This window comes from Leuciscus leuciscus, assembly GCF_965113295.1.
Source record: "Leuciscus leuciscus genome assembly, chromosome: 13".
Lineage (NCBI taxonomy): Eukaryota > Metazoa > Chordata > Actinopteri > Cypriniformes > Leuciscidae > Leuciscus > Leuciscus leuciscus.
Genome location: NC_138737.1, coordinates 31,293,936 through 31,366,024, shown reverse-complemented (window position 1 = coordinate 31,366,024; position 72,089 = coordinate 31,293,936). Strand labels below are relative to the sequence as shown.

At 37.7% G+C, this 72,089-nt stretch overlaps 1 protein-coding gene and 1 long non-coding RNA gene across 2 annotated transcripts; both read right to left on the bottom strand.

Annotated features, from left to right (window-relative positions):
• Window positions 1–35,136: 35,136 nt before the first annotated feature.
• On the bottom strand, window positions 35,137–41,761 carry LOC309512598 (uncharacterized protein KIAA2013 homolog). The gene is made up of 2 exons (XM_082188262.1): window positions 40,976–41,761; window positions 35,137–37,215 (listed from the first exon to the last, which is right to left on the bottom strand). Exons 1-2 carry the CDS (start codon window positions 41,756–41,758, stop codon window positions 37,198–37,200), a joined length of 801 nt encoding a protein of 266 aa, XP_082044388.1. The 5' UTR covers window positions 41,759–41,761; the 3' UTR covers window positions 35,137–37,197.
• Window positions 41,762–47,839: 6,078 nt separating this feature from the next.
• LOC309513275 lies at window positions 47,840–52,474 on the bottom strand. Its single transcript, XR_014211395.1, has 3 exons — window positions 52,403–52,474; window positions 48,008–48,069; window positions 47,840–47,926 (listed from the first exon to the last, which is right to left on the bottom strand). It is a non-coding gene; the product is annotated as an uncharacterized lncRNA (long non-coding RNA).
• Between the last annotated feature and the right edge of the window lie 19,615 nt (window positions 52,475–72,089).

Here is a 72,089-nt window from a genome sequence, read left to right as displayed (position 1 = left end):
CAGTTCGCTCTAGGGTGCCACCTTGGGATTTGTCCTTTGTGCTACAAGGCTTATCCCAGGCCCCCTTTGAGCCCATTGAGGAGGTTCCTGAGAAGTTTCTTACTCTGAAAGCTCTTTTCCTTCTGGCTATTTCTTCTCTCAAGAGAATAGGGGATCTTCAAGCATTGTCGGTGGCTCCGTCATGCTTAGAGTTTGCTCCGGGTATGGTTAAAGCGTTCCTTCATCCGAGACCGGGTTATATCCCCAAGGTCCCCACTAATGTGGTCAGACCTGTTGTTCTGCAGGCCTTCTGTCCTCCTCCCTTTCAAAATGCTGACCAGGAGGCTAATAATTTGCTGTGCCCTGTGCGGGCGTTAGACGCTTACGTCCACAGAGCTGCCCTGTGGCGTAAAAGTGCTCAATTATTTGTGTGCTTTGGGTCCCCTAACAAAGGGGGCCCGGTGTCTAAGCAAAGGATGAGCAAGTGGGTGGTCGAGGCTATCTCACTTGCTTATGAGGCGGCTGGGCAGCCTTCTCCTTTGGCTGTCCGGTCGCACTCGACGAGGAGTATGGCGGCCTCTAAGGCCCTTATTTCAGGAGTTTCATTACAGGACGTCTGTGATGCGGCAGGCTGGTCCTCACCGCACACTTTCGTCAGGTTTTACTCTCTGGATCTAGACTCTGCTCCAGGGTCTCATGTTTTGTCTTCCTAGTGCTGCTCTACGGATTTCACACAGGACAGACATTTGTAGCTATGGAGGCGTTGGTATAGATGTTCCCACAGCGTCATTTCTCGACGCAACGGGAGTTCCCTTGAAAGGGAACGCCTCGGTTACGACTGTAACCTCGGTTCCCTGAAGAGGGAACGAGCGTTGCGTCGCCCTGCCATATCTCCTTCATGCCTGTCAGCTCGACTTCAGACTTTTACGAAGCTTTCGTTTTCTGTTTTGGGCCGGCTTTTATAGTTTCCTGGTACGTGACGTCACCCGCCTCTGACGTTCCGCCACACCATTGGACTGATTTTACATGTGCTTCAAGACGTCATCACGCAAAGCGTTCCCACAGCGTCATTTCTCGACGCAACGCTCGTTCCCTCTTCAGGGAACCGAGGTTACAGTCGTAACCGAGGCGTTTTCACTTAACCTCCTTTCTGAAACAGGCGCCCCTGGTCTTTTCACGATCGGATAGCTATCCGATCTGAGAAAACGCATGAAGTGGCCAGGTGTAAACAGCCCCAGAAATCATTCTAATATTCTGATTTATTATGAGTGTTGGAAACAGTTCTGCTGCCTAATATATTTGATGAATAAAAGGTTAAAAAGAACTGCATTTATTAAAAAAAATATATAATTTCTAATAATATAAATCTTCTTTTACGACTTTTATTTATCAATTTAACACATCCTTGCTGAATAAAAGTATTGATTTATTTAAAAATAAATAAAAAATAAATACTGACCTCAAATTACTGACCAGTAGTGTATATTGTTGTTACAAAAGATTTCTATTTTTTTAAAAATTGCTTTTTTTTTTTTTTTTTTTACTTTTTATTCATCAAAGTAGGCTATCCTAAAAAAAGTATCACAGGTTATGAAAAAATATTAAGCAGCAGAACTGTTTCCAACTTTGATAATGAATCATCATATTAGAATTATTTCTAAAGGATCATGTGATAGACTGGAGTAATAGCCGCGTTTCCACTGTCGGGCCAGGGCCGGGCCAGGGCTTTAAACGGGCCGTGCCGGGCTGATAGCCTCGGGCTAATAGCACCGGGCCTGCGTTTCCACTGTCGGGCCAGAAGCTCCACAGCGCTTCACTAAAACACGCCCGTAACACGCCTCTCTGGAACAACGTCACACTAACCCATTCACCAACAAATGGAAGTTTTATCAGAAAACTAATCAGAAATCACTGGAAACAGCGTTGAAAACAAACATGATAAAAGCGGCCGTTTGCTGGCATTTTTGTTGTTTACTTGAATATTTAAAACCCAAGCATCGATGTTTTACCACAGGTTTACAAATAAAAAGTGATACATTGATCATAATGAATTAATTTATGTCAAAATTGCACATTAGTCACTCAGAAATAAATTACCGTTAGGTCTATTTCACAAAAGAAAGAGGACACACTTACTTCTTCAGTCGCGTCTGTTACTGTTTATCTGGTAGTTAAAGGACATATTTACATCACATTTAGAAAGAATGATAATTTCTACAAATATATGCCACCAAAAATACGACCTGAGGAGCTGTAGCAGCACTCTCTCGACTCCCATACAGATATTTTCCGTCAGAGAAACTGAGGAAGCTCCCGAAAAAAAAGTTGCTTTATTTTATGATAGTCCGGTATAAAGAGACGAGACGTAGGCTACTGACAGATAAAATAAAAACATGACTGTGATAGCCTTAATTATTGGTCTGATTTCTTCAAGCGTTCACTATGTTTTTTTACTATGCGTATCTTCAAGCATTTACCATGTTTACTATGGTAATGGTTAGCACGCATAGTCTTTTGCATCACAAACACAAGGCATTCAAACATGAACGCGAGTTAAATTATTTTAAAAGTCTTTAATGCTGACAGAATCATCCGGCGCTGCCGTCTCCCGACTCAGGTAAACTCCGCCTCTGTTCGTAACCACTCCTCTAGCCCGAGCTGGCCCGCTCTGGCCCAAGGTATTCGACGGGCCAGAAATCCTGGCCGTTGGCCCCGAGTAAGCCCCGATCAAGCCCCGGAAGTGACAGTGGAAACGCGACTGGCCCTGGCACGCACTAGCACGGCCCGGCCCGGCCCGACAGTGGAAACGCGGCTAATGATCCTGAAAATTCAGCTTTGCATCACAGAAATAAATGATCATTTAAACCAATTATTTTAAATTGTAAAAATATATCACAATATTACTTTTTTTTCTGTATTTTTGATCAAATAAATGCAGGCTTGATGAGCAGAGGAAACTTCTTTCAAAAACATTAAAAATACTAATACACTTGCCCTGTAATACATGTATTCTTTGTTTTAGATGTTATTAACTTAAATTCTTATGAATAATAAAAATGTTGTAATGTCTATTTGTTATTTATGGCCTGTACGCCTCATTATTGATCTGAGCTTCTACATCTTGAATTCGAATAACATTCGATAAAACATAATTGCTGGATTATTTTGACTATAATAAATAAGCAGATGAAACATAGTAGGCCTATACACTGTTTATCACTTTGGACCAAAGTTACCATATTATAATTAATTATTATATAGTTATATTCATTCATTTTATTTAAATGAGCACTGGTTAAAAATGTATAAAGCATGAACAAGATATGAAACAATATTTATTAATAATACACAGTTTAAATATCACAAATATCAAATTGTATTTTCATTTGCGTCCTATGCTGGCTAATTACGACGTTTAACCTCATAACACTGAACAACTAAACTGTATGACCTAATAGAATTCTATCGGGGGTACAGTTGATGATACACCTGTGTCTCCCCCGCTGGCCACCTCGCACATTTCTCTAGATTTTGCAATTACCTTGCATGACACAATACCATGAAATATACCAGTTTTTAGGGCACAGAATAACGTTTCTGGTGATACCAGTTACGTTTAACAGTCACATAAGGATAATAAGCTATTCGTTGTGCATGATGAAGTGAACGTCATCTACCTTAAAAAAAACAAAAAAAACAAACAACGTTTCCGATATCTTCGGATCGGAGATGCGTCCGTTGTTCAAATTTCCCACGATCAAAGAGGATACTAATACGCATGTGCACAGCAAAAATCACAACTTGTGCTTGCTGCGAACGCAAGTTATTTAAGGTGTCGAAACTGTACACAGTCTACCCTATTCATTTTATTTTATTTTTCGTGTTGGCATTTATGAAGAAACAGTGTACGAACGAGACCGCTCTGAAAGCAGCACTAAACGACTGCTTTAAAACTTTCACAGAGACCTCAAATAATATTCGATGATTGATCGAAAATCGTATCTCTCCCCCTACATGCTCACCGGCAAGCAGGGATGGGCAGTATGATACATGTATTTAAAATACGTATTTGAAATAAAAAATACTATTTTCTATTTTACCAACATCTGGCACACGTGAACTGATGCCAAATATCGCGATGTGTTCGGAATGAGACATTTCTTCAGCGCGATTTCACAATATTACTACTACTACTACTACTACTAATAATATATCACAATACTGTTGTTGGTTGTTTGTACTGTTGATCAAATAAATGCAGGCTGGGTGAGCATAAGAGACTTAATTCAAAAAAACATTTAAAAATCCAACTGACCCCAAACTTTTGAACGTATAAGTGTACAGCAGGGGTCTCCAACCTTTTGTGAGTGAGGGCTCCCTGAAGGGATAAAATAGTCTAGAGGGCTACTTGTTTGATATAGGCTACTCATACTCACTTGCTGCGTTCGAAACCGCATACTCAATGAGTAGGTACTTCATTTCAATAAGTACTTACTTAACGAGCGCTAAAAGAGTAGGTAGGCTACTTTATTGCCAGATCTCGTTGAGTATGAATGCGAACCGGACATCTGCTATGTTGACGTTGTCATGTGACCAACGACGCGTTATCACACGCGCAACAACTTAAAAGATTTGAACGACACGTTTAATTCATCTATCTGTAAATATCTTGATATTGATTAAACTTGCTCATTTTGTGGTCTTTTTGAAGAAACTACTGCCCATTTATTTTGTGAACACATTTATGGTTGATTTAAGTTCTTATATTTAACCCTACTAATGTGACCCACCGTTATATCCTTAACGATATTATTTATTTTTATTACGAAATCCTAAAATTGTCATCTCTTGAATATGTTGTTAATTTCTTTATTTTATATCCAAACATTTTCATCCACAAGCAAAAGTGGCTTATTGCTTTGTTTTCCTCTTTTTCTTGTTGAATTTAACTCTCGTTTCATCCCTCAGGCCTGGGCCTATAACTAACAAAAAAATGAATTTTTTAAATGTATTATAATGAATTATTTAAGAAAATATATATTAAGATATTCAATCCTGTAGATTCTTTTTTCTTGTGTAAAAAATCTCATATTATGTATGCAAACCCATGATTGATATATATATATATATACCTCATAACATCAGTAACTCAACAGCCCTACCTAGAACGGTTTTCCTCACTGTAAACCCGGATAAGTAGAATCTACTTAAAAAAACCAAGGTAACTCGTTGCCTTAAATTTTTTAAGTAATGAAGCATTAGTTGAATAAGACAAGTGGACTACGTTCAATGTACTTAAGCCCATAATGGAATGGAATAGAACATTTAAGTTGAATGTACTTATAACCGAGTTACAGTAACTGAAGATACTTAGTTTAAACAATCATTTTAACTCAGCTTGTTAAGTAAGCATTACTCCATACCAATTCAACTAAATTATATATTCTAACGGGCCCAACTTAACTTTTAGTTCCTGAAACTCAAAATATCTTTCAATCAATAGAGCCATGTAAAATACACACATACAACTGCAACATTACACTGATCCAATTATATTTTTATTGAACATGTCTTTTTTTTAGCAACAAAAGAAATAATGCCATGGCCTAATAGGCTTCTAGTGTGTAGTTTCCTCACATACTGTATTTTTACAGCACTAGTACAGTAAAAAGCATTTACAGTACTCCACTGTAATTACCAAATACAGTATAACCCACATACTTTTACAATATTAAACTTGTCTACAGCAATAAATTGTATTTTACAGGGAATGCTGCTTTTATAATTACATAATTAAAATATTATACGTTAAGGTTTCATAAGAGTAGCCACACTAGGAAAAAGAAAACAACATTTGGTTAAAAGCAAAGATCAGAAAATTGCCTTCTGTGAACATGTTGGCTGAATTTTTTTAAACATAAAATGCAATTTTAACACTTTAACAACAAACAGGTAACACTAAGCGCTTAATTAAAGGGATAGTTCACCCAAAATTTTTAAATTAGCACATGATTTACTCACCCTCAAGTCATCCTAGGTCTATATGACATTCTTCTTTCAGACGAATACAATCGGAGTTATTTAAAAAAATGTCCTGGCTCTTCCAAGCTTTATAATGGCAGTGAAGTGCTGTTTCTGTTTTGAAGTCCATAAAAGTGCAAACGAAATCCCATTCAAAGTCTGCAAGTTTTCGCAGAAGTGAGGAAACCTGTAGGCTTACAGTGGTGTTCTTTTTTTTGCATAACTTGGCCAGTTTTCTTTGAAGTTACTTGTCCTTTCTTTGTTTTTGATCCACGTTCAGGATTGATGTCAAGAAAGCGTCTAAAAGGCAGAAAAGAAAGAGAAAAAAAACAATGAAATATTATGGACTGAGTTTATATATTTTGACAGAGAGAGACAGCACAAAAGATGTGTAAATAAAAACCGGATATCGGTTTTAACGACTAATTTGTTTGGATAAAACTAAACAACATGAAAAAAAAATGCAATGTTGGATGTTGTGATCAATAACTGATATTTCTTCTGCCCTGGTTAAAATACATCAACTCAATGTGTCTGTTGACAAGCGCACTGTCAACTAACTAAACTTTTGGAAGTGGGGTTGCCAGATTTAAAGTTTTATTCTACAACTTTTGTCTACTCATCACCCAGCTCATTAACAATATCATCCCCTCATCAGGTCCATCAGAGTATCAGTGGAAAGGCAGTCATAGACTCTCAGTTTATGTAGAGCACACATTGCCAGAATCCAGCCCAAACCTTTGTGACAGAAATAATTTAACTTAATTGCAAGCCTTGCAATGTGAATTGCATACATGACTACATGATAATGTTAAACATGACATTTACCAGACTAAAATGCATGTTTGCACCCAAAAATGAAAATTCTGTCATTAATACTCACCCTCAAGACTTTCGTTCATCTTCGGGACACAAATTAAGATATTTTTAATGAAATCTGAGAGGTTTCTGTCCCTCCATTGACATCAATGTCATTGCAACTGTCAAAGCCCAGAAAGGTAGTAAACACATCAGTAAATAGTACATATAACTACGTTGGTTCAACCTTAATATTATGAAGTGAAGAGATTACTTTTTGTGCGCAAAATAACCCCAAAATAACAACATTGCTGAATAATCTCTTCTTTTCCATGTCATTCTCCTACACTGTTGACGTAGTGTAAACAGTGCAGCGCTTATGGATTCTACATCAGAGCGTAGGCTCACTATTGGCTAGCTCCTGGGTCATCACACACGACCAGAGTCGGCCAATAATAAGCCTACGTTCTGACGTAGAACCCAGAAGCACTGCACTGGCTTTTTTTCAAGGCTTGCACCTTGAAATCTATAACAGGGTTTGCGTTCTCGAGCCACCAGGCACTGTTTTGTGCAGATGAGTGGGCCGGAGAGCGTTAAAGGATAACTCTTGCCAAAATGCAACCTCTTTTTGTTAATCTACCCGAGGCAAACTTTCGTTTAAAAGCATAATTAGGATGGAAACGTCACTTTTAAGTTTGACCGTATTTTCGTTTTCGGTCAAATTGCCTTTTGAATGGGAGTGCTTGGGGCACGACTATGATAGCATCAAAAATCGCTATTTTTAAAACACTAAGAAGGCTCGACACAACATGAAACTTTGCTCTCAGTATCACCAGGGGCTCTACACATGAACTCCAGCATTGAGAACATTGTTTGTGTACACAGAGTTTACTAAAAAGAAAGATTTTGAACAACTCAATGAAGCTGTGTCCGCCGGCATTTTGACGGTCAAAAATAGTCGATCTAATAAATTTATTCTAGAGCTGCTGTAAAGCCTAAACAATCTATGTTACTGTACTTTCCTATTATCACTGTAAAGCTGCTTTGAAACAATCTATATTGTTAAAAGCGCTATATAAATGAAGGTGACTTGACACTGTTTACACTACGTCAACAGCGTAGGAGAATGACATGAAAGAGTAGAGATTGTTGAATAATGTCGTTATTTTGTTTTTGTGCACAAAAGGAATTCTCATCGCTTCATAATATTAAGATTGCACCACTGTAGTTACATGGATTATATAAACGATGTTTTGACTACCTTGAAAGTTGCAAAGACGTTGCTGTCTATGGGTGGTTCAGAAACCTCTCAGATTTCATCAAAAATATCTTATCTTTGTGTTCTGAAGATTAACAAAGGTCTTACAGGTTTGGAACGACATGAGGTTGAGTAATTAATGACAGAATTTTCACTAATCATTTAACTGAAAACAACTTGCACTGACATATCTTAAAATATGTGACTGCCACTGTTTTGTCTCGAGATGTACACCAGTAATGTTTTTTTTTTTTTATTAGACATTTTTATAAAAGCTGCTTAAATACCCTAATTTTATTAAGGCCTAGACCCGGCTTAAGCTAAGCCCAGTATGGAAACCATGGCCATATTGTTTATACCAGTAGTCAGCTATTTATATATTATTATATTTATTATATTTATATGAATGGCAAATATGCTAATGACTAACCTCTGAACAAACTCAAGGTGCTGCCTCTTCCTGGTACTGCAAGCTGAACTCATAGGAGGAGGCAAACAGCGCTGCCAGGCCAGTGATGAAGATGCTGTGATCCTTTCACACACACCTTGACCTTCCAAACGTAATGTCCACTACTGGTCGCTTAGAGATTGACCTGTAATTAAAAAATGTTTTAACAAAATTAATGAATAAATAAATAATATTAATAATTAAAATAACTATTGTGGGTTTCACTGTGGTTCGATGTAGTTGCCTATTCATAGTTCTATGAATAAAATTTTTCACCTAAACATTAAAATTGATTAGGGTTAGAACGTTAAAACGCACTGGCATATTATTTTGCTTGTTTTAAGCATAAACTCACTTAATTTTGACTTATTCTTTCAGAAAACAATCCAATTTTTACTTGTCTATTAAATGCTTCTTCATGTAAGAATTTTAGATATCTGGACTGGAAACAAGAAAAAAACACTAATTAAGAAAAACATATTTTGCAGTGGGGTGAGTAAATGATGGCTTTTCATTTTAGGTTAAAACTACCCAATGTTTACATACCAAGCAATATAAAGTGTGGACTCCACTGGCAAATGTAGATTGCAGGACATCAGCGTTGCAAATTCCTGAAACAATTTTTAAAAGGACAGCACGATCAACAGAACCAAAACATAAAACATTACAGATTAATGAGATTTGTTGAATAATCTCTACTTATCTGCTTTAAGGATAACACCGTCTAACTTCTCTTTGAATGGTGGGAGTAGTTGTAGGACCATGGCATGGCAATCAGGAATACTAGCCTACATTTAAAAACAACATTAGGAACATGGATTTTCTTGTGCTAGCAAAATTCTGACAACGATTCAAAAGCACGATCACAGAACTGACAAATTTTTATTTTTTTTTACCACACAGACTAACGTTATAACTGTGTAACACCACTTAAAAGCACTTACATTAGCACTGGACCGTCATCAGCTTCAAGGTGCTGGATACTGAAGGAGAGGTTTGATCAGGTTGGTCTGAAAACACTGCTGTGGTGGACCAGTATCCTGAATTTAAACCAAAGGTCACTGAAGGTGCAGCTGAACATGTTTAAGCTCCAAAACACATACCCAACCAGTTCAGAGGCCGCAACTATTCTGAGGAATCAGTTGCCTGAACTTCGTGGCCTTTTCAACCAAGTAGAAGCACTTGTACGACTTCTTGTAGTTGTTCCCGCCTCTGCTGAAGAGGAGAGGAGCTTCGGTGCTCCGAGGAGGTTGAAGACCTGGCTGAGAAGCACAATGTTGCAGATTCACATTGTATCAGTCTATCACATTCACAAAGAAATACTGGATAAAGTCAGAAAGGAAAACATTTGCCAGGAGTTTATCCTGGTGAATAAGTACAGGAAGCATGTGTTTTGTTCTTTCGTGTGAGAAGACGAGACAGGACAGTATAGAAGGGTGGATAGTTAGGATACATGGAGAGATGGGATTGAAAGGATAGATGGAGGGCAAGGAAAAATGTTCTTTATATTAAAGTTAAATGTTTGTTTTTATGTTTGTGAGATAGTGTGACAATCTTGCAGCTTGTGTCCCAAATAAGTAGTGCATCTATTGTGTTATCAATTTTCCCATCCTTTTGGATTACAGAAGTAATGATTACAGATCGTTTTATATTTTCAGGTACAGCGGTTAGTTTGAAATAAGTTTATTTAACAGATTTTATTCACACACAAATTGGATTCAAATAAAACATTTGGAGTTGGCTAAATTAGTCATGTAAACAGAGCACAAACAATTAGCCTAAGTAGGCCTATATGAACTTATTTTAACTAAGTTAACAGTGCATAATTTACAGTGACAGGAAGAAGCAGCATGAAAGTTCTTTGATTCTTTATTTTCTCCTCATTAATTCCACACAGCTTCAATAAAGGTTCAGCACATAAGCACAAATGAGTACACTGGTGTTTTCATGGGTGTGTGGTCTAAAGCAAAGCATATAATAATATAAATCAATATATAACATAACAGAAACACAATTCAATAGGCTAACTAAACAGATGCATACAATGAGATGTAGCAGAAACACTTTCATGAACAATAAGCAACATCATTTGAATACATGAACACAAATCAATCACTACTTCTATGTAAAGCTTCCTTAAACAAGGAATATCAACCAATATAATAAATTGACTTCATCAAACAGTTAACATGAGCTGAAGTACATAAATCAAGTTGGTACTATACGCACACATCAAACGTGAGGAAAGCATGCATGAGTCCGTTTGCTACACTCACTCACTCCATGCGGACTGGTGTTATCTATCGACGCTAATACTGAACGCCCCCTGCTGGAGATTGGCGGAGCAGCGTCTTAACGTGCTTTGACAGCGCGCTCTGTTTTTAGCTCAGTTTTTAGTCTTTATGTGTTCCTGGACTCAAAAAACTGTAGCATATAAATTGCAATTAATTAATTAATTAACCTTTATGTATCCAGGCAAGTCACTTAAGAACAATATCTTATTTTCGACAACAGCCTGGCAGGAGAGATCTCCTGAAAGTCGAACAAACATGATGAACAGGCATCAATGAATTATGATATATTTTAAAATATGTGATATGTGTATTTTTAATTGAATCGACACACTACATTTGATCGTGGAACATCTACGTTTACAATAGTAGTGCATTTTCGTTTTAAAACGCATACATTTAGCTACGGTTAAGCCTGCCGTTAGACTATTTAGACCCGTCAGTCAAGTCCGAAGCAAGACACACGCAAGTGACATATTGCGTTATGGCAACGAAGTCTCAGACTGACAGATACATAAAAATAAAGGTGAATTTAGGCTACTTTAGTTTTGAACGTACGTTATCATGTTAATTATAATCAAATTGATTTTGTTTTATTGACCACAATATTATCATTGATATTTGTTTGAGATGGGCACATTTGATTTTTTTTTTTGGGAAAATGAATGCACAGCAAGCCGTGGATTATTCCTTACATATAAGTTTATAAAGATATACATTTTCTGTCAAAACAATAGCAGTTATCTTTGCAAGTTTCATTCGAAAAAAAACATTCAAAAAAATCCCTTGGCAACCGGCCGACGCGCGTCACTACTCGTGACGTCACAGGCAGAGTCGCCCATAGAACTCTTCTCTGGTTTTCGAGCAGTTCAGTTGATTTCTGGTCTGGTAGTACAAGCGATCTCTGACTAGTATTTCTGTTACATCTGTGGTGAAAAATTGCTCTAATTGTTTTATATCTCTCGATCTGTGTTATATCTCATGATTTTTAGTATTTCATTTCGATCTGTGCTATTTACGTTCAGTGAACTTGTGATAAGTTAGTGACAGAACATCAGAGAGACATCTGGAGCAATGGGTCAGTGCAAATCTCACAGTTACATTCTAAAGGAAGATGCTGCTGCATCTGTGTCGCCAAGGCCTGTCCCAGAGAAAGTAGAGAAGAAGAAGAAAGGGAAGTTCCTTAGATGGGTTTTGTCTTGGAAATCCAAGAAAACTTCCACCGAAGCCCAACAGAGTCAGTGCAGAAATGACAGCAGCCAACAGCCTGAGAGATGCTCTGATGGGGAAGCTGAACACAACAGCGACACTGAACACAATTCAGTGTACAGCTGGCACAGCTGTGTGTCTTCTCCCGCCAGTGTGCCGGATGGTGATAAAGACATTACCAGGCATGAGCAAAGTGGCATCAGCACACACAACAGCAATCCTTCTCTGACTGTGCCATCTATGACTGAGGAGAACATCAACTCAGCTTCGACATCGGATGACATTTCTTGGAAGAATGAGGATGAAATTATCCATATAAGTTCAAAGGGAAGGACAGGTCAGTTTATATAACAAGCCCCAAGATGACTCATAAAATGTGCAAAAAGTACCTCAGTTTTAACATCTTTTTCTGGACATTGTCTTTATTATCCAAATGAAAATGTGAACTGAGGATGGATTTTGGTTGTGTGAGGCACCACAATAATGTGTCCATTCTACAGCTATTTTTAATCTGCATTTTTTATGTTTTTTTGTGGTTTATACTGTAAATTTTGTATGTCCCTCTTTTTTTTAACAGGGGACGTCTTCCAGCACTATGAAACTATGAAAATGCTGGGTAGAGGATCATATGGATGCGTCTACGACGGGATCCGTTTGTCTGATTCACGAAAGGTAGTTTTTTTTGCACTCTTGGAAGTTGGAATTTAAATTCATTAAAAGTTACATCAAGGTTAATTACTGGAATCATGTGACCTCTGCACATATAGTTAATTAATTGTAAAACATTCTTACAAAAAAAATCTTATTTTTTCTTTTCCTTGGAGAACAGGTGGCACTCAAATATGCGCTGAAGACAGAAGCCATTGAAAATGTCCGTATTGTAAGTAGGCAATTCCTCTCTTCGTTTTATTACTCTCAGAGTACACAGTCACATTAATAATAAAACAAAATTTTGCAGTCACAAAAGGACCATTGTCAATAGCGTATGAACTTCCGAACCAAGCAGCTTTCTGTTAGTCAGAACAATTAATTCGCGTGACTTTACCCTCACGCAAAAATTCCCATTAAAATGACCAAATTTTGCCCTGAAAATTTTTGCCGGTCGACAGTAAAAGTGACCGAAACTTTAGTAACTATTTCCAGTATTTCAATTACTTAACTATTCAAACCTACACTTACCCAAATGCAGGACATAATTCTGTAGTAATTCATTTAAATTAAACCATGTCCCCTAATTATCTCACTTTTGTATAACTATTATCTCTCCTGTAGGGTCTATTCGGCAAATCCCCTCCAAATGAGGTCGCTATGATGGCTCTTATGAACAAAAATCCCAGTGTTCCTCAAATAATAAAGCTGCTGGACTGGTACGAGACACCAGAGGAATATGTACTGGTCTTAGAGCGGCCCACGCCATGTGTAGATATGAGGATATTTTTATGGCAAAATGGTGGCATACTCAAGGAATCGACGGCACGAGCTGTGATGCGTCAGGTTGTCACTGCTGCAAGAATATGCAGTGAGAGGGGCGTCCACCACAGCGACATCAAGCTGGAAAACCTGCTCATCAACCCAAACACCTTGCAGGTCAAATTAATAGACTTCGGTTGTAGCAAACGCTTGAAGAAGTCTTCTTATTCGAAATTCTGTGGTACGTATTATTCCACAAATCTATGGTGAATAAATCGACAAAAAGCTATGGAAATACAAATTCATTGCAATGGACGAAATCTTGTTCTTTCTTCCAGGCACAAGAGTTTATGCTCCCCCTGAGTGGGTCAGGCATGGAAAGTATCATGGCAAGCCTGCAACAGTGTATTCTTTAGGCGTACTGATGTTCAAGATGCTGTCTGGGAAGTATCCTAGCGAGAACCATCCTAGCGAGAACCTCCCTCAGATGTTTGGTGAGCCCTGGTACACAGAAGACATTTCCAAAGGTGAGAGGATGTGGACGGGTCATACAGGAACTTTTATTACTGCTTAAAATAATATGATCAGTTACACAAAGTATAACACTTACAATAATAACCGGACATCACTCCCCTCTTCACAGAATCCAGAGATCTGATCTCTTCATGCATGGAAAGGGATCCAGCCAAGCGGATTAATATGGAAAAGATCCTCCTCCACGACTGGTTCCAGGTATCGATCCTCACCTAAAAATGTTTGGAAATAGGATACCGTCATGAGAGGAAGAACGAGAAACAAAAGAAACCCAGAGAGTAGGTAAAGAAAAAACCTATATAAATGTAACGAATTATTATATATATATATATGTGTATATATCCATATATGCAATCACAGGTCAAAGCACAGCTTACATGCACTATTGGTTGACGTTGAGACGCTATAGTCGCGGGACAAAACACCGCTCTTCCGTTCCGATAACAACATTAAACAGGTTCTCCCCACTCAGTGAATCACCCACTGAGAATCCTGTTGATTGTGCCCTAGTTATTGGTGATTCTATTACACGGAACGTGAAAATAGAGACACCAGCCACCATAGTCACATGTTTGCCGGGAGCCAGAGCGCCTGACATCAAAGCAAATTTAAAAGTGCTGCTGGCTAATGCTAATCGTAAATTCTCTAAGATTATTATTCACGTCGGCACAAATTATGTTTGACTCCGCCAGTCGGAGATCACCAAAATTAATATTAAAGAGGTGTGTGAACTTGCAAGTACGATGTCAGGCACTGTAATTTGCTCTGGCCCCCTTCCTGTTCGCAGGAGTGATGAGATAGTTAGTAGATTGTGTTCACTCAATGGCAAAATAATATAGAATTCATAGACAATTGGAAAAGTTTTTGGGGCAGACCTGACCTGTTGAAAAGAGATGGTATTCATCCCTCCTGGGATGGTGCTGCTCTTCTCTCCAGTAATTTGGCTCATAGTCTTAGAGATAAAACATGACATTCTGGGGCTGGTTTCACAAAGATAGACTTTGACTATGGCTTAGATATAATAGATAGTCAGACTTCAGATAGACATCTAAATCAGACCGTTGCACAAAGCACTTAAGACTCTGACTATCTTAAGTAGGACTACACTGCAATGCATTCTGGGTAAAATAAGACATTTTCAAAACAAAAATTATTTTTTACTCGATGGCGGATCGAGTAAGCGCATTCAACCGCTCAGGGGTGCGTTTCCCGTACAACTATATAGCTCGCTGCTTAACTACCATAGTACGATGCATCGTTGGAGAAATCAACTAGCTAGTCACGACTGTTTCCCGAAACCGTATGTCGCAAAGTATCGTTCAACCACGTTGGTTTATGACGTCTCGCACGTGGTGGACTAATAACTTATTTTAATTAATCTGTTTGAGATCGAATTAACGCTAGATTTTGTCATATAAGTTACAGACATGGCATCTGAAGACCATTTCAAATTTTTCTCAGTTATTTTGCTTTATTACCAGTTTCAATATTTGGCTCGTTCTTACATAGTAGAGCACGTTCGCACATGCGCAGTCTTCAAAAACGGTGCTTTAAATCTCTTGACAAACTAAAAGACGTAAATTACATTTGTATGTATTCTAAATAAATAACACAGGTTGTACTGAATGTCAGCTTGCTTATTTTGCTAAAGATAAGGATTTATTCTCGAACGGCTTGAGGGTGAGTAAATCATGGGTTTAATATCATTTTTAACAGGCGACGTCTTGCAGCACTATGAAACTATGAAAATGCTGGGTCAAGGATCATATGGATCTGTCTACGAAGAGATCCGTTTGTCTGATTCATGAAAGGTAGTTTTTTTGCACTCTTGGAAGTTGGAATTTAAATTCATTAAAAGTTACATCAAGGTTAATTACTGGAATCATGTGACAAAAAATGACAAAGTTTAAAATGACAAAGTTTTGCCCTGAAAAACTTTGCCGGTCGACAGTAAAAGTGTCAGTATAAAACTTTAGTAACTATTTCCAGGGTCAACCATTAAATGTATCATGGCAAGCATTCAACAGTGTATTCTTTAGGCATACTGATGTTCAAGATGTTTGCTGAGCCCTGCTTCACAGAAGACATTTCCAAAGGTGAGAGCATGTGGACATACAGGAACGTTTATTACTGCTTAAAATAATATGATCAGTTACACAAAGTATAACACTTACAATAATAACTGGACATCTCTCCCCTCTTCACAGAATGCAGAGATCTGATCTCTTCATGCATGGAAAGGGATCCAGCCAAGCGGATTAATATGGAAAAGATCCTCCTCCACGACTGGTTCCAGGTATCAATCCTCACCTAAAAATGTTTGGAAATAAGATACCGTCATGAGAGGAAGAACGAGAAACAAAAGAAACCCAGAGAGTAGGTAAAGAAAAAACCTCATGTGCCTAAAAGAAAAAAGGTAAGGAAAGGAAGTACAGTGCTGGTCAGAATTATTTGCCCCCTTGGTAAATATGATCAAAGATGGCTGTAAAAAATAAATCTGCATTGTTTATCCTTTTGATCTTTCATTCCAAAAATTCGCAAAAATCTGACCTTTCATTGAAGTAAAAGAATTACAATTAAGAGAAAAGGTAACGAAAGGTTAGATTTTTGCTAATTTTTGTAATAAAATATCAAAAGGATTAACAATGCAGATTTATTTTTTACAGCCATCTTTGATCATATATACCAAGGGGGCAATTAATTCTGACCAGCACTGTATATATGTCTATATGTATACAGGACTACACTGCAATGCATTCTGGGTAAAATAAGACATTTTCAAAACAAAAAACATGGCGGATCGAGTAAGCGCATTCAACCGCTCAGTGCAGTTTACACCAGCGGAAAATATGTGCTCTTTGGAGGAGTATAACACTAACAAAGACATTTTACTTGGAAAATTTAGTGGAGAATGTAGTAACAAGAAGAAATGTTTAATTTGGAAAAAGATTGCTTCGACAGTTAACAGCATTAATCCGATCGTTGAGCGGAGTGTTAAAGACGTACAGAAAAGATACAAAAACATGGTACAAGATACCCTGTATACCACCGGTGACACAGAAGCTTTGCTGAGACCCACTGTGTCACCAAAAGCATTCAGAAAAGTTCCTGTTCTGGGTTTCTTTTTCGTTAGTTTAGCCACTGTTTAAAAAAAATACAAATACAAAAATACAAATCCTACAAAATTTGTCAATTACAGGCCTATCTCGAATCTACCCTTTCTGTAAAAGATACTAGAAAAGGCAGTATCTTCACAACTATGTTCCTTTTTAGAAAGAAATTATATCTGCGAGGATTTTCAGTCAGGATTTAGACCGTACCATAGTACTGAGACAGCTCTCATTAGAGTCACAAATGATTTGCTCTTATCATCCGATCCTGGTTGTATCTCTCTATTGGTGTTACTCGATCTTAGTGCTGCATTTGACACTATTGACCACAACATTCTTTTAAATAGACTTGAAAATTATGTTGGCATTAGTGGAATTGCATTAGCATGGTTTAAATCATACTTATCTGACCGTTATCAGTTTGTAGCAGTTAATGAAGAGATGTCTTATCGATCACAAGTTCAGTATGGCGTACCGCAAGGCTCAGTACTAGGACTGTTGCTGTTCACTCTGTACATGCTACCCTTAGGAGATATCATTAGGAAGCATGGCATTAGTTTTCACTGTTATGCTGATGATACTCAGCTCTATATTTCTTCACGCCCAGACGAAACTTACCAATTCACAAAATTAACGGAATGCATAGCTGATATAAAAAGTTGGATGACTAGTAATTTCCTACTTCTAAATTCTGAAAAAACAGAGATTCTAATTATTGGACAAAAAACGTCCTCACGTAATAACCTAGAAAACTGTCTAACACTTGATGGTTGCTCTGTTAGGTCTTCATCGTTGGTTAGGAACCTGGGTGTGCTCTTTGATACCAATCTTTCATTTGAAAGTCACGTGTCTAGTATCTGTAAAACCGCATTTTTCCATCTTAAAAATGTATCTAAATTACGTCATATGATTTTATTGACAAATGCGGAACAATTAGTTTATGCGTTCATGACCTCAAGGCTAGATTATTGTATTGCTCTAATGGGTGGTTGCTCTACACGCTTAATAAACAAATTACAGCTGGTCCAAAACGCAGCAGCTCGAGTTCTTACCAGAACCAGGAAGTATGACCATATTAGCCCTGTTCTGTCAACACTGCATTGGCTCCCTATTAAACATCGTATAAATTTTAAAATATTGCTGATTACTTACAAAGCACTAAATGGTTTAGCTCCGCAGTACTTGAGCGAGCTCTTAACGCATTATAGTCCTTCATTCATGTCTATTGCGATCTCAAAATTCCAGCCAGTTGATAATACCTAGAATATCAAAATCGACTGCTGGCGGTAGATCCTTCTCCTATTTATCACCAAAACTTTGGAACAGTCTTCCTAACATTGTCCGGGAAGCAGACACACTCTGTCAGTTCAAAGCTAGACTAAAAACACATCTCTTTGACCTAGCATACACATAACACATTATAGACTTCTATAATTCAATGTTAGGCTGCATAGATCAGGTACATCCTGATGTACTTGTTACATCATAAGAAGAATGGCATCTACACTAATTTTTGTGTTTTTGTTTATCCCGAGGTTTTACCGCAGCCTGCCGGATCCAAGCTGTATCCAGATCTGATGAAGGACCCGCGCCTGGACCCGATGTCATAGTGGGGTGCTAAAGTGAAAACCTGGCTAAAACCAGACAATTATATTACTTTAAATGAGTCCACCCCGCAAGATTACTGTTATAAACATGAACCTCATCTGAAAGGCAAAGGGGGAGGTGTTGCTGTAATTTATAGTAATATCTTCAGAATTACTGAGAAGTCTTGTTTTAAATATAATTCTTTTGAAGTGTTGTTGCTAAATGTAACACTTTCTAGTGTAAATGATAAATCACGTTTAACATTTGTGCTGGCTACTGTATACAGGCCACCAGGGCACCATAAAGACTTTATCAAAGAATTTGCTGATTTTCTATCAGAGTTAGTATTGGCTGCAGATAAAGTACTAATTGTTGGTGATTTTAATATACATGTAGATAACGAAAAAGATGCATTGGCATTTAAAGACATTCTGAACTCTATTGGAGTTAGACAACATGTGTCAGGACCTGCTCATTCTCGTAATCATACTCTAGATCTAATATTATCACATGGAATCAATGTTGATGCCGTTGAAATTCTGCAGCAGAGCGATGACATCTCAGATCATTATCTAGTCTCGTGTAAACTTCATTTAGCCAAGGTTGCAAAGTCGACTTCGTGTTCCAAATATGTTAGACCTATCAATTCTTCCTTTTTTTGCCGAAGATAGTGTGTTGGTTAATGTGATCCAGAGAGAGTGAACAGGCTGGCAAAGCCAAGTGGCGTGGAGATAGGTGTCTGTGCTCCCAGAGGTGCACTGTGAGCAGGTGTCTGTGTCAGATAATCCCATTTTAAATAGTTTGCTCTGAGTGATGTGAGTTCGGTGGATGGTTTTATATTGTATGAGTTGTAAATTGGTGTTGGTGGTCATAGTAAAGGTATTCCTGCAGATCTGTGTCCAGAAATCCGGGTCGGGAGATAGCATGAGGTCGCTTTCCCACTTCCCCTTGGGCAGGGTTATTGTGGGGTTAGATGAAGCGATAAAGCTGTAGAGTTTGGATATAAGTTTTCTTGGGTGGTTTGCTATTTCCAATAACTGTTCACTGATTTTAGAAGGCTGTAGGGTGTTAGTTAAAGTTATTTTGCTTTGAATTAAGGATTTAAGCTGTTGGTAGTGGAGAAATTGGTTTCTCCCGATCCCGAATTTCTGGACAATTGAGGTAAATGACATATATTTATGATTTTCAAATACGTGGTGAAGGTGGGTGATGCCATTTTGTTGCCATTTGGGGAAGTGGATCGGTTCACTGTGAAGACGGAGGTCAGGGTTGTGCCAGATGGGGGTATACCTACATGGTGCTAGGGGTGATTTGGTGATTTTGTTGGTTTTCCACCAGGCTGCCAGAGTTGTTGCAATTGTAATGTTATGATAGAAGTCCAGTTTTTTGATTGACTGTGGTAGAAAGGGGATGTCTGCAATTGAGTTGGGGGAAGCCATGGGTTGGAATGTGTCTGTTGTTGAGTCCATTTATATAGGTACTGTAATTGGTTTGCCAGGTAGTAGTGCATGAAATTTGGTGCTTCAAGTCCGCCTAAGTGTTTTGTGTTTTGGAGTGTTGTAAGTGCTATCCTTGGTTTTTTATTTTTCCAATAGAAGTGAGTGGTGAGGGAATCTTGTTTTTTTAACCAATAGTCTGTCGGGGTAATCGGAATCATTGAAAATAGGTAGGCTAATTGATCTGGGGGAGTATCTTCATTTTGATTGTTGCGATACGGCCTATGAGTGTGAGTGGGAGCTTGTTCCATCGTTTATAATCATCTTCTATTTTCTTGAGGAGTGAGGCATAGTTGAGATTGTAAAGCTCTGACAGCCTGGGGGAAATTGATATACCTAAGTACTTGATGTTACCCGTGTTGAGGGGAAGGGAGGGGTCATGAGCTGCAGAGTCCACATCGTCTCCTAAAAGCGGAAGTATAGTTGATTTGTTCCAGTTGATTGTGTAGTGAGAGACTTTTGAGAATTTGTTGATGACATTGAATGCTTCGTTGAGTGATTGTGATGGAGTTCGTAAGTATAATAGTAAATCATCTGCATATAGACTAATTTTGTTTTGAGAGTTGTTGACTTGGATTCCTTTAATTTTGTTGTTTTGGCGTATTGCTGCTGCAAGTGGTTCGATGAATATGGCAAAAAGGGATGGAGAGAGTGGGCATCCCTGTCTGGTTCCTTGGTGCAGAGTGAAGCTTGGTGAAGTGATCCCATTTGTGACGACTGCAGCCCTTGGAGAAGTGTATAGTGTTGTTATCCATTGGATGAACGACTCTCCAAAACCAAATTTACGGAGGGTGGTGAATAAGAATGTCCAGTTGACCTTGTCAAATGCTTTTTCTGCGTCTAGTGATGCAACTATAGTTTTTTGTGGCTGTCCTTGTGCAATGCTGATGAGATTGAAAAGTCTGCGAATATTGTCTTTTGCGATTCTGTTTTTGATGAAGCCTGTCTGGTCTGGGTGAATTAGTGAATGCATAACTGTTTCAATCCTGGTTGCTAGAGTCTTTGTGATCATTTTCAGATCAGTGTTGATTAATGATAATGGGCGGTAACTAGAGGGGTGTGTTGGGTCCCTGTTGGGTTTCAGAAAAACAGTAATGAGCGCTGTGTTCATATGTGTGGGAATGGTACATGTGGTTTGGATTTCTGTGAGTAATTTGTTGAAAGTTGGTGATAAGATGTCCCAAAAGTGTTTGTAGAATTCTGCCTGTAGTCCGTCGGGTCCAGGTGATTTATTGTTTTGCATGCTTTGTAAGGCTTTGATAAGTTCTTCAGGGGTGATGCTGGGTTGTTCTAAAACGTTTGCTTGTTCTGTGGTTAATGAAGGAAGGTCCAGATTGTTAAGAAAGGAGTCAATTTCAGATTGTAGAGGTTGGGTGCCGGTAGTGTACAAAGAGCTGTAGAAATGGCGAAAAGAGTTATTGATTTCTTGAGGGTCCTGCATAGTTTTACCTGAAGTGTCCAGAATTGATGGGATGAGTGATTTGTCTTTTTTGAGTGATTTGTCTTACTTCTTCAGATGGGGCGGTAGACTGGATTGCTAAGCAGTTTTATTTTCTGCTCAAGTGTGTTTTCCAATTGTTGTTGCTGTTTTTTCTTGTGTGATGAATATGATATAATTATGCCTCTCATGACTGCTTTGCCCGATTCCCAAAGTGTTGATGGTGAGATTTCTGGAGAGTCGTTCATCTCCAGAAAGGATGCCCACTCTCTTTTTATAACAGTGGTAAAATTAGGGTCCTCTAGGAGAGAAGTGTTGAAGTGCCATCTTGTAGAGGTTTTCTTCTGTGCTGGGATGTTTAATGTTAAAGATACAGGAGCTTGATCACTGATAATAATTGAATGGATAGTATTTTCTGATATCTGTTGAATTAATGAGTTGCTAACCAGAAAAAAATCTATTCTAGAGGAAGAACGGTGGGCTGAAGAGGCATAGGAATATTCTCTTAAAGGGTTAGTTCACCCAAAAATGTAATTACTCACCCTCATGTTGTTCCAACCGCGTAAGACCTTCGTTGATCTTCGGAACACAAATTAAGATATTTTTTGATGAAATCTGAGAGCTGATCACTTCTCCGTAGGCTGCTAGGTGGCCCAAACTTGCTGGCCCAGAAAAGTTATTAAAGAGATCGTTAATATAGTCCAAGTGACTACAGTGGCTCAATCTTAAGTATATCAAGCCACGAGAATACTTTTTGTGCGCAAAAACAAACAAAATAACGACTTTATTCCACTATTCATTTCCTTCTCTCTGGGCCTCTAGTTGGTTCACGTAGTGTTTTTGCGCTGTGCGTCACACACATGACCAGCGTCGGCCAATAGTGAGCCTACGTGGTGACGTGTAACACAGACGCGCTGCGCAAAAACACTACGAGGCCCAGAGAGAAGGAAATGAATAGTGGAATAAAGTTATTTTTGTTTGTTTTTGCGCACAAAAAGTATTCTCGTCGCTTGATATACTTAAGATTGAGCCACTGTAGTCACTTGGACTATATTAATGATCTCTTTAATAACTTTTCTGGGCCAGCAAGTTTGGGCCACCTAGCAGCCTAAGGAGAAGTGATCAGCTCTCAGATTTCATCAAAAATATCTTAATTTGTGTTCCGAAGATGAACGAAGGTCTTACGCGGTTGGAACAACATGAGGGTGAGTAATTACTGACAGAATTTTCATTTTTGGGTGAACTAACCCTTTAAGAGAATATTCCTATGCCTCTTCAGCCCACCGTTCTTCCTCTAGAATAGATTTTTTTTCTGGTTAGCAACAGATATCAGAAAATACTATCCATTCAATTATTATCAGTGATCAAGCTCCTGTATCTTTAACATTAAACATCCCAGCACAGAAGAAAACCTCTACAAGATGGCACTTCAACACTTCTCTCCTAGAGGACCCTAATTTTACCACTGTTATAAAAAGAGAGTGGGCATCCTTTCTGGAGATGAACGACTCTCCAGAAATCTCACCATCAACACTTTGGGAATCGGGCAAAGCAGTCATGAGAGGCATAATTATATCATATTCATCACACAAGAAAAAACAGCAACAACAATTGGAAAACACCCTTGAGCAGAAAATAAAACTGCTTAGCAATCCACAGTCTACCGCCCCATCTGAAGAAGTACAAACTGAACTCAAGCAACTTAGGACTCAATTGGATAGTATCATAAACAAAAAAACACAGTTCTGTATACAGCAACTCAAATATGATCAGTTTCACCTCAGCAATAAAGCAGGTAAATATCTGGCAAACATGTTACAATACAAAAAAGACAAATCACTCATCCCATCAATTCTGGACACTTCAGGTAAAACTACGCAGGACCCTCAAGAAATCAATAACTCTTTTCGCCATTTCTACAGCTCTTTGTACACTACCGGCACCCAACCTCTACAATCTGAAATTGACTCCTTTCTTAACAATCTGGACCTTCCTTCATTAACCACAGAACAAGCAAACGTTTTAGAACAACCCAGCATCACCCCTGAAGAACTTATCAAAGCCTTACAAAGCATGCAAAACAATAAATCACCTGGACCCGACGGACTACCGGCAGAATTCTACAAACACTTTTGGGACATCTTATCACCAACTTTCAACAAATTACTCACAGAAATCCAAACCACATGTACCATTCCCACACATATGAACACAGCGCTCATTACTGTTTTTCTGAAACCCAACAGGGACCCAACACACCCCTCTAGTTACCGCCCATTATCATTAATCAACATCTGAAAATGATCACAAAGACTCTAGCAACCAGGATTGAAACAGTTATGCATTCACTAATTCACCCAGACCAGACAGGCTTCATCAAAAACAGAATCGCAAAAGACAATATTCGCAGACTTTTCAATCTCATCAGCATTGCACAAGGACAGCCACAAAAAACTATAGTTGCATCACTAGACGCAGAAAAAGCATTCGACAAGGTCAACTGGACATTCTTATTCACCACCCTCCGTAAATTTGGTTTTGGAGAGTCCAATGGATAACAACACTATACACTTCTCCAAGGGCTGCAGTCGTCACAAATGGGATCACTTCACCAAGCTTCACTCTGCACCAAGGAACCAGACAGGGATGCCCACTCTCTCCATCCCTTTTTGCCATATTCATCGAACCACTTGCAGCAGTAATATGCCAAAACAACAAAATTAAAGGAATCCAAGTCAACAACTCTCAAAACAAAATTAGTCTATATGCAGATGATTTACTATTATACTTACGAACTCCATCACAATCACTCAACGAAGCATTCAATGTCATCAACAAATTCTCAAAAGTCTCTCACTACACAATCAACTGGAACAAATCAACTATACTTCCGCTTTTAGGAGACGATGTGGACTCTGCAGCTCATGACCCCTCCCTTCCCCTCAACACGGGTAACATCAAGTACTAAGGTATATCAATTTCCCCCAGGCTGTCAGAGCTTTACAATCTCAACTATGCCTCACTCCTCAAGAAAATAGAAGATGATTATAAACGATGGAACAAGCTCCCACTCACACTCATAGGCCGTATCGCAACAATCAAAATGAAGATACTCCCCCAGATCAATTACCTATTTTCAATGATTCTGATTACCCCGACAGACTATTGGTTAAAAAAACTAGATTCCCTCACCACTCACTTCTATTGGAAAAATAAAAAACCAAGGATAGCACTTACAACACTCCAAAACACAAAACACTTAGGCGGACTTGAAGCACCAAATTTCATGCACTACTACCTGGCAAACCAATTACAGTACCTATATAAATGGACTCAACAACAGACACATTCCAACCCATGGCTTCCCCCAACTCAATTGCAGACCTCCCCTTTCTACCACAGTCAATCAAAAAACTGGACTTCTATCATAACATTACAATTGCAACAACTCTGGCAGCCTGGTGGAAAACCAACAAAATCACCAAATCACCCCTAGCACCATGTAGGTATACCCCCATCTGGCACAACCCTGACCTCCGTCTTCACAATGAACCGATCCACTTCCCCAAATGGCAACAAAATGGCATCACCCACCTTCACCACGTATTTGAAAATCATAAATATATGTCATTTACCTCAATTGTCCAGAAATTCGGGATCGGGAGAAACCAATTTCTCCACTACCAACAGCTTAAATCCTTAATTCAAAGCAAAATAACTTTAACTAACACCCTACAGCCTTCTAAAATCAGTGAACAGTTATTGGAAATAGCAAACCACCCAAGAAAACTTATATCCAAACTCTACAGCTTTATCGCTTCATCTAACCCCACAATAACCCTGCCCAAGGGGAAGTGGGAAAGCGACCTCATGCTATCTCCCGACCCGGATTTCTGGACACAGATCTGCAGGAATACCTTTACTATGACCACCAACACCAATTTACAACTCATACAATATAAAACCATCCACCGAACTCACATCACTCAGAGCAAACTATTTAAAATGGGATTATCTGACACAGACACCTGCTCACAGTGCACCTCTGGGAGCACAGACACCTATCTCCACGCCACTTGGCTTTGCCAGCCTGTTCACTCTCTCTGGATCACATTAACCAACACACTATCTTCGATCCTGGACTGCGGAGTCCCATTGTCTCCTGCACTCTGTCTCCTAGGAGATACTTCAGAAACCTCCATCCCTTCCAAATACAAAACCCCAGTTCTTGTTTCTCTAGCAATCGCTAAAAAAATTATCTTTCAAAACTGGAAATCAAAATCATCTTGCCATCTTACCCATTGGACTAACCTAATCATAGAATTCATTTTGACAGAAGAGACCATAGCTCATAAAAAGAACAATCTATCTGCCTTTAAAGAAACCTGAATTAAAGAAAAAAACATATTTTTTATATGAATAAAAATAAAGTTGATCTGAGATGTCATCGCTCTGCTGCAGAATTTCAACGGCATCAACATTGATTCCATGTGATAATATTAGATCTAGAGTATGATTACGAGAATGAGTAGGTCCTGACACATGTTGTCTAACTCCAATAGAGTTCAGAATGTCTTTAAATGCCAATCCCAATGCATCTTTTTCGTTATCTACATGTATATTAAAATCACCAACAATTAGTACTTTATCTGCAGCCAATACTAACTCTGATAGAAAATCAGCAAATTCTTTGATAAAGTCTTTATGGTGCCCTGGTGGCCTGTATACAGTAGCCAGCACAAATGTTAAACGTGATTTATCATTTACACTAGAAAGTGTTACATTTAGCAACAACACTTCAAAAGAATTATATTTAAAACAAGACTTCTCAGTAATTCTGAAGATATTACTAGATATTACCCCCTCCCCCTACCCCTACATATCATGGGTACCTATCTTAGGTACAAATAGCACATCTTACATACTATCTACATTCAATCATGCAAACACTTAAACTGATAACATGGAATGTACGTGGCTTTCATACCACCCCTAAGAAAATTAAAGTAATCAACCACCTCGTTAAATTAAGGGCAGATATTTGCTTCTTATAAGAAACACACTTAACAGATACAGAACTACAACATCTCCATTTCAAACAATTCGACAAAATATTCTCATCTACATTTAATAGCAAGCAAAGAGGCGTTTCTATCTTGATAAACAAAAACATAGGCTTCACTCTTAATTCCTCAATTTCAGATCCAGAAGGAAGATTTATTATCATCAATATATCAATCAATCACTTAACTTTTACACTAGCAAACATTTACGCTCCAAACAATGATGACCCACTTTTCTTTCATAATCTCTTCTCTCTGTTGTACAATTCCACAAATCTCATAGTAGCCGGAGATTTCAATACTGTTCTCAACCCATCATTTGACCGTACACACAACCACAGTAACACACGAACTTGTCACTCATCAGAAGTAATTAAACAATACATGACGGATTATGGCCTTGGCGATAGCTGGAGAGCAAGGAACCCACTGTAAAAGGGTTAGTTCACCCAAAAATGAAAATTCTGTCAGTAATTACTCACCCTCATGTTGTTCCAACCGCATAAGACCTTCGTTCATCTTCGGAACACAAATTAAGATATTTTTGATGAAATCTGAGAGCTGATCACTTCTCCTTAGGCTGCTAGGTGGCCCAAACTTGCTGGCCCAGAAAATATAGTCCAAGTGACTACAGTGGCTCAATCTTAAGTATATCAAGCCACGAGAATACTTTTTGTGCGCAAAAACAAACAAAAATAACGACTTTATTCCACTATTCATTTCCTTCTCTCTGGGCCTCTAGTTGGTTCACGTAGTGTTTTTGCGCTGCGCGTCACACACATGACCAGCGTCGGCCAATAGTGAGCCTACGTGGTGACGTGTAACACAGACGCGCTGCGCAAAAACACTACGAGGCCCAGAGAGAAGGAAATGAATAGTGGAATAAAGTCGTTATTTTTGTTTGTTTTTGCGCACAAAAAGTATTCTCGTCGCTTGATATACTTAAGATTGAGCCACTGTAGTCACTTGGACTATATTAACGATCTCTTTAATAACTTTTCTGGGCCAGCAAGTTTGGGCCACCTAGCAGCCTACGGAGAAGTGATCAGCTCTCAGATTTCATCAAAAATATCTTAATTTGTGTTCCGAAGATGAACGAAGGTCTTACGCGGTTGGAACAACATGAGGGTGAGTAATTACTGACAGAATTTTCATTTTTGGGTGAACTAACCCTTTTACAGTGGGTTTCTTGCTCTCCAGCTATCGCCAAGGCCATAATCCGTCATGTATTGTTTAATTACTTCTGATGAGTGACAAGTTCGTGTGTTACTGTGGTTGTGTGTACGGTCAAATGATGGGTTGAGAACAGTATTGAAATCTCCGGCTACTATGAGATTTGTGGAATTGTACAACAGAGAGAAGAGATTATGAAAGAAAAGTGGGTCATCATTGTTTGGAGCGTAAATGTTTGCTAGTGTAAAAGTTAAGTGATTGATTGATATATTGATGATAATAAATCTTCCTTCTGGATCTGAAATTGAGGAATTAAGAGTGAAGCCTATGTTTTTGTTTATCAAGATAGAAACGCCTCTTTGCTTGCTATTAAATGTAGATGAGAATATTTTGTCGAATTGTTTGAAATGGAGATGTTGTAGTTCTGTATCTGTTAAGTGTGTTTCTTATAAGAAGCAAATATCTGCCCTTAATTTAACGAGGTGGTTGATTACGTTAATTTTCTTAGGGGTGGTATGAAAGCCATGTACATTCCATGTTATCAGTTTAAGTGTTTGCATGATTGAATGTAGATGTAAGATGTGCTATTTGTACCTAAGATAGGTACCCATGATATGTAGGGGTAGGGGAGGGGGGTTCCCAGGCTGGCTAGCTGGCTCGTTCAAACAGACACAAAAACATAGATGGACAGGACACAAATATAAACGCTGATGTACTCGTTACATCATAAGAAGAATGGCATCTACGCTAATTTTTGTGTTTTTGTTTATCACGAGGTTTTATCGCAGTCTGCCGTATCCAGGCCGTATCCAGATCTGATGAAGGACCAGCGCCTGGATGCGACGACAACGCAGTCCTGAAGTGTCAACTAGTCTCTCCTCTTCCGCCGGATCTAGGCCGTATCCAGATCAGATGGTGGATCTGCACCTGGACCTAACCATGACGCATCCCTGAAGTGCCAGCCTCATCAGCATTTTGGTTCCTTGCCACAGTTGCCTTGGCTTTTGGCTTGCTTAGTTGTAGCAAAATATTGTTCAATATATTGTTGTTGTTTTTGTACTGTTTTTCTAGGGGTTTCTTATATTCCTATAAATAGGAACATTGTGTGTACATTTAAGATAGGCCACTTAATTTATTATTGCAATATTCAAGTATGATACTAAATCCCACAGAAAAAAGGGCTTCTATTTGTGATGCACTGTCTTTGCATTTGAACATTGCACATTTTAAACAGGACACACATTAGCCGAATAAATTTTAGCCAATACAAACATATTTATAGAAAACAGTTGACAATGAATAGACAGGAGTCCAATAATAGCAAACCGAATCACTTATTCTAAAAAGAATATCAAGTAGCCTGTAAGTAAGACGAATCCGACATATAATGAGGGCTGTGTTAACAGTAAAACGTCCGTCATTTAACACATTTTTAAATCACGGATGGATAATACAAAATGCTTTCTGACATTTTGACAGAAAAAAACACAAGCAAGAACAAAATGTAAACTTAGCCCATCAATTTTCATTTTTACAATTATCTTCTCTCTCTGTGTGCGCACGTGTTTGTGAGAGAGAGCTCGCGCTTATCAGTAATCCACAAACCATAGCACTTTCATAATCACTAAGCCATTTTTCATTTTTATTTAGATTTATTGTTCAGCATTACTTGAGCATTTTATCATTTTCATGGCTGAATGATGTCTTCCTCTTGAGTGACCATGGATGACGGAGTATTTTAACATAATCCATGGGATCCGTGTGATCATCGAATCCATAGGATTAAGTTAACAAAATACAATATTTAAATTTTCCACATCCACCCCAGGCCATTTACCTTCAGGAGTTATTACTGTGACTAACTGTACTGTCCTCGCTAATGAAATCAGTCAGACGGCTGGCCGCTAGTGATGGGCGATACTGCAAATTTCGGTATCGATCCGATACCAAGTAAATACAGGGCCAGTATCGCTGATATCGATACCGATACCGATACTTTTTTATTTTAAAAGCATGCACTTGAACTTGTATGCACTTTTCTGTGCTAGAGCAGTGTGTCATGGTTTATGAGGTGAATATACGTTTTCATGACTACTAGGCCTAAATATTTTGTGATTTGAACTCGCCTGCAATAAGTCAGTGACTTTTACAAAACTACCCTAATTATAGTACTAGCCTACTGTTCAAAAGTTTGGGGTCTGTAAGATTAATTCTCTTCTGCATTTATGTGATCAAAAATACAGTAAAAACTGTAATATTATAATTTAACATAGGCTATCTGTTTTCTATGCCATAGTAAACTGTAATTTATTCATGTGATCAAAGCTGAATTTTTTTGGCATCATTACTCCAGTCATGATGATAATTCATTTTAAATATCTCAGATGTAAAGTTATTTGCTGTCAAAGTGACACCAAAATGAATGGGAGTCAATGGAATGCTAACAGCAGGTGATGGTCTGCTAATCAATGGCGGCGCCGGGGAAGCTTCAGTTTCTGGCTGAAAGATTACCCCCTTGGCAATTACCAAACCGGTTCCGCCTTTATCACACTAACATACATATTTTGCTACAGCAAATAAATAATATTAATTATGAAGGCTACATTCAAATAAATTGATAGTATAAAATTTTCTTCAAAACTATATCTAAATTTTTAATGCGTGTAGGATTAATGCTATTTAAAGGGATACTCCACTTTTTCTGGAAATAGGCTTATTTTACAACTCCCCCAGAGTAAAACAGTTGAGTTTTACCGTTTTCGAATCCATTCAGCCGATCTCCGGGTCTGGCGGTACCTCTTTTAGCATAGCTTAGCATAGATCAGTGGTTCTCAACCTCTCCTGCAGGGACCCCCTGACAGGCCATGTTTCTGTTTTAACCCTGAAATGGCACACCTGATTCAATTAATTAAAGGCTTAATGAGTAGTTGACTAATTGATTAATTGACTAATTCCTACTCTTCCTACTCTAATAACTACTCATTCATTGAATCAGGTGTGCCATTTCAGGGTTAAAACAGAAACATGGCCTGTCAGGGGGTCCCTGCAGGAGAGGTTGAGAACCACTGGCATAGATCATTGAATCGGACAAGACCATTAGCATCTCTCTCAAAAAAATGACCAAAGAGTTTCTATATTTTTCCTATTTAAAACTTGACTCTTCTGTAGTTACCTTGTGTACTAAGACCGACGAAAAATGAAAAGTTGCGATTTTCTAGGCTGATATGGCTAGGAACTATACTCTCATTCCTGCGTAATAATTAAGAAACTTTGCTGCCGTACCATGGGTCCAGCAGGCGTAATGATATGACGCAGCGCCTGAAAATAGCTGGGGACTGTTGAATGAATGAATGCTGGGTAGGTGCCTGTAACGATGTTAAATAGGCTAGGCCAGAGCCATAGAGAGAGAGAGTTGCGACACTCTTTGATGTCGCCGCTATGGCTGTCACGTGGTTCATGTAAGCCCCAATAGTTCCAAAACGTACGCTGGCTGTCATGTTCTTCTATGGGACAGACAGCAGCGATTGCATTATTAAACGGTAAATATAAAATAAAACACACACCCAAGTACTTTTTCAGCTGTTATTGCATTATTGCATTTTGTTAATGTCAGTTTTGCATTTGGAGATAAGTTTTAAGCTTTATTTTTGGAGGGAAAAGCTTAGTGTTCATGTTCGCATGGGTAGTAGCACTGGCTTTAGCGGCTCTAACTTAACTTTTCCATATCATTCATCTGATGATGGACGTCTCATGATATTTATTTTAGCACAACTGGGCTGTATTAGGCTATTGATTCCCGTGATTTTGCTTATAAATTTGGATTCAGCCATTATAGCCTACCTTCGTGATCACGCAAAGAGGTCTGCCGTGGCGGTCCGTTCAGAATTCGCTTAGAAGCTAGCTCACTTCTTCTGATGAAAGTGGCCACCCCCAGGACCACAACGTGAAACATGATCATGTTAAGACTAAGAATATTATTTTAAGATTAAGGCCATACACATTATCAAAACTATAACAGATTAAAAACGAATTTAAGCATGGCTGATACAAATGAAGGTTTTCAAATAAAATATTTTTTATTAAACAATGACAGACAACAAAAATGTGTGCTTGTGTGTGTGAACAAGAAAAACAAAAACCAGGGGCAGGTGATCCATGAAACAGACAGGACTGGTGATGGCCATAACAATCCTAAAGGTCCAGCATTGTTCTCACAAGCCGCTTCACTCAAGACAATAATAACATAATGAAAAGTTAGTATATCCCCAAAAATTTAATTAAATAAAAGTTGCTATAAAGGTGGTAGCGATTCATTACCGAACTCTTAGCTGACGAAGTCGCGCTAGCTAACTAACGTTAGCTAGCAGGCAGTGCTTGAAAATTGGTTGAAACAACCAACATAAAATATAAATAATTACGCTGTGCATGTACAAATGAAGACCAGTATAAGCATCGCAAAGGGCCTCTGATACAATATAGACAGTTGATAATTCAAAAGAGGTCGATATTTCGGCAACTTAACTCTGGAACAACTCGACGCGCAGCAATGTAAGTGAATGGTGTCCAACGCCCAAATGACAGTGTTTGGAACTATTCCGATCTTCATATCCCGGAAGTAGGCGGTTAAAAGCGCCGCCATTATTTACAACGGAGGTCTATGGGAGTGTCGCAACTCTCTCTCTCTATGGCTCTGGGCTAGGCTATTCAATTAATCTTAGACAGTGCACACAGGAGGAGAATGACAGTCAACTATGAATATTATGCAAGCATTTTGGGCATAAACATGTAAATAGTAAAACGATTGACCATGATAAATAACACAATTGTGATTAAAATATTTAAATAAATGGTCGTACTGATGTAATTCATCAGGTCTGACACACTTCACACCCAGTGGTGAAATAATGGCGTATGTTTAACAGCCGATGCTTTCTCAGATCGGCTTGGGTTGGATTAAAACTTCATATTCCGATGAGTTTGGAAATTCTGTACACAGTAAAAATAACAATAACCCTTTTCATGTATATGAAAATGTCAAAATGTTCTTGCGGACACTCATTTTAGATGGCGTTTAGTCAAAGAATGAAAAGTAAATTCTATATTAGTACTCAATTCAAACGTGTAGAAATTAAAGCGTAAATATCAACGTTATAAAATTAAAGGGCCCCTATTATGGATTTTTGAAAATGACCTTTCATGTAGAGTGTAACATAGCTCTAATGAAAACATCCTGCAAAGTTTTAAATCTGAAAGTGCACCATATAGCCTATAAAGTTATTGTCTTTCAAAAGTAAGAGTCGACTCTTGAGTCAATGAAATGAATTGTTTTTCAAACGAGTCATAAGCCGTTTCATTGTGGCGTCTAGACGAAACATTAGCATATCGCCCGTCCACTTATTGCGCGCGCAGACACCAGGGAAAACTTGAACCTCAAACCGGCAGCTGATTCTGTGGACACTGGAGAGCATCAGTCGAGAAGACGGCGCTGTGCTCTATAATGTGAAGGCAAAGCCAGTTTTTTTTTTCTGCCCAGGGAGGAGCATGTGAAGAATCAGAGGTTCATTCATAAATTCATCTTTACCACAATATCACAGCAGTATAATCCTAAACATTTGCTTTGTTGTTGTTTGTATGGTAGTATGGTAAATAAACAACATTGCACATTGTAGACTATACATAAGTAATATTGCACATGTTGGTCAACAGTGCTTTTGTTCTGTAGACATGGATGAGGGGCTGACGTTGAAGTCTGGCCCTCTTCAGCAGTCTGATGAAATGTAGCCTCTGCTAAGATCTTTTCACCGTTACTACAGTGTTTTTAGCCCAGATAAGGTTCTCTGAAATGTGAAGGCCACCCACATGGTCCGCTCGACCTCAGAGTCCGCTCCACCTCAGTGCCACCCCGTCATCCACTGATCTGTTCAAGCCGTAGGCAAACTGAAGAGGGTCCACTGTGTCTGGAACCACAGAGTTTATGTGTTGTAGGACTAGCTTCTTCAGCTAGTTCATCACCTGTGATCCAAGATACCTACTGGACAACCTCAAGTCAAGTCAAGTCACATTTATATAGCGCTTTTGTTTCAAAGCAGCTTTACAGAGATAACAGCAAAATAATGCAAAAAAAAAGTTTGTTTCCAAATGAAAATAGTGTCACAGTCCAGCTTTAGTAAGTTCAGTGATGATTCATTTTTGTTTTAAAAAAGTTATTAATTGAGTTCATTTATTTATATATATAGCAGATCGATATTATTGTTGAAAATTAAGTTAAATGTTAAATTTAATGTCCCCAACTAAGCAAGCTTCAACCGCTTCTACGCCAGATTCGACCAACATAACAGAGACACCCCCTTAAAGACCCAGCAAAAGAAAAACAGAAAATCACTCACTGCTCTGGATTGAATTAACTTTAGCTTTAATAATAACACATTTCTTACTTGAATGCTGCTGTTAATGCTCTAGTGAAGAGATAAAGATGGACAAATGCTAGAATCTGCAATTCTGATTCTGATGCTTATGATTTATGAGAATAAAAAAAAAAAGAGTGGGTGGATTTTTAACATTATTGGGTGGTTGTGTACACACACTGCCAACACACATTCATGTTCAAACACCATGAAAAAGTGAATTTTGCATAATAGGTCCTCTTTAAAATTTTAAGAACAATCAACTTAGCTATACAAGTCATTTAAACTTAAATTACTTTAAACTGACTTTAAGAAATTAGTTGAATCTTGTACAACTTGAAAATTGAAAAGAAAGTTTGTTTTGATGAAATAATGTGTTGAATTTATTGATTATTCAGTGAGGTAGTGTTGACTTGCAGTGTCCAAACAAGAGACAGCAAGCTTTAAAGTTGAGAGATGGAACACAAACTACATATAAAGCACACATTAGCTACTTCATTATAAAATGCATTTTTATTTGCAATAATTATATTAACAGCAATATTAAGAAACTCCTGTTGTAAGAACAGCTAATGAGCTGAAGGACATCATGCTCCATTGTCAAGTAACATTACGATAATAAAGTAATTTCCCTTCACCAAGTGCGTTCAAAGCGGCTAAATTATGACACACTTCAAAGGCTCTGCCCTTTGGAATGAGTGGGTCATTGATACTCATTTCCGATTGGAATTTGCCCTGACATAAAATGTTAAACTGTAAATGCTACTACAATACTATAAATACACTGTTTTTGGATCCTCCATTTTTCAGTGCAGTTATACGACACTGATGCAGCAAATATTATTTTTAGTACCAACACAAGGATTAAGTAAATGTATCAAGGGAGTGAACACAATAAAAATGAAGTTAAGACAAAATGCAACAGAATTATTCGATAATTTTAATCAAGTAAATTGAAAAGCAATAAAAATCACGCTGAATGAATGCCATTTGTTTGAAGTCTGAATCAGAAAGAGTTCATTGCAACATGATCAAATCACTTTTTTATGAATGCATTTAAATTTCGCTTAGACTTACGCAATATAATCATTGTCTCAAACATAAATACAGTCAACATTTGAAGTGGACCAAAAAAGTGAATCAAAGTTGTCCTAAGACAAGAACAGGTAGTGTTCAAAATTCATGTATAACTTTGATGAAAGGTTTTGATCCACTTCACATTTGACTACTGTGTATTAAGTCCATTGTTGTAAGTGTATTGTTTTAGTTATTTTAATATAGCATCTTTCCTCTTTTTTTCAGAGAGACATCAAAGTAGCACAATTAAAATAATGCATTTTTTCATACCTGCAGTTTGAACAAAAAACCCTGTTATCCGCCAAATGAAGATGCAGCCTATTGTCTAGGTTTGTTAAACTCGATGCAGCCTGCGACTGGGTATTTTTTCATAGCATTATTAGCAGAATGATTCTGAATTCAAACCAACAAGCACCATTGTGTCTCTAGAGACTGTCTAAAAGGTGTTACTTAAGTTACAATAAAGTTACTTAAGATAAAAGCATCTGCTGAATTATTATTATATTTGAAACATTATGGGACATTAATCAACAGGCTTCAGTCATCATGTTGATTGCACACAACAATCAGAGACATACTAATATTATCTGCATAATTTGAGCACAACTGTGGTGGCCTGAAGCTGTCATTAGCTGTTTACATCCAAAGTTGCAAATTGTGCGCAAAATTGGAATATCGCATAAAACATTTGTGAATAAAGCACCATTTCCATCTAGTCAAGAGAACGAAGTCATTACTTCCTGGGAAATTAGTGCAAAAATATCTGTAATAAAAATGTAAGTTGCTGCAATAAACGCAAATGTATGTGCATGTCTTCTTATGTAAAGAAAATGTAAAATGTCTCTGTCTCAATTAAGCGCATACGTTTTTAAGGCAAATTATACTTGGCATTTCCATCCAGTGTTTTTTTTTTAATGCGATATCCCAAAATGCTCATATAGAAATATAGCTATTGTTCAAAGACATGCTTTTTCCCTTCCATATTCATTTTCATTAAATCAGTGATGCTCTGAGAAAATCTTTCAAATAAACAAGCAACATTCCCTCTTCCCGGCTATTTTAGCAAGGATCAGTATTTCTACTATAACCAGACAGATTAATTTACCATATTTTTTAATGGTATATATCTTATTGTGAATGATTCATCCATGTATATCAGACTTCAATCATTTCTTCAACTTAAATCTCACTCCTCCACAATCAACAGCAATTCTGTCGTCATTTATTCACCCTCAAGTTGTTCCAAACCTCTTTCTTCTGCTGAACACAAAAGAAGATATTTTGGGGTAATATGGGTAACCAAACAGTTGATGGGTCCCATTGATGACTTCCATGGTATGAAGAAAAAAAAAAAATACTATGGAAGTCAATCAACTGTTTGGTTACTGACATTCTTCAAAATATCTTCTTTTGTGTTCAACTATCCCTATAAGTGCAAGATCCATTTTATTTTTCGATAACCTGTTTCACGTCACTTTAGAGATGAACATAATGGATGAATGGATCTGTTGCTGCTTCCATTTCATCACGATTAAAGAATAAATTTTAGCCGAATTCCCATAAAATCACTGCAGGTTTGAACACGATTAGGAGAACTTTGCATATTTGATTTTGTTTTCCATTAAGCTTTTATTATTGTGCTTGTAAGCTAAAAGAATGAACACAAGGCTTGTTTGGATCCTTCATAATTGATGATATTTTATCATTATGACTTAGCACCTCTAAATAGTCTTCATATTTTAACCACAACAACTTATATAATTCTCAATAAAAATCAGCAAATGATCATTATTAAATTCACACAGCAAAATGGAAAAGCATATCTTATATACACTGCTACATCCTGAGAGGACATCCAGAGATAGAGCCATATTTAATGTTTCTGCACACTGGATTAGGCTTCAGACAGTAACATCATCCTGTTGAAATAACAAATAAAGTGTAAATATGCATGTTTAAGGTGGAAAATACATTTGATGTGATGTGAACACAATTTGTGAGTTTCTAAACATTTGTAGATTTCAAAACATAAACTGTACCAACGGATGTGCGCGGGAAAGTTTTAACTAAAGTCTAGGTTTTATTATTATTGATTTCATTTATGGCATTTAACCAGAGGCGGACAGAGTACACAGCTTAATTACTTGAGTAAAAGTACAGATACCCCTTGCTAAATTTTACTCAAGTACAAGTAAAAGTACTACAGTCAGATGTCTACTTAAGTAAAAGTACTAAAGTACTTGTTTTTAAAAGTACTTGAGTATCAAGAGTACAAGAGTACATTTTCTAAATATTGCATTACTACTGCCACAGTGCTTACATACATTGGTAAACACAGCAAACACTTGAAGCGAAAACTATCATTAACTTGTTCAGAAAATTGAAATAGTCTGGCGAGGTGGGGCACAGGTTGGCACATTTCCGGGATGTGATATTTTTTTTCCCAGGATGGTAGGGGAAGACTCATGAATATTCATTAGGGAAGTCATCCCTGATTGGTCTGATGACCTAACCCCACCCCTAAACCTACCCGTCACTGGGGGTCTTATGACCTCCATAACCCCGCCCCTAAACCTACCCGTCACTGGGGTTAAGACCAATCAGGGATGACTTCCCTAATGAATATTCATCAGTCTTCCCCTACCATCTTGAAAAAAAAAAAATATCGCTCCCGGGATGGACCTGCTGCGTCTTCATCCATTGTTTCATCCATGGTTTCGTCTCTTATCTAAATCTGACCATGGAGTTGACTTTGGCGGAAAGCTGAAGGTGATTGCTGATAGGCTGTCCCAATCAGTGGCGCCTGCACAATCCAATCACATTTGAGAGGGAAACAACAAATTGAGGGTTTCCGAGATGTTTCTTTTTTCCTTTTTTTTTAGAAGAAGTAACGGGTACTCACAGTTATGGATAGAAATGTAGTGGAGTAAAGAGTACAATATTTGCCTTTCAAATGTACTTGAGTAAAGTCATGAGTACTCCCCAAAAATGATACTCGAGTAAAGTACAGATCCCTCAAAATTGTACTTAAGTACTGTACTCAAGTAAATGTACTCCGTTACTGTCCGGCTCTGCATTTAACACTCGTATTTTACACCTGTTGAAGTTTCTCCATCCAATGGATTTATTATCTCATTTGCCCCTGATGGAGTCTATGCTAATATGAGTCTAAGCTAATTATAAAAACTGACAAATAAACAGAATGCAGGCATTATTATTGACAACATCAGTGTCAGACGTGTTACAAAAGGTTTTCTCAGTGAAAAATGATTTGATTCATCCAAGTTGACTTTTCAAACCCCAATCAAGTAATTTTGTCCCCATGTATTGTCAGGAACTAATACACAATTGAACAAAACTACACTGTATCTTCAGTATATTACACATACCAGGAGACACATTTTAAGGCAACTCAGATGAGGCACTCATTTTACATTTGTGATGAGTAACTACTAAACAAGTTTCACTGTATGGCCCCAGATTATGTAAAACTTTAAAATAAATGTGAATGAATGTCACAATGAAAGAGGGTTGTCTAACTCTTGATTGTTAATTTAATCAAAACACAACAGAATTCAAACAAATGCAACACTGCAAAAAAAAGGGAAAAAATATCACTTTTGTTCACTCTAACGTGGGAAAAATGCTTTGAGACCCACACGGCAAACAATGCAGAACATTAACAATAACAATCAAATAATAAATGGACAAAACAGAAGAGCTAACGTTACGTACGTATTAATAACTGTTGGCAGAGATCTAACGGATTATGCAGCTCAATATCAGTGCATATATGAACTTCAGACCATGTGAAACTGAATTTGTCTACTTAAACATTTACAAGAGTAATACATGTTTAATATTAAGCAAGTAGGGCTTTTTAAATTGTCCCATCTCACCTTGTGTTCTAATAGTGAACCGATATAAATTCAGTCACACACACTTACCATATGTCCTTATACAGATTCCTGCAAATAATTTTCATATAGCTCAAAAAATGAAGCCTATTTTTTAGTAATTCCCATTACTGTAATTTGATTCTTTTTAGATTCTCCAAAAACAAACAAACAAACAAACAAACAAACAAACAAACAAACAAACAAACAAACACTTGGTAGAGTGCAGCAATCGGGTTCTGGAAGTAAAAACTCCATTCTTTTCTCCATAAGAAAAAAATATTTGTAACAATAACTGACAAACCTTTAAAGACAGACCTACTGTGAGTTACGAGGATGTTAATTAACGGTATATGCTTTTGTTGAAGACATTCGTGCACGGTTTTTTCATTTTTTAAAATGTTATATAATTGTGATTAACAGCTGAATTTGTGTGAAAAACCAAATTACCCATGATGCTGTGCAGAAAATCTCACCAGAGTCACTGTGAGCAAATCGCACCAAAAAAGCTGGCAGGGAACGCACCCTCCCATGTAGCACCGACAACGACTAATATTTTATATATATATATATATATATATATATATATATATATATATATATATATATATATATATATATATATAAATGAACATTAAATTAAGATTTTTTTATTTAAAAATAAATTAGAAATTGTTTCTATTTCTCCAGATTTTCAGTTGATTATGTAATTCACAATGCTTCATGGGATTGTCCTTTGTTCATGGCTTTTAAAAAAAAGAAGCTTAATGCATTCTATGATTTTCATATTCGTAATTTTTAAACAAATGTCTTATTTATTTTGGGGTGAAATGAACTGGTGTTCTTGACGGGTTTTTGAGATTTAGCCAACTTTATGTTGGCAGTTTATGTTAACAGCTATCAAGTATTTCACCCGAATGGCCATCAGTATTGACAGTTTTCTGGGATGATGGATGGATGTGATCAATGAATAAAATGTATGCATTTGGTTAAGTTTTCTAAAGTAGCAACAGCTTCACATACCAACAACTAGATACTGAAAATTTTCAAAATGCACTTTCATTTAGATGAAACATGAGACCCATACGTAAGAACCACAGGTGGTAAACAAAGAAACAAAACCCATTAAACCAGCTTGGAAGGAGAAAGACTTGAAGGCACCAGTGAAAAGTTTACTCACAAATTTAAGATTCAAAACCTCACCTTGCTATCCAATAAAAGGAAAAAAATGAAATGCGCTAAACAGATATATATATATTTTTTCTGTAAAACTACATATAAAAGATGGGAAAGTCTGTTGAAAATCAAGAGATAAATTACATTAAAAAATTGTTCTTCAAATGGTTATTCTGCAAAGCGGAATAGCATTCCATTTGTATATTAAAAAAAATTAATATCTTCATTTTTTTCTTTCTTTGACACAAATCAGTTCCAATTGTGTCAGAATGACCGAATGAGGAAAAAACAAAGCTCATCAAATAGTGTCTTTAGAGCACTGGTGCTTTCAGCTCATCAAAAAGTTCATAGAGAGAGAGAACACCCAAGCTGAAGATTGCAGGCAACTACTTCCAGCACACCCGACCCTCCAATTACAGCAGATTGAAAGTTTGATGGGTTACCCAAACCAATTATTGTCACTTAGTTTCCAGAGGTAAAAATATCTTGCAAGGCAGAATTTGAAAGTTGCACAAAATGAGAGCGAGAGGAAAAAGGGAGAAGAGATTCACATACACCACAGTTACAACCCCCCAACAATGGCTTGTCTTCGTGTCGCAGTCTATACCTTACTCCTGAAGAGTGGCTTGGCTCCAGGCCCACAGTACTCATTGTAGATGAGTTTGAAGAGGAAGAGGTGGAAAAGCGTGATGAGAGATGCCACACTGAACCAGAAGAGGAAGGGCAGGCCAGGGTACTGTTTGGCCATGTGGTCCTCGTGAGCCAAGATGGCCTTGACGTGCATCGTGTGCCTCAGGTCTTGCAGGTGAGTGAGATCGGTGGAGATGTACAGTAGAGGCGTGATGGGCTGGGTGACCATCACAGGAAACGTGTGACCTCGCAGCTCTGAGGTCAGCTCCACGGGCTCGTTCATGCAGCCGGCCTCGCAGGCGTACAGCTTCACCGGTTTGCTGTTGTGAAGAACATCGGGGTCTGCCTGGAACTGAAGGTGGTTTTCGGTGAACTGCAGACCTCCAAAACTAAGGACCATGCCTTGCATCATACCATGAGTGCCTGCTGCAACAAGCACCTTGCATCCTCTTTTCTGGAAAGTCAAGTTCCAGAGATTCACAAGCTGCAGGATCTGAGCTACGTTGGTCAGACGCTCTGGCCACAGGTTCTCAGCATGCATGGTGGCGTGGCCGCTGAAGCAGTGGTCGGCGTAATTCAGACTGGACTCCAGTCGCTCATGCTCTTCTGCTGTGAGACTCTGATCTAGCAGGGGCGCAGTGGAGGTGGACAGAATGTAGTATAGGGTGTTGTTGACTGTACGACTGGATGGAGTATGGGCATCTGTGATCTTTCTGATTTCCACACATATAAAGAAGAAAAAGACCATGAAAGATTTCATTTTAGCTTCTTAAAGCAAGTAAACACATGAATAGGAAACCTAAATGGGTCGTCATTTACTTATTTTCCTTTTTTCCAAAGTCCACCAGTGTTTTTTATATTTAGGCATATATTTTGCACCATTTTTAGAATTAAACCGTTCAATTTTGCTGCTCTGCCTTTATGATTTCTATGCTTAGGCCTTCTTCACATGTGAAATGGGTAACAGCATTTGGACTGCAGGTTTGCTTTTGGGCCTTATATTATTTGCACTGTCCCAAGCAACTCGTATATATGTAACTGAATAAATGAACAAAGCATTAAATCAAGAAACTGTTCGCTCTTTTTTTTGTTGTTGTAATGACAAAATAGTGAGCCAAATGAAAAAAAGAATGCATTTCTCTTTGCTTTTACACTGTCACTGTTCTTGTAAATTGACTTAAAGGCAACATTGAAACATTTACACACACATTTCAGATTCAATCCAAATCCTCACTGACTATCCCTTCACAAAAACTGAATAAACTAAATATTTTTTGAGCTGCAAAACAATGTACATATACAAGATATGAAAGTCTGCTTTGTTATTAACAAATGGTCTTCAATTGGTTATTAACGGAACAGCATTTCCCCCAATTTATCCTTTATAATTTTTGCTGTCTCTCAAACGTGCATGCCCTCTGTGGATTGTCACGTGGAACAAAACGATACCAAACCAGAAAGCGAGCTGACGGAAGACAGCAGCATAACGCGACTTCATCCAAACCTTTTTCTTTTTTGGCGAATTTTCTGTAAAAAGCAGTCCAAACACTATTATCGCCATTTCTTCTTGCCCGTGATCCACCATGTTTGTTTACACTAAAGTCACGTTTGACTGCGAGAGAGAGTAACCAGACAGTTGATGGACCCCATTGAATTCCATAGTAGGAAAAACAAATATTATGGAAGTCAACGGGGTCCATTATCCTTCAAAATATCTGCCTTTGTGTTAAGCAGAAGAAAGAAATTCATACAGGTTTGAAACAACTTGAGGATGAGTAAATGATGACAGAATTTTAATTTTAAGTTTACTATTCCTTTAAGTTAAACGGCTTCTCAGACAAGAAAAAAAATAAATAGGGTGGGACTTAATTTGGCCCATCTGGAATTGATTAGATCGTTGTGGTTTGCCAATTTCTGTGATAATTATGTGTACAACAGAACCATAAATAACAAATAGACATTAGGGGAGAACCGGGGCGAAAGTAACGCGGGACGAAAGTAACAAAGCGATTTTCTCAGAGCCCTGACTATATTAGCATTTCAACCTATGACAGCACGTTTAGTACGCAACCCTTGATGGAGCTGCCAAATATCACGTGATTTCGTCATCGTTTCCCGTGGTTAGGTCCGGTAAGCAGTTTTCGAGTTCGATAAGTAAATAACTGAAGCGGTACTTTTTTTCTAATTACAAGTTGTGTTTTTTGTTTCATGTCACACAGTAATGATCAATCTATAGGTTATTAAGTGCTGTAACACATCCTGAAGTTTGCCTTGTCAGAGTTTTTCAGTATAAAAGTAAATCGGGTTTAAATGTCAGGAGTTCCTGTCGGGACGAAAGTAACACTTGTTACTTTTGTCCCGCTATAGTGAAAAAAAGTGTTTCTTTTGTCGTGCTGCTAATGTGGTGACTTTCTCTGTGTTGCAGCATTTATTAAAACATGTTTATGTCATATTATACCAACAGAATATGGCAGTGAGTGAGGGTCATAAGACAGATAGAGGTCTGATTCAGCCAGATGTTTATGAGAGGGCGTTCACATTTAAATCAGCTGATTTCAGCTGAGGTTTTAGCCATTCCTTATAGCTTTTTCACCTCCACCTATGAATTTGCAGGGTTTCCATCCTTATGTTTTTATGCAGATTTAAAATGTATGCATAAAAACAGCTTGATGGAAACATGACTATTGTTACATTATGTTGAGAATTTATATTATGATAATTTAATTAAATTTTCATATTGTTCATGTTGAAAACACATTTTATAAAATAGATTGACATTGCCAATAAAAAAAGAAAATTCTAAACAATTCAAGTTTGTACTGTTGGGTTATTTGAAACATTGATGAAACTGAAATTTAAAATGAAAATGTAAATTAACAATTTTTTGCAAATATAAAGGCCAAAATATGTTTGCAGTTACATGTTAACAAGGTCATATACTCAGGTATATTTAGGCTAATAAATAACCCAAAAAAACAAGAGTAACACAAAAAATCTAGCTTGTATATTGGTGTGTTACTTTTGACCCACCTGTGTGTTACTTTCGTCCCAACTGACGGGGTCGAAAGTAACATGAGCAGTCTTAAGTTCAAAGTGAAATTATACTGAAGTCCTTCTACATTTTTACAAAATACCACCTGGTATTGATAGACCACACTTGTGAGTGACTGGCCACAGCAAAAATATATCTCTGTCTAAAACATCATCTTTTCAAATTATGTTTTTCTGAAAAATGGTACTTTCGTCCCTGCTCTCCCCTACAACATTTTTATTATTCATAAGAATTTAAGTTAATAACATCTAAAACAAAGAATACATGTATTACAGGGCAAGTATAATAAGTATTAGTATTTTTAATGTTTTTGAAAGAAGTTTCCTCTGCTCATCAAGCCTGCATTTATTTGATCAAAAATACAGAAAAAAAAGTAATATTGTGATATATTTTTACAATTTAAAATAATTGGTTTAAATTATCATTTATTTCTGTGATGCAAAGCTGAATTTTCAGGATCATTACTCCAGTCTATCACATGATCCTTTAGAAATAATTCTAATATGATGATTCATTATCAAAGTTGGAAACAGTTCTGCTGCTTAATATTTTTTCATAACCTGTGATACTTTTTTTTAGGATACTTTGATGAATAAAAAGTAAAAAAAAAAAAAAAAAGCAAATTTTTTACAAATAGAAATCTTTTGTAACAACAATATACACTACTGGTCAGTAATTTGAGGTCAGTATTTATTTTTTATTTTTTTAAAATAAATCAATACTTTTATTCAGCAAGGATGTGTTAAATTGATAAATAAAAGTGATAGTAAAGAAGATTTATATTATTAGAAATTATATATATTTTTTAATAAATGCAGTTCTTTTTAACCTTTTATTCATCAAATATATTAGGCAGCAGAACTGTTTCCAACACTCATAATAAATCAGAATATTAGAATGATTTCTGGGGCTGTTTACACCTGGCCACTTCATGCGTTTTCTCCCACTTCATGCATTATCCCCATCGTCCTGTGAAGATGAGTACACTTTATAACACTATTTGTCATCATTTCTGGTGTATTGAGTAGGCTACTTACAACTGCCTGCAGGTTTTGTTGGGACCAACGGAATGTTAACAGATATTACCATCGGAATCTGTTGGGACCAACAAAAAACCCAACCCAAAGTAAAATAAATGGAAATATCAAAAATAGCCTATATAAGAAATAACACATATGTAAACCTCTTACATTTTATGAAGGCCCTTGGATCTTCGGGAGTGACTGGCTCTGAAGTCCCTCCAGGAATTCCCCCAGCCAAAAATGCTGCTGCACTGCTAGACACTGGGATGCTATTTAGTTATTTAATATGTCAAATATTTGTAAATTCAGGTAGCCTACACCCATGATATGCTCAAACCTTACCTGATTGAATTATGTTCTTATATTTAATTTTCAGCTGCTGCCATGTTCTTTTAATACCTGCAGGATTGCACCCATGCAAATTAAAATTAGGTTGAATAACATACTGTTCTTCCAGTTTCACCTCTGATATTATAACAGTTGGGTAAGTTACTCTAAAATAGTTATTAATTACTAACTACAAATGACATCTTCAACCGTGTAATTAGATTCATGTAATAATGACTATCTTTAGAAAGTATTGGTCTACTTATTAATAAATCCCATATCAACCTCAACCACTTGAACAATACAAGGAGAGACAAGAAACTGCACTTTTAATGCTTTCAAATAAACAATATACAATTGCATGGATTATTCTTGAATTGACCAAAGTGTGTAGAGGGAGAAGGTTACATAAAAAATATACCTTTTAAAAATGTATGTTAAACATACAGAATTGTTCTATAGTCTAATGCAATTACATCAGATTTTACTTCAAATTACAGAAGAATTAAGAGTAATCCCTTTAATTAAATGACAGTATTTAGATGACTTGGTAATTAATTACACCCAACACTGTATAACTAATTAAAATGTAAACATACGCATTGACTCGAGCAACTATTTTCTCCCTAGCTAACTCTAGTTGTCCTTCGCTGCTGCAGCCGATATTTAAAAAATAATAATATGTCTTCTTACGCTTGCAGAAGCTGGTGAGAAATATGCAGACCTCTTTTTGTCTGGCGCTGTTACCATGGTGACTCATAATATCTGCACTCCATTGATAATGGCTTTTTATAGTGGTGGTGCACGCGCTTAACTCAGAGTCAGTCAACTCAGAGTTGATTGAACTAACTAATTTCCGCTGTTCTGTAACCGAAAACTCAAGAGTTTCCCATCTCAGGGTAAGTCAACTCAGTTGAACCTCCTTTCTGAAACAGGCCCCAGGGGCCCGTTCTTCGTACGTCGCTAACTCAGTTAGCTGGATTTGATTGTTGGAGATTTGGCATGATCTTGGATTGTTTGGTTCTTCGACGCTCATCCTGGACTTGCTGTCATAGCAACAGGTGCCCAAGCTTAAACCTGCTCGGGAGCAGGCTTATTTCATGTTAACAGGATTAGATCCCGGCTTTATAAGCGGAGGTGATACGGGAAGTCTTTCGCAGCCATGTCTTGTCCGTTTTTACGACAAGAACCTGTCGCTGAAGGTGGTCTCACGCTGCACAATCCACTGCCGCTTTCTGAGCATGCAGCCTGACATCAAACAATTCACCATTTACCTTGGAGAAGCGAGTCCAGAATATATCAAATAATACAAAAAGTAATGTAATCAAAAAGTATGCAGTTGACTGATTAAAAATATCTTAGATGGTGTGTGACTCCATGTCCTACATCACAAATGTGGAAGCAAAATGGCCTGGTTCTGTGCATGACTCCAGGATTTTCAGAGAGTCACATTTATGCACATTATTTGAACGTGGTAAGGAAATATTTAATATCAAGCTCACTGTATTACATACATTTATTCTGAGCCTAACAAAACTGCATTTTTCCAGGTGCTTACGACGGGATCCTGCTTGGTGACAGGGGCTATACCTGCAGGCAGTATTTCATGACGCCATTCCCTGACCCAAACCCCGGACCACAAACCCGTTTCAATGCAGCTCTAGCCAGGACAAGGGCACGCATTGAAATGACCTTTGGGCAACTAAAGGAAAGATTTCAGTGTCTGAGGGTTGCACCTGACAGGGCCTGTGACATTATTGTTGCATGTGCCATACTCCACAATAGTGCCACCATCAGAAAGGAGAGGACCCCTGTGGTGGAGGTGCAGCCTGATGATGACCTCCAGCCAGTGCACTTGGACCAACCTAGTGGCAGAGCTGCACGGGACAGAATTGTGGAACACCATTTTTTTAATTTTTTTTTCAAAACAAAAACCTTCATTAAATGAATAGAAGACAAGACAACATGCTTAGTTCCTTGAGTTTTATTTCAATTATTCTTTGTCAAGAAAAGCCAATGATGGTCATCTTTTGCCTGCAATAAGATATATTGTTATCCAAGGTCAGCAATAGTACTCTGTGTGAAATAGTGTATTTAGCACTTACTCTGAAGTTCCTTTTGAAGCAACTCAATCTCTAGTGCCAGTTTTTCTTCTTTAAGGTGTCAAGTTCTATTTCTCCCCTTCATTTTTCTGTTTTTTCAGGTCAAAATACTACATTTTCTGTTGTAGATTCCGTTTATATACGGATATCACCCTGTGCCATGTTTGGATAAAAAGAATAAAAAAATATAAAAAAATTAAAAAGAACTGTCAACACAAGCCTCATGCAACAAAAATAAAAAGTACAAGTAGGTTACTACACTGCCCACCTCTGTATCACTTTGTGCAGTAGGCCTTTCCTCCTGCAACTCATATTGCAGTCAGAAATAATATGTACACAAGTTACTATAAATGAAGTAAAGTTATTTATGCACTTACAAGTACTTCCTCCAAAGGACAGTCATCTGAGAGGGTTTCTTCACTGTCCTGTGCAATGGAAACAAATGGGCATTACAAAGTGTTGCACTTTCTTCCCTTTTGATGTAAAGTTAGAAAAAGTCCACTTACTGCACATATTTCAGCCACTACTTTCTTGGGAACAGGTACAAGTGTTGGTGTATTATGTAAAACTGCACAAAAGAGGAAACACAATGGCATTACAATGAACTACACTATATGAACAAATGTGATCAGTAACTCATGGCAAAATATTCTTACATTAAGTTCAGCAGTTTTCACCTTCACAAGTCAAAGCAATTGATCACTACTCAATATTTAACAGCTGAAATTACTGTACCAGCCATTTGGATTATATAGGCCTACTTAATTTAATGCGGCAAAAAAAAAGATATATTTTACAGTGTAGCAAGATCATTTAAAGCTCATTTACCAGTAATGAAGGTGTTGCTGCTACTGGTTCCTGGCTGTTGGTCTGAGGAAGAGCTGCCCCCAGGGATGCCCTCCACAATGGGTCGGTTCACATTTAACCCCAGGGCCAGCTCTACTGCTGGGGTATAATGTGGTATAATGTGAGGGAGCAGGACCACCACCTGTTTTTTTTTTTTTCAGCTCAGCCTTTTTCTTGGTTGCTGTTATAAACAGACAAACACATTTAACGGTGCTTTTCTTTTGTAAAAGAGACAAAGAACAGTAGAAGTAGAAAAGATTACCATTTTGAAGAATATTCTTGTACTTCCCTTTTACTTGTTCCCATGTTCTAGTGCAGTGTTCTTCAACCCTGCTCCCGGAGGACCCCCAACACTGCTGGTTTTCTTTGTCTCCCTAATCAAACACACCGGATTCAATTCATCAACTCATTATCACATGGGTTAATGAGCTGATGAGTTGAATCAGGTGTGTTTGATTAGGGAGACAAAGAAAACGTGCAGTGTTGGGGGTCCTCCAGGAGCAGGGTTGAAGAACACTGTTCTAGTGGGTCCTGAGGTGGCTCTGACATTAAGCAATTATGAAATGATTAAAATACAAGAATATACACTGTAATAAGTGATATAACCATAACATGGAACACTTACGCATTTCATTTGTCTGCTACTTTTTGCCAGCCCTCTCTCCTGGCTTTTGCACACTTTGAGGTGTTCCCTGGCGTTTTAATTAAGGTTTCATATTCTGCATAACCTTCAATAACTCTTGCTCTGCTGCGGAGAAAAACTGTGCGCGCTCTTTGGCCATGGTGAGCAGCCAATAGCAGCGTTGCTGATCAATGTTTCTACTATCGATACATATCCCCTTTTAAACCAGCGCATGAACGCGCAGTTATCTCAGATAACTCAATCCAGCTATACTAATCATAACTGGCAGGTGTGTTCGAAGAAACGAATTAGTCAGATCATGATTAGGCCGATGATATCACCTTGGATGTCTCATAATTTGATCTTGGATGTTTCAAGCAACGTACGAAGAACGGGCCCCAGTTGCTATGACAGCAAGTCCAGGATGAGCGTCGAAGAACTCAGTTAGCTGGATTTGATTGTTGGCGATTTGGCATGATCTTGGATTGTTTGGGTCTTCGACGCTCATCCTGGACTTGCTGTCATAGCAACTGGGGCCCGTTCTTCGTACGTTGCTTAAAACATCTGAGATCAAACGAGACATCCAAGATGATATCATCGTGCTAATCATGATCTGACTAATTTGGTTCTTCGAACACACCTGCCGGATATGATTAGTATAGCTGGATTGAGTTAGTGAGATAATTGCGCGTTCACGCGCTGGTTTAAAAGGGGATATGTATCGATAGTAGAAACATTGATCAGCAACGCTGCTATTGGCTGCTCACCATGGCCAAAGAGCGCGCTCAGTTTTTCAACGCAGCAGAGCAGGAATTTTTACTGGAAGGGTATGCAGAGTTTGAAAAATATAATTAAAACGCCAGGGAACACTGGGAATCAAAGTGTGCAAAAGCCAGGAGAGAGGGCTGGCAAAAAGTAACAGACAAATTAAATGCGTAAGTGTTCCATGTTATGGTTATATCACTTATTACAGTATATATTCTTGTATTTTAATCATTTCATAATTGCTTAATGTCAGAGCCACCTCAGGACCCACTAGAACATGGGAACAAGTAAAAGTGAAGTACAAGAATATTCTTCAAACTGGTAATCTTTTCTACTTCTACTGATTAGTCTCTTTTAGCAAAGACATTTTAAATGATGTGTTTGTCTGTTTATGGTTATCTGCAACCAAGGAAAAGGCGGAGCAGAAAAAAACAGGTGGTGGTCCTGCACCCCCACGTTATACCCCGGCAGAAGAGCTGGCCCTTGGGCTAAATGAGAACCGACCCATTGTGGAGGGCATTCCTGGGGGCAGCTCTTCCTTAAGGCCTATTTATACTTCTGCGTCGGACCTACGCCGGAGCCTCTACGCTGTAGGCAACGCGTTGGTTTTAATTTATACTTCTGCGTCGTTGTCCGCGTTGACGCGCAATTACTCATGCAGAGGGACCATGTGAAACCCGAGGGAGGGGTTCTAGCAGACCAATCACAGCGCTTGCGTCCGCGTAGAATTGACGCGTTGTTACATTTTTGGAGAGGTGCGCATCAGGGTACGCCAAAGGGTACGCGCGCTAAGCACAGCCTACGACGTAGCTACGGCGTAAGTTAGACGCAGAAGTATAAATAGGCCTTTAGACCTAAAGCCAGGGACCAGTAACAGCAACACCTTAATTACAGGTAAATGAGTTTTAAATCATCTTGCTACACTGTAAATAATTTGTTGCTGCATTAAATTAAGTATGTCTATAATCCAAATGGCTGGTACAGTATCAGCTCCGCTTATGAAGCCGGGATCTAATCCTGTTAACATGAAATAAGGATGAGCGTCGAAGAACCAAACAATCCCAGATCATGCCAAATCGCCAATAATCAAATCCAGCTAACTGAGTTAGCGGCGTACGAAGAACGGGCCCTGAGGTACGAAGAACTGAGATTTTGCGTTACAATAGTGCACTTTCTGAGATATATATTTTTTCTCGTGACTGGTGAGATTGTCGTTTACATGATTAATTTGTTGGAAACGCACACTTATTTTCGACTTGTCGGAGTCGGGCTTTAACTACAGCACAAACTGTTTGCATTGCCTTAAGATTATTTGCGAGTGGCTCTTTCCTTTACACTATTGGAGATGCGGAGAACTTGATGGAAAGTGCTGTCTGTCGTGTCATTCGGAGTTTACCTGGCGCTTTTAGGTTTAGAAAAACAGTTTTAGGTTTTTTTGTGGCATTTCCAAGCCACTTAAAGGAGCTGTATGTAGTTTTCAGCGGCCTCTAGCGGTGATGTTTCAGATTGCAACCAATAAGTTGACAAGCGCGTGCTCTTGCGCGTGCTCGAATTTAGGAGCGAGCACTGTGGATACCGGCCAGACTGAGACGCGTCACGCAACACACCAGAGAGAGCATCCCACAACATGCTAGAAACTCAGGTAAACTCCCACTGCAACGTTACAATAATAGGCTACTTTTATCAGCTTGACGTTGAACTAATGCTCCATGCTCGTACCATGATAAGAATGGAACCCTATCAACCGTGCCGAATTTTGCCACTGCAAGCACTACTTCACATTTTCTTCAGGAAATGTATACATTCTAGGTTTGTAGATAAGGTCTCTCCACGATTCAAACGCCCTGCCGATGTTGATCCGTGTTTTTTCACCCGAAGTTCATCCGATTCACGTCTGGCCTTTAATACAAGCTTCAGCAGAAAGAAAAAAACGTTTTATTGTTTTTTTTATCAATATGTGGAGTTTGTGTTGGAGTCTGTGTTGTGCTGGGAGCAGGTCGTTTCTTAGTGTTATCAGACATGTCATAAGTTGCATAAGTCACAAGTCCATGTCATAAGTTGCAGTGTCGTCGCTGTTGAGTGCAAAATCAGTAGGCTAGACGAGGCGAGAGGCTCGGGAGCGCTCCGCGCATGCAGGTGACGTCACTGGATTTCGCGGTAAATCCGACCCGGCACCTTCACATAAACATAAGAATACTTGCTTTCAGAGGTAATAGCAAAACCCGAAAAGTGGATCATTTTAATGTGATATTACAACCCCTTCACACACAGGCAATAAAAAAAGGATTCGTTTTAGTAGAAAAGCTACATACAGCACCTTTAAGACCCAATGTTGTAAAGCAGTTTTTTTTTTAAGCAGTTTTTTTTTAGGCTATCATCATTTTTTATGAAGATCATGCATTCATGACCATGCCGATTACAGTATATGTTACTCAGGCTTCACTAACGTGATTGGTACCATAGACTATAGGCTAGACCAGGGGTCGGCAACCTAAGGCACGCGTGCCAAATGCAACTCTGATACTTTCCAGACAAGTTACATACTCTCCTGTCACTTGTTTCAAGAGCTTCACTTGGTCAAAAACCAAGTGATAACCTGTACAATGTAAAATTGTCAACATCAAATTATGTACTACATATTACAGCATTGTTTCAATACAAGACATACCAATGGACTTGCGCAGCTTTCTGTCTTCTTTGGGCACCAGATGTTCCTTCCTCACCCGAAACAAAGGACTTATTCGATTAGCTTGCGTTGATATAAGGACTGGTCTTCCTTCTCTGCTGTAAAACAAGAAAGTCTCGACTTACTCTATGTGCAATTACTATTGTTCTTGAAACATAAATTAAGACAGTTATAAATAAGTTAATTTACCATACGATTCAAGTCAAGTCAAGTCAAGTCAAGTTTATTTGTATAGCGCTTTTCACAATACAGATTGTATCTAAGCAGCTTCACAGTATTAAATTAAAATAATACAACAATGTTTGTTTCAAGAGGAATTTATTGATTGATAAAATTAAATTAAATATCCCCAAAATATCCCCAACTGAGCAAGCCAAAGGCAACAGTGGCAAGGAACCGAAAAACTCCATCAAGTGACCTAATGGTGTCCTAAAACTCCATCAGGTGACCTAATGGAGAAAAAAAACCTTGGGAGAACCCAGGCTCAGTCGGGGGCCAGTTCTCCTCTGGCATTTATGAGCTACAGGCCGGATTGTAGTTTGAACTGTAGGATTATATGAATGCCTGGCTGAAGAGATGCGACTTTAATCTAGTTTTAAACTGGGAGAGCGAGTCTGAGCAACGAACAGTATAGAACTCTGCATAACAGTGAGGAATACTCCCATTGGTGCACAGGGTGAGTAGGTCTTTTTTCTTTAAGGCACTGATCACTGGAGGATTTTCATACAATGAGCTGGGGTGTGTGGTTCTGGTGCCTCTGGTGCCTCTTGTTGCCTGTTGTGCCACCGTCAGTTTTCGGAAGGTTGGGGCGGTGAAATCATACTTGAAGAAGATTGTTTTTGGTTCATCTTTCGTGTAGCGGAACCATTTAATCTTCTGCCAATGAACTGATTGTCCCTCCTCATCTTTTGTTCTGTTTTTGAGTATGTGGTTGGAGAGGGACTTGAAGTACAGAAAGTCCTTGTGTCCAAGTTCATGTACACTATGGGTCGTTCTTTCTTTCCATTCTCACAAGTGTGTAGTAGCCATCATGGATGGCTACTAGACATGGAGTGTGATAGTGTGCATGCTGCAGTGGAAACTGCAAGAAGAAAAGTTTCTATTTACTCCCATTTCTATTTACTCCCATACTTCTATTTACTGATGGCTACTACACACTTGTGAGAATGGCAAGAAGGAACGACCCATACAGTGTACATGAACTTGAACACAAGGACTTTCTGGACTTCAAGTCCCTCTCCAACCACATACTCAAAAACAGAACAAAAGATGAGGAGGGACAATCAGTTCATTGGCAGAAGATTAAATGGTTCCGCTACACGAAAGATGAACCAAAAACAATCTTCTTCAAGTATGATTTCACCGCCCCAACCTTCCGAAAACTGACGGTGGCACAACAGGCAACAAGAGGCACCAGAACCACACACCCCAGCTCGTTGTATGAAAATCCTCCAGTGATCAGTGCCTTAAAGAAAAAAGACCTACTCACCCTGTGCACCAATGGGAGTATTCCTCACTGTTATGCAGAGTTCTATAACACTCTGACAGTGGGCAGTGAGTGAACTTTTTAGTTCAACTAAAGTGAACTAAAAAGTGAAATGTGTAATAAACAAGAGAAATTAAACTGTTTGAAATTAAATGTTAAACTGTTTGACATGAATGTGAACTCATAAATGAGAATTGAAATTAAACGGTTAGAAATGAAATGTTAAACAGTTTGAAATGATGAAATGACTATGTATACAGTATTTTAAATAAAATGAAAAGTTATGAAGTTAGAGTGTTTTTAACCAATGTTTTGACCAATCATTTCTGCATTGATCAGCAGATACGCCCTATTTTTCTTTACAAGAATTGGAAATGTTTGGTGCCAAAAAGGCGTATTTGATGTTTTTGCCATATTTTCAAGATTTTGCAAGGTTTTAGAATATGTTCATCGTGTTAATATTCCATAATATGTTCACTTAAGAACTTACTCATATAAGTATGTATGTGGTTGCAATGTTGTGGTTGAAGGTTAATAAATACAGTTGATTGAAGTGTGGTCAAAATTTTGTTTTGGCTCTCCTGTAAAGTTTGTCAAATGCCACTTACGCCCCTCTGGTTCCAAGCCCTCGATATTTGGATATTGGAATAATAAATAAAGTAGCCTATCTTAATTTTACACAATGTTCCTGTTTTTTGTGTGTTTTTTTCTTTTTACTGTTTTCTAAGGGTTTCTTAATTTTAGACAAGTTGACCAGCACACATTACTGTATATGCAATGCAGTATAATGCATGTGTGTCGTATGTGACATATTTTGCACACAGGTAAAGGTGCCCAATATCAGTCATTTCTAAAGTAAAAAAAAAGTGTTTTGGAAAATAGCTCTTTATTTGATAATCATTAAAATTTGTTATCGGTATAATATCGGTATCGGCCATAACCGCAATATTAATATCGGTTATCGGTATCGGCCTCAATTTTCACATCGGTGCATCACTAATTGTAATCAATACAATGCAATTAATATCAACTTTCTGACAGTGTGTGTACGAGTATACAAATATGTACGAGTATCGTACGAATTTGACAACTTGTTAAATCTTGTGAATTATTAAGACTTTCAGACTATCTTCGTACTGATTGGGCTATGGGTTTTGCGAGAAAAGGTTTAAGAAACAACAAATGCTTGATAAAATGTTTGATTTAGGGTTCGAACCAACACATGTATATACCATTGCGAATATTTGCCTTTGCAGCTGTCTGTCTCCTCCGTTTACTTGTCCTCAAACAATAATAGTCCGAAAGGTCCTTTTGGTCTTTTCAGCTGAAAAAAGAGAAAATAAAATATCATTATGTTGTTTTACATCATTCCTGTGGTAAAAGCATGGTAAGCGTTGTGGTTAATGTGCATTTACAATAAGTATCACATTAAAACTACCAATAGTGTGGTAAAAGCATGGTAAGTTTTGTGATTACTGTCTTTTTACTACACTTACCACAGTAAAACTAATGTTAATGTGGTAAAAGCATGGTAAGTGTTGTTTGTACTGTGCTTCTACTACAAATACAACTTTGGAACTAATTGTACTACTTTTAATCTGATATGAATATGATTAACTGATTTAAGGTCTTTAGGCCTATGCTCACGTCATGTGACAGGCAGTGTAACTTAATCACCCTGTTTTGAATTAGAAAGCAATAAAACGCAAAGCCTCAGTGGACGGAGATGACAGATATAATGCCGTGACTGAACGTGAGCTAATCTGATTAATATCGACAAACAGAAAATACATTATATATCACACATTATTCGGACAGCGTATTTACTACTTACCAACATCTGACACACGTGAAGTGAACTGATGCCAAATATCGCGATGTGTTCGGAACGAGACTTCTTCAGGCTTCTAAGGGTTTGAAACTTGCTGGCCCAGAAAAGTTCATTAAACACATCGTTAATATAGTCCAATTTAGTCATTTAATCAAAAATATCTTAATTTGTGTTCCGAAGATGAACGAAGGGGTTGGAACAACATGAGGGTGAGGAATTACTGACAGAATTTTCATTTTCATACTTAATAATCGTGACCGCCAATAGCAGCGCTTACTGATCGTGACGTGGGCCAATAGCAAAGCAGAATCATTGTGGGAAATACCGACTGTATTAACGAATAAAGGTACAATTTGTGTTTTTATCGTGTTTAACACATCTGTATTTGCCCGCGCGAGTATATCCAACTTCAAAAATCGCAGCTTGAATTCAATTTACAGTTACCGTCGAAGAGAAACACAGGGCTTATCTGCCCTATATAAATAACCGCCTGTACACTCTTTAGAATGTGGAGGGTAGGGCGATGAGGCTGCGAGCTACACCTATGAACCATTGAATCACTTTGCTGGCTGGTGCACCGGCTAATCGTGGTTGCCTTGATGCACTTGCTGATCTGGCCGGGTTGACACTCATCGGATGCCTTCCACAAATGGTTTTTTGACACTTTTTGCCTTGTTTCTTCATCATAATGACACAATCAAATCATTCAATCATTTTAAATATTTACAATCTGCACATCGCCCCGTTCATTATTCTCTTTCGGAATGAAAGATGACATTTAAAAAAGGGTGCAGCTTGGTTTTTTGCTTTAAAAAAAATAAACAAAAAAACACAAATGGCTGGATTTTGTTTTACAAATCTATTGTTGTCATCAAATAATAGTATTAGAAAATTGGACCACATTTCCGATCGGTTTTTAATTTGTAATATTTATTTAGACGTTTATTGTATTTCATTTGACTGATCAAGTCATAGATATATAGGCTACACTAGACGTGGCCTTGGCTAAGGCAGTTGATTGGAACGAATGCCTTACATATAGAAATAAATTAATTAGCAAAACTTGGACACTAAATATTTCATATTCAATTATTTTAATGATCACAATTAAAGTTTTCATTTTATTAACTGAACAAGCGCAACATTCAGCATTCAATCAAATATTATAAAATATGTATTATTATTAATAATGTTATTTCAACATAATATCTCGTTATTTTCGACATAATATGTGTGGGTGCAACAAGCAAGATGTGCATTTGTAAATCCGGTGACGCGTGCATTGATTTTTATTAATAATCTAGTGTTTTCTGACAGTGTCGACTCGGCTGCAAAGATGAAGTTGACGATCGCCGTATAGTGAACGCGCCTATAGAGAGAAATGCACATAATGGATTACATAATCAGAGAGTAGCCTTTTTCTTTTCGTTTTGAATTATGTCGTTTAAAGACATTTCAAGCTTTGTGTATTTGATGTATTTCTCATGTCTGTGTGTGAGGCATACAATGAGTTTCGTTAAGTTAGGATGAGATGCGCTCCAGTTAACGTGCAATGCAAGATTATCTTTTTTATTATTATTATTTATTTAATCTTATTTATCTTATTTATTAAATACAGGCTGATGAAAAATGTATTAAAATTAAGATACAATTTATACAAAACGAAATTCACTTTTACTCGTGCTGTTCACTTTTCATAAATCAACATACATGGGGAAAAAAATAACATTATAACATTTGAACAAATATGAAAATAAATGCGCTTATTTAATGGCTACAACAGTATAGGCCTACAGACTCTCTATTTGTACAAATTGCTGCACATTCATTTAATTCTGAATTTTGCACACACAAGTTGATAGGCATTTGTTCAAATCAAGTTCATGATAATTGTGCGTGCATTTATTAATCATTATGATACTAAAATCATAACAAAGTAGGTTATGCTATGTACAAAAAAATCAGATGAGCCCAGAATATTCCAAACTGCCGTAGCCAAGGCGACATCTAGTCATAGGGTCCGTGCACTTTTTGATCATTTCATTTCCTGTTTAGAATGGAATAAGGAGAAATGAAAACCAGCTCGTTTATTCGTTTTTTTTTTGGCTAGATTTTTCATTTTTCGTTTATGGTTTACAAGTCGGTTTATGGGTTCGATATTTCATTTGCACACGTGGGCGGCGCTGAAACGCCCCTTTCATCTGATTGGTCAAACCGCTCCGCCTTCAGTAAGCTGTGAGCTTTTCTTTCTGTCAGGCAGAATAAGAGTCAGTAGGCTACGAGTGCGGCACTGACAAATGCCCTTTAATGAAATAATGTCTGAAACCACCACTCACTGTTAACTACACACACTATTTGATTTAGAAATATGTTGCTGGTCACGTAATTCGTGCTGCTGCGACTTGCAAGCAACCCCATTAATGTGAGCCACAGTATATGACAGATTATATTAGCATATTTCCCATTGATTAATACAGTGCAAATAGTTCCGTCTCTTTGGATAAAAGGGAAGTGGAAATAAAAATCAATAATAGGCTGAACTGTACCATGATAATATGTCCGTAACATTTACCACTCTAGTCTTTTATTTACATCAAAAGGCAGGTAGGCGTGTGTGACATATAGCCTATGGGCTATAAATAATTTTGAATAGAAATAAAGTTTATATTTTTTGAATTTAAGCATGTGTAGCCTACTCAGTTCACATGAAAAGAAAGAGACAGAAAAGAGAGAAGCCAGAATCAGTGAACGTAAATTAAATACTGACAAAATTACCAGGTTTGGGATTAATTGTTATTATTATTATGAGAAATTGACTCCGCCTAGAACTTTGATGCTTCACCAAACTCAGCTCAGACCCTCAGACTGGTCTAACTTGCTTCTAACTGGTCAGACTTTCCCAAAAAATCCATCGACTTGAGTTATCTGAGCAATGAAGGCCGTAATACTTAATGCTGTCCACTAGAGGGGGCGACAGGATAATAAGTGTTTTCTACTCTCTTTCCCTGTTTGCATCAGTTTAAATGACAAATAAATGCATGAATTTCATTATGATAACAGGTTAAACGTCGTAATTAGCCAGCATAGGACGCATACAATTTGATATTTGTGATATTTAAACTGTGTATTATTAATAAATATTGTTTCATATCTTGTTCATGCTTTATACATTTTAACCAGTGCTAATTTAAATAAAATGAATGAATAGAACTATATTATAATTCATTATAATATGGTAACTTTGGTCCAAAGTAATTTGTGATAAACAGTGTATAGGCCTACTATGTTTCATCTGCTTATTTATTATAGTCAAAATAATCCAGCAATTATGTTTTATCGAATGTTATTCGAATTCAAGATGTAGAAGCTCAGATCAATAATGAGGCGTACAGGCCATAAATAACAAATAGACATTACAACATTTTTATTATTCATAAGAATTTAAGTTAATAACATCTAAAACAAAGAATACATGTATTATAGGGCAAGTATAAGTATTAGTATTTTTAATGTTTTTGAAAGAAGTTTCCTCTGCTCATCAAGCCTGCATTTATTTGATCAAAAATACAGAAAAAAAAGTAATATTGTGATATATTTTTACAATTTAAAATAATTGGTTTAAATGATCATTTATTTCTGTGATGCAAAGCTGAATTTTCAGGATCATTACTCCAGTCTATCACATGATCCTTTAGAAATAATTCTAATATGATGATTCATTATCAAAGTTGGAAACAGTTCTGCTGCTTAATATGTTTTCATAACCTGTGATACTTTTTTTAGGATACTTTGATGAATAAAAAGTAAAAAAAAAAAAAAAAAATAATAAAAAAAAAAAGCTATTTTTTTTAAAAATAGAAATCTTTTGTAACAACAATATACACTACTGGTCAGTAATTTGAGGTCAGTATTTTTTTTTTTTTTTTTTAAATAAATCAATACTTTTATTCAGCAAGGATGTGTTAAATTGATTTTAAAAAAAGTGATAGTAAAGAAGATTTATATTATTAGAAATGATATATATTTTTTAATAAATGCAGTTCTTTGTAACCTTTTATTCATCAAATATATTAGGCAGCAGAACTGTTTCCAACACTCATAATAAATCAGAATATTAGAATGATTTCTGGGGCTGTTTACACCTGGCCACTTCATGCGTTTTCTCAGATCGGATAGCTATCCGATCGTGAAAAGACCAGGGGCGCCTGTTTCAGAAAGGCGGTTAAGTGAAAACTCAGAGTATGTTAACCCTGAAATGAGGGAAACTCTGGGTTTTCTGTTTCAGAATGGGAGGTATGTTAAACCTGAGAAAGCAGAGTAAGTCAAGCCCGTTTCTGAAAGAGAGGTAACTTATACTCAGAGTCAGTTACCATGGTAACTTACTCTGTGAACCTAACCTGGCCGGGAGCAGGTTTTCTTCGGTAAACCCAGAGTTTCTTTCGGTCTCCTCCCCTTTTTTAAAGAGGAAGTGGTGTTTAAACACCTCATTCATTCTTTCAGTACATTTTTATTAATAAAATTAATCTTTAATTAATAAATACAATATTGCTATTTTTACTGTTTTTTTTCTTTCAATTTTTTAAATAAGATGAAGTCTATTAACTCCTTAACTGGCAACTGAATATACAGTAGTAGATTAGAGTTACATAATGTAGTTCTAAACAAATTCTACAGAATTAAACTGTGGCATTTACTGAAAATCACTGAACTCTGTTCATCTGTGCAACAGAAGTTGATGGACCGTCCTCCTGCTGTTCTTCCCATTTATACTTAGCTTTAAACTTAGATTCTACTCCACATAAAAATGTGAAAAAATCTGAATGTGTAGATTGTTTGATGTGACACATAACATTATCCCCATCGTCCTGTGAAGATGAGTACACTTTATAACACTATTTGTCATAATTTCTGGTGTATTGAGTAGGCTACTTACAACTGCCTGCAGGTTTTGTTGGGACAGGAGGCTCCAAAAGACACTGGGATGCTATTTAGTTATTTAATATGTCAAATATTTGTAAATTCAGGTAGCCTACACCCATGATATGCTCAAACCTTACCTGATTGAATTATGTTCTTATATTTAATTTTCAGCTGCTGCCATGTTCTTTTAATACCTGCAGGATTGCACCCATGAAAATTAAAATTAGGTTGAATAACATACTGTTCTTCCAGTTTCACCTCTGATATTATAACAGTTGGGTAAGTTACTCTAAAATAGTTATTAATTACTAACTACAAATGACATCTTCAACCGTGTAATTAGATTCATGTAATAATGACTATCTTTAGAAAGTATTGGTCTACTTATTAATAAATCCCATATCAACCTCAACCACTTGAACAATACAAGGAGAGACAAGAAACTGCACTTTTAATGCTTTCAAATAAACAATATACAATTGCATGGATTATTCTTGAATTGACCAAAGTGTGTAGAGGGAGAAGGTTACATAAAAAATATACCTTTTAAAAATGTATGTTAAATATACAGAATTGTTCTATAGTCTAATGCAATTACATCAGATTTTACTTCAAATTACAGAAGAATTAAGAGTAATCCCTTTAATTAAATGACAGTATTTAGATGACTTGGTAATTAATTACACCCAACACTGTATAACTAATTAAAATGTAAACATACGCATTGACTCGAGCAACTATTTTCTCCCTAGCTAACTCTAGTTGTCCTTCGCTGCTGCAGCCGATATTTAAAAAATAATAATATGTCTTCTTACGCTTGCAGAAGCTGGTGAGAAATATGCAGACCTCTTTTTGTCTGGCGCTGTTACCATGGTGACTCATAATATCTGCACTCCATTGATAATGGCTTTTTATAGTGGTGGTGCACGCGCTTAACTCAGAGTCAGTCAACTCAGAGTTGATTGAACTAACTAATTTCCGCTGTTCTGTAACCGAAAACTCAGAGTTTCCCATCTCAGGGTAAGTCAACTCAGTTGAACCTCCTTTCTGAAACAGGCCCCAGGGGCCCGTTCTTCGTACGTCGCTAACTCAGTTAGCTGGATTTGATTGTTGGAGATTTGGCATGATCTTGGATTGTTTGGTTCTTCGACGCTCATCCTGGACTTGCTGTCATAGCAGCAGGTGCGCAAGCTTAAACCTGCTCGGGAGCAGGCTTATTTCATGTTAACAGGATTAGATCCCGGCTTTATAAGCGGAGGTGATACGGGAAGTCTTTCGCAGCCATGTCTTGTCCGTTTTTACGACAAGAACCTGTCGCTGAAGGTGGTCTCACGCTGCACAATCCACTGCCGCTTTCTGAGCATGCAGCCTGACATCAAACAATTCACCATTTACCTTGGAGAAGCGAGTCCAGAATATATCAAATAATACAAAAAGTAATGTAATCAAAAAGTATGCAGTTGACCGATTAAAAATATCTTAGATGGTGTGTGACTCCATGTCCTACATCACAAATGTGGAAGCAAAATGGCCTGGTTCTGTGCATGACTCCAGGATTTTCAGAGAGTCACATTTATGCACATTATTTGAACGTGGTAAGGAAATATTTAATATCAAGCTCACTGTATTACATACATTTATTCTGAGCCTAACAAAACTGCATTTTTCCAGGTGCTTACGACGGGATCCTGCTTGGTGACAGGGGCTATACCTGCAGGCAGTATTTCATGACGCCATTCCCTGACCCAAACCCGTTTCAATGCAGCTCTAGCCAGGACAAGGGCACGCATTGAAATGACCTTTGGGCAACTAAAGGAAAGATTTCAGTGTCTGAGGGTTGCACCTGACAGGGCCTGTGACATTATTGTTGCATGTGCCATACTCCACAATAGTGCCACCATCAGAAAGGAGAGGACCCCTGTGGTGGAGGTGCAGCCTGATGATGACCTCCAGCCAGTGCACTTGGACCAACCTAGTGGCAGAGCTGCACGGGACAGAATTGTGGAACACCATTTTTTTTTTTTTTTTTTCAAAACAAAAACCTTCATTAAATGAATAGAAGACAAGACAACATGCTTAGTTCCTTGAGTTTTATTTCAATTATTCTTTGTCAAGAAAAGCCAATGATGGTCATCTTTTGCCTGCAATAAGATATATTGTTATCCAAGGTCAGCAATAGTACTCTGTGTGAAATAGTGTATTTAGCACTTACTCTGAAGTTCCTTTTGAAGCAACTCAATCTCTAGTGCCAGTTTTTTCTTCTTTAAGGTGTCAAGTTCTATTTCTCCCCTTCATTTTTCTGTTTTTTCAGGTCAAAATACTAAATTTTCTGTTGTAGATTCCGTTTATATACGGATATCACCCTGTGCCATGTTTGGATAAAAAGAATAAAAAAATATAAAAAAATTAAAAAGAACTGTCAACACAAGCCTCATGCAACAAAAATAAAAAGTACAAGTAGGTTACTACACTGCCCACCTCTGTATCACTTTGTGCAGTAGGCCTTTCCTCCTGCAACTCATATTGCAGTCAGAAATAATATGTACACAAGTTACTATAAATGAAGTAAAGTTATTTATGCACTTACAAGTACTTCCTCCAAAGGACAGTCATCTGAGAGGGTTTCTTCACTGTCCTGTGCAATGGAAACAAATGGGCATTACAAAGTGTTGCACTTTCTTCCCTTTTGATGTAAAGTTAGAAAAAGTCCACTTACTGCACATATTTCAGCCACTACTTTCTTGGGAACAGGTACAAGTGTTGGTGTATTATGTAAAACTGCACAAAAGAGGAAACACAATGGCATTACAATGAACTACACTATATGAACAAATGTGATTAGTAACTCATGGCAAAATATTCTTACATTAAGTTCAGCAGTTTTCACCTTCACAAGTCAAAGCAATTGATCACTACTCAATATTTAACAGCTGAAATTACTGTACCAGCCATTTGGATTATATAGACCTACTTAATTTAATGCGGCAAAAAAAAAGATATATTTTACAGTGTAGCAAGATCATTTAAAGCTCATTTACCAGTAATGAAGGTGTTGCTGCTACTGGTTCCTGGCTGTTGGTCTGAGGAAGAGCTGCCCCCAGGGATGCCCTCCACAATGGGTCGGTTCACATTTAACCCCAGGGCCAGCTCTACTGCTGGGGTATAATGTGGTATAATGTGAGGGAGCAGGACCACCACCTGTTTTTTTTTTTTTCAGCTCAGCCTTTTTCTTGGTTGCTGTTATAAACAGACAAACACATTTAACGGTGCTTTTCTTTTGTAAAAGAGACAAAGAACAGTAGAAGTAGAAAAGATTACCATTTTGAAGAATATTCTTGTACTTCCCTTTTACTTGTTCCCATGTTCTAGTGCAGTGTTCTTCAACCCTGCTCCCGGAGGACCCCCAACACTGCTGGTTTTCTTTGTCTCCCTAATCAAACACACCGGATTCAATTCATCAACTCATTATCACATGGGTTAATGAGCTGATGAGTTGAATCAGGTGTGTTTGATTAGGGAGACAAAGAAAACGTGCAGTGTTGGGGGTCCTCCAGGAGCAGGGTTGAAGAACACTGTTCTAGTGGGTCCTGAGGTGGCTCTGACATTAAGCAATTATGAAATGATTAAAATACAAGAATATACACTGTAATAAGTGATATAACCATAACATGGAACACTTACGCATTTCATTTGTCTGCTACTTTTTGCCAGCCCTCTCTCCTGGCTTTTGCACACTTTGAGGTGTTCCCTGGCGTTTTAATTAAGGTTTCATATTCTGCATAACCTTCAATAACTCTTGCTCTGCTGCGGAGAAAAACTGTGCGCGCTCTTTGGCCATGGTGAGCAGCCAATAGCAGCGTTGCTGATCAATGTTTCTACTATCGATACATATCCCCTTTTAAACCAGCGCATGAACGCGCAGTTATCTCAGATAACTCAATCCAGCTATACTAATCATATCCGGCAGGTGTGTTCGAAGAACCAAATTAGTCAGATCATGATTAGCACGATGATATCACCTTGGATGTCTCGTTTGATCTCAGATGTTTTAAGCAACGTACGAAGAACGGGCCCCAGTTGCTATGACAGCAAGTCCAGGATGAGCGTCGAAGACCCAAACAATCCAAGATCATGCCAAATCGCCAACAATCAAATCCAGCTAACTGAGTTCTTCGACGCTCATCCTGTGTACATATTATTTCTGACTGCAATATGAGTTGCAGGAGGAAAGGCCTACTGCACAAAGTGATACAGAGGTGGGCAGTGTAGTAACCTATTTGTACTTTTTATTTTTGTTGCATGAGGCTTGTGTTGACAGTTCTTTTTTATTTTATTTTATTTTTTTATTCTTTTTATCCAAACATGGCACAGGGTGATATCCGTATATAAACGGAATCTACAACAGAAAATTTAGTATTTTGACCTGAAAAAAACGAAAAATGAAGGGGAGAAATAGAACTTGACACCTTAAAGAAGAAAAAAACTGGCACTAGAGATTGAGTTGCTTCAAAAGGAACTTCAGAGTAAGTGCTAAATACACTATTTCACACAGAGTACTATTGCTGACCTTGGATAACAATATATCTTATTGCAGGCAAAAGATGACCATCATTGGCTTTTCTTGACAAAGAATAATTGAAATAAAACTCAAGGAACTAAGCATGTTGTCTTGTCTTCTATTCATTTAATGAAGGTTTTTGTTTAAAAAAAAAAAAAAAAAAATGGTGTTCCACAATTCTGTCCCGTGCAGCTCTGCCACTAGGTTGGTCCAAGTGCACTGGCTGGAGGTCATCATCAGGCTGCACCTCCACCACAGGGGTCCTCTCCTTTCTGATGGTGGCACTATTGTGGAGTATGGCACATGCAACAATAATGTCACAGGCCCTGTCAGGTGCAACCCTCAGACACTGAAATCTTTCCTTTAGTTGCCCAAAGGTAATTTCAATGCGTGCCCTTGTCCTGGCTAGAGCTGCATTGAAACGGGTTTGGGTCAGGGAATGGCGTCATGAAATACTGCCTGCAGGTATAGCCCCTGTCACCAAGCAGGATCCCGTCGTAAGCACCTGGAAAAATGCAGTTTTGTTAGGCTCAGAATAAATGTATGTAATACAGTGAGCTTGATATTAAATATTTCCTTACCACGTTCAAATAATGTGCATAAATGTGACTCTCTGAAAATCCTGGAGTCATGCACAGAACCAGGCCATTTTGCTTCCACATTTGTGATGTAGGACATGGAGTCACACACCATCTAAGATATTTTTAATCAGTCAACTGCATACTTTTTGATTACATTACTTTTTGTATTATTTGATATATTCTGGACTCGCTTCTCCAAGGTAAATGGTGAATTGTTTGATGTCAGGCTGCATGCTCAGAAAGCGGCAGTGGATTGTGCAGCGTGAGACCACCTTCAGCGACAGGTTCTTGTCGTAAAAACGGACAAGACATGGCTGCGAAAGACTTCCCGTATCACCTCCGCTTATAAAGCCGGGATCTAATCCTGTTAACATGAAATAAGCCTGCTCCCGAGCAGGTTTAAGCTTGGGCACCTGTTGCTATGACAGCAAGTCCAGGATGAGCGTCGAAGAACCAAACAATCCAAGATCATGCCAAATCTCCAACAATCAAATCCAGCTAACTGAGTTAGCGACGTACGAAGAACGGGCCCCTGGGGCCTGTTTCAGAAAGGAGGTTCAACTGAGTTGACTTACCCTGAGATGGGAAACTCTTGAGTTTTCGGTTACAGAACAGCGGAAATTAGTTAGTTCAATCAACTCTGAGTTGACTGACTCTGAGTTAAGCGCGTGCACCACCACTATAAAAAGCCATTATCAATGGAGTGCAGATATTATGAGTCACCATGGTAACAGCGCCAGACAAAAAGAGGTCTGCATATTTCTCACCAGCTTCTGCAAGCGTAAGAAGACATATTATTATTTTTTAAATATCGGCTGCAGCAGCGAAGGACAACTAGAGTTAGCTAGGGAGAAAATAGTTGCTCGAGTCAATGCGTATGTTTACATTTTAATTAGTTATACAGTGTTGGGTGTAATTAATTACCAAGTCATCTAAATACTGTCATTTAATTAAAGGGATTACTCTTAATTCTTCTGTAATTTGAAGTAAAATCTGATGTAATTGCATTAGACTATAGAACAATTCTGTATGTTTAACATACATTTTTAAAAGGTATATTTTTTATGTAACCTTCTCCCTCTACACACTTTGGTCAATTCAAGAATAATCCATGCAATTGTATATTGTTTATTTGAAAGCATTAAAAGTGCAGTTTCTTGTCTCTCCTTGTATTGTTCAAGTGGTTGAGGTTGATATGGGATTTATTAATAAGTAGACCAATACTTTCTAAAGATAGTCATTATTACATGAATCTAATTACACGGTTGAAGATGTCATTTGTAGTTAGTAATTAATAACTATTTTAGAGTAACTTACCCAACTGTTATAATATCAGAGGTGAAACTGGAAGAACAGTATGTTATTCAACCTAATTTTAATTTGCATGGGTGCAATCCTGCAGGTATTAAAAGAACATGGCAGCAGCTGAAAATTAAATATAAGAACATAATTCAATCAGGTAAGGTTTGAGCATATCATGGGTGTAGGCTACCTGAATTTACAAATATTTGACATATTAAATAACTAAATAGCATCCCAGTGTCTAGCAGTGCAGCAGCATTTTTGGCTGGGGGAATTCCTGGAGGGACTTCAGAGCCAGTCACTCCCGAAGATCCAAGGGCCTTCATAAAATGTAAGAGGTTTACATATGTGTTATTTCTTATATAGGCTATTTTTGATATTTCCATTTATTTTACTTTGGGTTGGGTTTTTTGTTGGTCCCAACAGATTCCGATGGTAATATCTGTTAACATTCCGTTGGTCCCAACAAAACCTGCAGGCAGTTGTAAGTAGCCTACTCAATACACCAGAAATTATGACAAATAGTGTTATAAAGTGTACTCATCTTCACAGGACGATGGGGATAATGTTATGTGTCACATCAAACAATCTACACATTCAGATTTTTTCACATTTTTATGTGGAGTAGAATCTAAGTTTAAAGCTAAGTATAAATGGGAAGAACAGCAGGAGGACGGTCCATCAACTTCTGTTGCACAGATGAACAGAGTTCAGTGATTTTCAGTAAATGCCACAGTTTAATTCTGTAGAATTTGTTTAGAACTACATTATGTAACTCTAATCTACTACTGTATATTCAGTTGCCAGTTAAGGAGTTAATAGACTTCATCTTATTTAAAAAAAAAATAAAATAAAAAAAAATAAATAAAAATAGCAATATTGTATTTATTAATTAAAGATTAATTTTATTAATAAAAATGTACTGAAAGGTAAGGTAAGGTAAGGTAATTTATTTATAAAGCACAATTAAAAACAACGGGTAGTTGACCAATGTGCTGTACAATTTGTAAAAACATGCAAAAAGCAAATGTACAAAACAATTATACAATATTATGCAAATAACTAATTACTCTCATAAAACAAACAATCAACTAGCTCAGCTATTTGGTTTAGACAGGAAAGCCAGAGAAAAAAGATGAGTTTTTAAAAAAGATTTAAAAGATACCACTGTGGAGGCAGTTCTAATATGCAAAGGCAAACTATTCCAGAGTTTCGGAGCCAACACTGAAAAGGAACGATCACCCCAAAGTTTGCGTCTTGACCTTGGGACAATTAGCATTTTCTGGTCAGAAGACCTAAGTGATCTTGAAGGAGAGTATATCTGCAATAGATCTGAGAGGTAAGGTGGTGCCAGACCATTTAGAGATTTAAAAACAAACAACAAAATCTTAAAATCAATCCTATAACGGATAGGCAACCAATGTAAAGAAAACAAAATCGGAGTGATATGGCTCCGCTTCCGAGATCCTGTCAGCAATCTAGCTGCGGCATTTTGAACAATTTGCAAACGTCTCAGAGTCGACTGATTAATTCCTGCATACAAGGCATTACAGTAATCTAAACGTGAGGTCACAAAAGCGTGCATTACTCTCTCTAAATCCGAAAATGACAAAAATGACTTTACTTTTGTCAATGTTCTTAATTGAAAGAAGCCGGATCGCACAACAGCGTTTACTTGTTTGTCAAATTTGAGGGAGTTATCAAAAATGACCCCCAAGTTTTTCACCATAGATTTACAATAAATAGATAAAGAACCTACATCAACCCAGGGTGACTCAGATACATTAGAAGGTGCAAACACAACAATCTCAGTTTTACATTCATTTAGATGCAGAAAATTTGCAGCCAGCCAAGTTTTCAAATCATTCAGACATGCTAAAAGGGGCCCTAATGAATGATTGTCTTCCTTTTTTACAGGCATATATATCTGTGTATCATCTGCATAGCAGTGAAATGATACTCTGTGTTTTTGAAAGATAGCACCAATAGGAAGCATGTATAATGAAAACAAAATGGGTCCCAAGATGGACCCTTGAGGTATCCCACATTTAAGAGGGGCAGATGAAGATGTAAATTCCCCCATGGTAACTGAAAAACTTCTGTTTGTTAAATAAGACTTAAACCAATTTAAAACAACGCCTCGCATCCCTACCATCCTCTCCAGCCGTGCGATAAGAATTTCGTGGTCTATGGTATCAAATGCCGCGCTCAAATCAAGTAGCACCAAAACTGCTGCGTTTCCAGAATCTACAGTCAATAAAACATCATTAAGAACCTTTAAAAGTGCAGATTCTGTACTGTGATGTTTCCGAAAACCAGACTGAAATTCTTCAAAAAGCAAATTTTCATTTAAAAAAGACTCCAGCTGAATGAGAACTGCTTTCTCTAGTATCTTTGAGAGAAATGACAATTTTGAAATAGGTCTAAAATTATTTAACTCATTTGAGTTCAAATTGGTATTTTTAATTAAAGGCTGCACCATAGCATGTTTAAAAATGGCTGGCACAGACCCTGATACAAGGCAGCTATTTATTATATTTAAAACACTAGGACCGACTGTATCAAAAGCCTGTTTGATTAGTTTTGATGAGACTATATCTAGTGGAGAGTCTGATGGCCTTAACTGATCTACTATTTTCACCAAACTAGGAAGATCAAGAACATCAAAGTGATCAAACACCACAGGAACAGATGGTGTAGCTGTAATATCACAAACAGCCAGAGGAATTTGAGACCTAATTTTTTCAATTTTTGCAACAAAAAATGTTTTAAAATTTTCACACATATCCATTGACATATCAGGCACAATTACATTGGGTGGATTTATAATAGAGTTTATAGTACTAAATAGTACTCTAGGTCTATGACAGTTTCTCTCAATAATATCAGAGAAATACTGTGCCTTTGCTGCTCTAACAGCACCTTGATATGTCTGCAAAGAGTCTCTTAATATATCATAAGACACTTGGAGTCTGTCTTTCTGCCATTTACGCTCTGCCCTCCTGCAGATTTGTCTGAGTGCGCGTGTATTATCATTTATCCAAGGTTCTGCCTTAGTTTTTACACGCCTCGCCTTCAAGGGTGCAATATCATCTAAAATGGTTTTGCATACAGAATTAAAAGAAAACAGCAAAGACTCAGGGTCTAAAAAGGATGAAGTTGGATCAACCACATTATAGTTATTTTCAAACATCGTAGCGAACTCACTGATGACGCTAGTATTTATCCTACGACATAGGCGTACTCCTGGGAGAGGTCTGTCAGTCTGGCATGGAAAAGTAACCCCAAAAGTAACTGGTTTGTGGTCAGAAAAAACAGCATCACAAACATCTACATAACATACAGAAATGCCATAAGACAAAACTAAGTCCAGTGTGTGTCCATGCTCATGTGTAGGAGCATTCACAGATTGCACAAGATTAAAAGAGTCAATGAGATTTAAGAAGTCCTTCACCAGGGGGTCCGCTGGACAGCACACATGAATGTTAAAGTCCCCCACAATTAGAAACTTATCAAATTTCAATAAAATTTCCCCTAAAAATTCAGAGAAATCCTGAATAAAGTCTTTATTAAATTTAGGTGGCCGATAAATCAGCCCACAAAACACTGGCTCATCCAATTCAAGCTGAAAAGTCTGCAGTTCAAAACTTGGAAAAAGTTCAGTTTCCACAAGACGACAATGATAGCTGTTTTTGAACAAAGTTGCTAGACCTCCACCCTTGCCTGTAGACCGCGGAGAATTTATAAATTTACAATCTGAGGGAACAAGGTCGGCAAAAGGACTTAAATCACCAATAGATAGCCACGTCTCAGTCACAAATAGTACATCCAGTAATTTCGATGTAAGGAAATCTCTCAAGATAAACGTCTTATTGCAGAGTGATCTCGCATTAACCAGTGCCATTTTGATCAATAAAGAGTCACCTGCTACTGACTGTGATGCATAACACAGTGATCGAAAGTTTCGGAGATTTACACCCCTACCTTTACGGAGATATGGCATCGTATGTGTAAGTTGTTGTTTGGTGATGATTGTCGGAACAATTTGCCGAAGCGCTACATATGCTGGCTCCAGTGAGCGCCAATGAATGAATCGATGATCGTCCCACGCGCCATAGCCATGACGGTCGAAATTGGACCTAGACTCCATCAACAGTTTTGCCTTGAGTTTAACAGAAAGCCCGCCGCGTTTCCCACGTCTTCTTCTACGCTTCTTCAGCGGAAGAGCGCAGGGGGCTGAGAGCCGATACAGCGCCAATGGCACAGCAGACAGATCTGGATGAAAATATGAACACGATCCTCCTCGTTCTTTACCCGCCAGTATATCCACAGTAATTTTGATGTTAATAAGCATTTGCCGATCATAAACCAAAATAGCAATAACATCCTGGACCAGGAGCGAGACGAACAAAACAAACACAAACAGGACAGGTACAGGTAGCAGACGGCCAGCCACACACAACGGCGCCATCTTCCCTAATCTGTAATAGAATTCTGAAAGAATGAATGAGGTGTTTAAACACCACTTCCTCTTTAAAAAAGGGGAGGAGACCGAAAGAAACTCTGGGTTTACCGAAGAAAACCTGCTCCCGGCCAGGTTAGGTTCACAGAGTAAGTTACCATGGTAACTGACTCTGAGTATAAGTTACCTCTCTTTCAGAAACGGGCTTGACTTACTCTGCTTTCTCAGGTTTAACATACCTCCCATTCTGAAACAGAAAACCCAGAGTTTCCCTCATTTCAGGGTTAACATACTCTGAGTTTTTACTTAACCTCCTTTCTGAAACAGGCGCCTCTGGTCTTTTCACGATCGGATAGCTATCCGATCTGAGAAAACGCATGAAGTGGCCAGGTGTAAACAGCCCCAGAAATCATTCTAATATTCTGATTTATTATGAGTGTTGGAAACAGTTCTGCTGCCTAATGATGAATAAAAGGTTAAAAAGAACTGCATTTATTAAAAAATATATATCATTTCTAATAATATAAAT

Bases quoted from the DNA above. Each gene is read 5' to 3' on its own strand.
- LOC309512598 (XM_082188262.1), bottom strand. From the start codon at position 41,758: ATGAAATCTTTCATGGTCTTTTTCTTCTTTATATGTGTGGAAATCAGA.